The 72,089-nt window shown below is 37.7% G+C and overlaps 1 protein-coding gene and 1 long non-coding RNA gene across 2 annotated transcripts; one reads left to right on the forward strand and one right to left on the reverse strand.

Moving 5' to 3' along the window:
* The first annotated feature begins 23,839 nt into the window (after positions 1 to 23,839).
* On the forward strand, positions 23,840 to 30,117 carry LOC113357387 (probable ATP-dependent DNA helicase CHR12). Its single transcript, XM_026600762.1, has 12 exons — positions 23,840 to 24,261; positions 24,547 to 24,697; positions 24,832 to 24,896; positions 25,000 to 25,191; positions 25,446 to 25,595; positions 26,071 to 26,466; positions 26,584 to 26,843; positions 26,938 to 27,156; positions 27,366 to 27,573; positions 27,657 to 27,810; positions 28,473 to 29,075; positions 29,201 to 30,117. Exons 1-12 carry the CDS (start codon positions 23,974 to 23,976, stop codon positions 29,887 to 29,889), a joined length of 3,375 nt encoding a protein of 1,124 aa, XP_026456547.1. The 5' UTR covers positions 23,840 to 23,973; the 3' UTR covers positions 29,890 to 30,117.
* A 342-nt stretch (positions 30,118 to 30,459) lies between these two features.
* Positions 30,460 to 34,664, reverse strand: LOC113357388. Its single transcript, XR_003363606.1, has 4 exons — positions 34,355 to 34,664; positions 33,503 to 33,567; positions 31,283 to 32,550; positions 30,460 to 30,821 (listed from the first exon to the last, which is right to left on the reverse strand). It is a non-coding gene; the product is annotated as an uncharacterized LOC113357388 (long non-coding RNA).
* Positions 34,665 to 72,089: the final 37,425 nt, after the last annotated feature.

A 72,089-nucleotide genomic window follows, 5' to 3' on the forward strand; every position in this document is an offset into this window, starting at 1 on the left:
GTAATATGTCTAGTGTTACTCCAGAAGATAAATATGTGCAGGATCATATTAACACATGTTGTTTGATGGATTTAGGATACTCTGGTAGAGACTATACTTGGTCTAGCAATAATATGGGTATTGGAGATTGGAAATTTATAATAGATACGGCTCTAGGTAGCCAAGATTAGAATATAAACTTTTCTCATGCTAAGTTGATTCGCATAGTTCAAGATGGTCCTGATCATTGTCCTATATTATTTCTTAGTGACAATTCCATTAAGAATATATGGAGGACTATTCAATTTTTTGTGATGTGAAGCATGTTATTTTTAGAAATCAGTCGAGTATCGCTTGGAAAAATGATATTGTGAGATTTCCTGCTTTCAATTTATCTCATTGGAATAAAATGAAATTTGGAGAAAGAACTAGGAAAAGCAGCGGTGAATCTACAGTGGGGCCAGTGGGGTCACTGGCCCCCTGTAAGTTTTTTGGTAAAGTAAAAATTGGTTGTGAATTTTGTTGGAACTAACTTTGTGACCCTGTAATATTTGCTATAATCCCGTATAAAATGGTTACTAGCAAACTACCTTCGGCCTTATTCTTCCATACACGTTCAATTCCACGAACTAAAAAACAACTTTAAAGTTTGAAATCTAGGACCACAAATATTTTTCGTGGGTTAAAAGTTCAAATATGATTCACATGAATTTCCATTTTGATTCAATCTACCCTTATGGTTTTAGTTTCGTTCTCTATCGATATATGGGATTTTACAATTGCATTTTAGTTTGATCTTTAAGAGCGTATATATGGTGCCCCCATTGAATTTTTGTTCTGGATCCGCCATTGAGAAAAAGATTATCTCATTGGAATAGAATGGAATTTGGAGACATTGATAGAAATATTAAGAAACTTCAATACCAGCTGTTGCAAATTCGAAATGAGCAGCCTTCTAATAATCAATATAATAGACTCATAAATGTTACTACTAAGCTTGGAAACTGGTATGACATTCAAGGGAATTTCTGTAAAAAGAAATCCGGGGATAAACTTATCACTGATATGGATAATAACACAAAGTATTTCCATATTCTTGCTAATAGAACGATGTTTAGGAAAAATATAGATAATTTGTGTAATAATGATGGCGTTATATATACTATTATATTATTGGATATATATTGTTACATGAAACTAGTTGGAAGCCTAACAAGCTAAGCTTCAACGACATACTACTACATTAATTGAACAGGTTGCCGTGCTAATCTACCAGCGAGCCTCATGGGTAACCTAGCCAAGGGAGCCGAAGCGGGAGGGGGGTTGAGAATGTGTCAAAAGGGGTGCAAGCTAACACTACATTCCATGTTAATTCTTGTAATATTACGCCATTGGGGACCTCCTGGAACGCATGAAATTTTGGGGAACGGGAATGACCTACTGAACTAGGGGCCCGTTCTCCTGGAACGCATGATGGTGTTTGTTTTTTTCTTTTTATTTTTTTGATGGTTTGGAAGAGTGGTTTTGGGCTACATTCTTAACTCCTTATAACGAGGTATTTCTGACAATTACGGGGTTCGAACCCCTACCTCCGCAATGGGAGGGAGCCAACCATCAGACTGATGGTGTTTGGTTAAATATAAAAGATGATATTGTTGGTTTACTTGTTAACCACTTCAATTTTGTTAGTAAAACACCCAACATTGTTTTATCTGATGAGAGTTTTGATATTATTCCCATTATTTTACATGATGAAGATAACGACAAGTTGGTAAGAATTCCTAGCGGAAATCCATAAAACTATTAAAGATACGGTCTCTTGGAGCTCTCAAAGGCCTGAGGCTTCCAAGCTGATTTTTAGCAAGCTAATTGGGATATTGCAGGAAATGGTGTGGTTAGTGTTGTTCAATTTCTTTTCGTGGAATTTTTATACCGGTTTCATGCCTAGTGAATTTAACAAAAAAAAAACATGTTTATCCTTAATACCCAAAACTAAAGTTGTCAAACATCCTGATGTTTTTAGACAGGTATGTCTTTATAATACAATTTATAAGATCATCTCTAAGATACTAAGTGATACAATGAAATCTTATTTATTTATTTTTTTTGGTGCGGGCCCCACTGCTCCAACCCCTTAACCCCACTGCTATTGCAGTTGCACGTTAGGTGCGGGTACGCAATATGCGTACAACGTGAATCGATCCCAGGTCTCCCTTATGGAGAAATAGGTGAGTATCCACTGTGCTATTCACAGGGTTCTCTAATGAAACCTTATTTAAAACATATTGTTTCACCCTTTCAATCGGCTTTTGTTCCAGGTAGAGCTATCCATGATAATTGTTTGTACCCAAAATTACTTTAGGCACTAAAAGCTATTGATTGATGATGATTATGAGAAACCATAGTTAAAAGTAATAAATAAATGTGACAAAAAATTAAGCGTGGTTTGGCAAGTGGTGTCTACATCCACGGATGAACTCCGTAGGGAGAGATATTGTATTACTTTGTGATTGTAATAATTTGGTTAGCTAATCTAAATACATGTATTTATATAGTTTATCTAAACCTAATTCTGATGTAAATTTTGTGTGCAAGCAACCTGGGAAACAAAACATATGGAAACTTCTGGAATGTTCTTTCACGGTCTAGACGGGCCTGATTAGTGGGATTTCCGTCAATTTTATAGACGGTACAAACATCACCCCTCTTAACCTCCAACTTGTTGAGGGTTAATAAGTTTCTATTTCCTTCTGCTTTCACCGTTGATGACGTAACTTGCCACCAAACGTGAGTAGAGACATTACAAAGACGCCCCAATTGTGATAACCTGCAATGAAATTTGCTCACGTGCTATGCGAGACTTTTTGCCACATGGTGGACTTGATGCTCGAGAGCTAGTCGAGTCCTGAGAGTAATGTAGTTTGCGTTCTTGCGGCTGGGACAAGGCTTTTTTCTTGCAACGTAACAAGGTTGTAGCGCTTGGTGCTCGGACAGGCTGGTTGTTGCTTGTGTTGAGTACGAGTCTTTAGGCCAATATCGGGCACTGGGCTCGTGGTTCGACGAGACTTTTTACCAACATCGGGCATTGGGCTCGTGGGCGAGAGGAGACTTTGTACTTGCGTCACTGCAAGTCTTTATACTCATGATGAAGTTTTTACAGTTGTAAGAAGGATTCAGTTCTCGGACTTTTTAAAGATTCTGTTTTAGACTGATTAAGGAAAAATACTAAACAAAAATTGCTAAAATAGACCAAAAGGATTGAGATAATGATTTTTCTAAAAACCTAAAAATAAAGAAAGTGCTAAAAATGATTTTATATTCAAATAGGAAGAAAATTTCTAGAAATCCACATTCCATCACTACCATGCATACCAGAATAGTGCAACCAACTTCTATAATGTACTCTAAAAATTTAGTCGAGACGACTTAGGAAAATTATATGCATCCTGGAAAATATGGCGTTGTAACAAACTAATTTTTTTTTCTCAAAATACTAATAATTTTTTTTATATAAAATGCTAAATCTCCGAAAAGAATATAACTCATTAAACGAAGCAATATGACATATGAAGAAGATTATTATCGTGATAAAACAAGAAATTGGACGAAAAGAATCATTACAGAAAATGGTTACACCATACTAATGAACATAGTAGATGTCATCGGTAATCCTAGAAAAATGATTTAGCTACTCATAAATAAAAGTGATAATACAAAAAAAAAAGTTAATGAAATTCATTTTTATTCAACTCAAATGGACTTACAGAGTCTGTGTATCTTACATCCAACTTCCTGTTTGCTCACTTTCAATTATCTATTACTATATATAAAGAAACTCCCCTTAGTACAGTAAGCTGCAAATTGTGTTTGACCATTTTACCCCCATATCCTAACTAAGCAATAAATGCCTATAAATAAAAATGAGGGTATATTAGTAACTTACGTTGTTTGCAAGCAAAATTTTATGTTCAGAAATTAGAAAGAACCCAAATTCACGTGGCTTTAACCTTAGAATGGATCCAGTTTTTCTGCACGTGCGAACTCCTTATTACTAAGAATGGGAGGTATGCGTCATTAGGGACTATCCTGAAAGAATTTGGGGCGATATAAAAAGACAAAAAAGGTCACCCAAGCGTAAATTTAAGCTACTCCTTATCGGGGATTTTTCGAAATGGCAATTTATCCTCCATAATCGGTAGATAAAAGTACAATCGGTAATTTAATGTGGTTTGTTTCATTTGTTTTTCTACGTAGCTAATTCTATAATTGGGTATGTAGGTGTATACAATCGGTAGATAATAGAATAATCGGTAGTGTAGGTGTGGACAATCGGGTGTTTAACCATACTACCTTATTTCCCGATTTTGAAGTTGCCCCAAAATTGAAATTGGAAAAAAATACAAGTTTTCGAATTTGGGAACTAAAATAATCGGTAGACAATGAGTTACCTTTTCACCCGATTATGAAGTTGCCCCAAAAATGAAATTTGGAAAAATCTCTAGCTTTTGGAATTTGGGAACTGCCATAATCGGTAGTCTACGAAGGTCATCAAAACTACCAATGTTAAACCCCACGTAAATCGGTAGTAAAGGAGACCATTTTGTGTCCGATTATAAGGTTTTTTTTTTTGTACAGGACAACTGTGAAATGAAACCAGCATAATCGGTAGAAAATGTTCATAGTTTACTTCCGATTAAGGACCTGTCTGACAAAAAATTGGAAAATTCACCAGAATTGGTAGTTAAGGAAGATAATATTACTACCGGTTCTGCACATATCTGGCGTTCTTTTGAAAATTTACCAGAATCGGTAGATAATTTTGATATTTATCCTCCGATTGTTGGCAAAATTTCAGCAGTTTCAGATGAGCAAGTCATAAACATAACACAAAATACATTCATAATCCATAAACCTTAAGAACATATTATCAAAAATACCAAACAAGTATTTAGACCACCATAATCCAAAAGAAAGTGTTAAAAACTACATAATCCACAACATCCAACAACACAGTAAGACCTAGTTTTCTTTTTAGTATTATCCGCCAAAGTTTTGGAACGCTTACCACGACTTGGACGACCAACATTATCACCAGCATCACGTTCATCACCCTCAACAGTTCCTTCGGCAAGAGAGCTTGAAGAAGTCTGAGATCTTTTGTTCGTCTTTGAAGTTTTCTTCTTTGGATGGTTCTTCATCACTTTCTCCCCAAAATCTGATGCATACTCCACATTATTAACATTTTCAATCATCTATTTGGTGCTTTTTAATCTTCTCAATTGGCACAGGCACTCCAACCGTTATGCAGTCTGTGCACCATTTGGCCACAAACTTGAACCTTTGCACTTGTTTTTTAAATTGACAAAACATGAAATGGAGTTTACCTTAAAAAACGAGTCGTAATATTAAAGAGAACATAATACGCACCAGTCTTTCATAGCATTTCGGTTTTTCTTCGACGATACACCTGTAAACGGAAGCCTCCGGGGTCGTCTTTGCTTTAAGCTCACGGATTACACGATAATGAGAATGGTCCCGGTACCACTCCATATAGCCTGGAGCATGTTCATCACCACGGTTGGCATCTCTCTCAGTGTTCACCATGAAGTCCATCATCTTATCCCAATACTCAGAAACATTAGGTGAACTAGAGTAAACTACCTTGATGGTGTCCTGGTTAGACTCGCTATGCTCCACGTACAACTTGAACTTGCCATGTATGTGTCTCCATGGCACTCCTTGTAAATAACCATGTTATCGCATCACCCTCGAGCCATTGTATATCACATAACCTGTGTGGTGCCACAACGGTCCATAATAGCGACACTACTTGGAGCGACCCACTATATGTCCACTAGCTCGGTCTTCCTTGTATGGATCAAAACATACCTCCGTGGCCTTCGTCGCGTCTAAATTCTCCCTCAGGCTAACCTACTGCTGCTTCTTTGTCCTTGAACGGTTGTCATTGAACTTGTACTTTGTTCCTCTCGGTGTACCTTTCTCCCACTCGGGGTTCTCTGCTGCCAATTTCAGACCAGGGTAGTGGTCATAGATCCATGTCTACATAGATGTCAACCATGTGTTAGAAATTCATTCTTACATTAGAAGAACAAAAAAACACACTTATCAAAGGATTAATAAAGTTGAGAAAATACCTGGAATAGACTCACGTTCCCGACAATTTGGCTAGTCTTAAACCTCGACGCCTTTCCCAACTCTGTCATCAAGAATGCAAGGCATGTCGTGCCCCAAGAGTAGTCTGCGACCTCATGGAGAGGATCCAATATCTGTAGAAGTTTGGCGTATACTCGGTTGCCACTGGTATTGGGGAATATAAAACATCCCAATACACACAATAGATAGGCGGTGGGCGCATGCCCACTTCGGCATCACTTAACGGTCCTTTCTCTTCTTTCTACTTTGTGCCTTTTGAAAAGGCGAGGGTACCCAAATATACCTCAAGCTAAAACTTTTCCTACCTATAAGTCCTTTCTCCGAAAGTGATTGTCTATGGACAAAGTCGAGACAATACAACTAATCGGTTCACACTTCGTGTGATCGTCTATGGATACGAGATCGAGACAATACAACAACGAAGTATGTTTACTTGATACAAAGGTTTGGACTTAACCAAACACAATAGGATTGCTTATCAAGTAAATATGAATTAACGTTTGTGTGATTTACTTTAATTATAATAAAACAATTATAATGTGGAATATAAAAGTAAATGACACAGCAAGATTTTGTTAACCAGGAAACCGCAAATGCAGAAAAACCCAGGGACTTAGTCCAGAATTGAATACTCTCAGGATTAAGCTGCTACACAAAATTACACCTAACTTCATATAGTTGAGACCAAGTAACTAACCATATAGTTCACCTAGTTCCGTCTGTATTCCCACGCCTCCGACTTATGAATAAGTCACGTACTTGAAACAATTCCTTTGGTTCGTATTCCAAACAGTAAAGGAACAACAAATCTGTTTGGTATCAACTCTATTCAACAAAGTGATATGAGTCGGACAAAGGCTCTTCCGTTTATCTTAACATAAACTCCTTCGCCAGGTCCTTAGATCTATCTTGTATTCAATTACCGAAGTAATCGTTTAAGATTAAGCCAATAACACCTTTAATCCGAAGAATCGTGTTGATGCCGATCTACTCAATTAATCAATCCAATCTACCACAAGGATAAACCGATTATTAATTGTATCCTCTTTTATCCAAACAAGTATTGGCACACGAAAGATTATAAAACCCAAGTCAGATCTTCAATATCTTCTTTGTCTTCAAATCATCTTAAATCTTCAATAAAAACCTGCACACAATCACTTGAATCTCTTGTGATCAATCACGCACAAAACGGAGTCTGTTAACAATGGATTATCACAAGATCGTCTTTAGAACTAACAACAGTCTAAAGATCCCTGTCGAAACTCTGAACTAGTTTGAGTGAATCTTATATCATAAGAAAAGATTCTCAAGAATAAACAAACTAGGTGCAATCATATTTCAACCACCGTTAGTCAATCAAATCAATAGAAAACAAAAGATAAACCGCAATTATCTAGTTTCCCACCAATGGTACACGCTAGAGCTTCTCAATCCCAAAGAAGACTTTAAACTGAGCGGTCGTAAGAGATTTCGCCTAATTAGGTTACTCTCCTATCCGAATAGGCGGAGACACCAGTAACAACAACAAAAGAGGAAGTCTGTTGTTACGAAGGATTAGTTTGCTAGAAAGGCAAACTTCGAGTATTTATAGACAAGGAAGTTTGGACACCAAGGAATTTCCAAAACCGAAAATATTCTCAAGATATTCATTAAATCACAACCTGGAAATGCTCTGTCCGAAAATACTGATCGAAATCTCTCGGAAAATCTAATTAGTGAATGCACATTACTAATTCTGGAATTTCCCTACAAAATGAAATTAATAACCTTAATTAAAAGATTCTTAACTTAATAATGTTTCGATCTTGGAATTTTCTTCCCTTAGCCGTTAACGAATATCTTTGAACAATTAAAGAAATAAACATTCACAACACGTGTTCAAAATTTGTCGACATCTTTACTTTGTAAGTTCTCTTTCACACTTACAACCTTGTAACCGATTTTCCACACTTCCAAACAAGTCTAGATTTGATTCATCTGACTTTCAAGAACTATGTGATTGATCAAACCAACATTCAATGACAATCATGGGTTTAACGGTTCTACCAAAACAAGTTTCGGTTCTACCTCCATGTGAGTACTGAAAAGGCGAGGGTACCCAAATATACCCCAAGCTAAAACCTTTCCCACCTATAAGTCCTTTCTCCGAAAGTGATTGTCTATGGACTGAGTCGAGACAATACAACTAATCGGTTCACACTTCGTGTGATCGTCTATGGATAGAGATCGAGACAATACAACAACAAAGTATGTTTACTTGATACAAAGGTTCGGACTTAACCAAACACAATAGGATTGCTTATCAAGTAAATAGGAATTAACGTTTGTGTAATTTACTTTAATTATAATAAAACAATTATAATGTGATAGGTGTTGTAAACGCCTTAATATTTATCTATTGTTTATGATCTTTTTGCGAGTTTTTGTGTGAATTATGTATCTTATGTTTACTTTTGAGTGTTTTAGGTACTTTGGAGTCATTATGAGCAAAAGAAGGAGAAATCATCCAATTGGAGCTAAATGGACTGATAAGGTCAATTCACAGTGGTATTTGGAGCGGGCTAGATTGCGCAAGGAAGAGGCGAAGAATGAACTGTCAGTTTCTCATAACTGACAATTGAGTTGAACAGAGAGTTAGGTTGTCGGTTATTCAGAGCCGACAGGCCATATATGAACTAGGTGGCCCTATATCCAAGATATGGGTGCCTAAAGTCATCTTGGGTTCCCTAGAGCTGGGGTGTTTTAATCCGAAATCATTCCTACAGTAGCCCTATGTTTCAGAGAAACTCTCTCTTAACCATTTCTCATCTGATTCAGAGGAACTGAATTAGCGGCTGCACCATCATTCTCAGAGAGGAAGAGAGGAATTGACAGAAGAATTAGGGCTTGAGATCGAGATTTAGAGATTCAGAAGAAGATTATTGTCTGAGTTCGTAACAGAGAAGTTAGGGTTTTTGATATAATGTTGCCATGGATCGATGAAGAGGAATTAGGGGCTTTATTGGTATTCAATGGAAGAAATTGGAGGTGTTGTTGAGTTACAAAGAAGGATTAGATGATTTTGATGTTTCTGTGGTCATGGAAAGAAGATAAAGATGCAAGTTCTGGTGATGAATCTGAGTTCTAAAGAGAAGCTGTTGTTGTTGGTTGTTTCTCAAATTGGAAATTGGTCGTTTCAGTGGGGTTGTTATGTGGCTAGGTTAGGGCTCGGATTTGATATTTTGATGCTTTGAAGAGATGGGTGTTACTTCCATGGTCACAATGGCGTTGTTGCTGTAAATAATGTGCAATGATGAATCCACCAGATGCAGTGGAGGAATGAAGTGTAGCTGATGCAACTCGGTGCCGAGTTGATTGTGATGTCACTTCAATAGCAGATGAACAAGAAAGAGCTGCAGCTGATGAATTTGTGAAATGAGAATGAATCAGGGTTTGGTTTGGTCTGAGTTAATGTCGCAATAATTGCAGTTAGACTAGAGGAATTAAGATGTATGAGTATGCTTCAGATTGGTGTTGCTGCAATTATGCTTGAAGGTTTTGTTGTTTCAGTGTGAACTTAAATGAGCATTGCAGGCTGGAAATGGCATAGATGAATGTCAGGGATGGTTCTTTAGCTTGATGTTGGGTTTGTAGTGATGTTGTAATGCATAGAGCAAGTCTTATACTGCGTGATGTTGCTGCCAGTGAGAATAGAAGCTGAAATGGAAGATGCAGGCAGTAATAGAATGAGAGTGCTGATGTTGCAGCTGCAATTTGAGACTGTTGGTGTAGCTTGTTGTGATGCAGAATTGTAGTTGTAATGAGTTAACTGGAGCTGTAATTGCAGCTGAAGTTAGGTTTGTCAGAGAGATGGAGCTGAGAAGACAATGGCTTAGTTACGCTGCTCAGGTGATGCTTTCGTTGATGAGAACAGAATGTGGACTGATGTGCTGCTGGTATCAAGGAAGAATGAAGTGATTGAAGTCATATTGCAGAGATAAAATTGGTATGAACAGGTGAAAGCTTAAGTAAGTGGCATCAAATGAATGTATGAATGTTTTACAGAGATGGGTTGGTCTTGGATTGAAGTGTTGATGCTGAGGGAAGGAATGTTGCATAAATTATGGAGCTGAACCTGTGTGTTGCAGTTGTGCATTTGCAGAAGGCTGGAGTAAAAAAGTAGCGTGAGCTGAGCTGGGAGAACTAATTGTGCTCGAGGCATGTTACATTGCAGCTGGAGTGAAGATGTTTCTGGAGGGTTACAGAGTTGTAACTGGTTTAATGCAGCAGCGGGTAATGATACAAGTTAGCAGTGACTTAAGTATGGCTCAAGAATAGGTTTAATGGTTGCGCTGTTGAGAAGGCAGTGGTTCTGATTTGGTGAGCATCAATATGGAGGCATGAATCTGTATCTTGAGTATGAAGTGTGATACTGTCTTTGGAAGTTAACTGAGTTGTGAGAAATTCAAGTTGAGATGAAACTGAGGTATTGCAGCTGTGAATGAGAGTAGAGCAAGGAACGGGTGCAGCTACAGATGCAGCAGGGAATGATGAAGAGCTAGAGGGGACATTGAACCTGGTGTTGTCAAGCAGAATGGGATCGCAGTTGGAGATTGAATGAGCTGAAATGAGAAACTGAGGGTGATGTATGTATGTTAGGCTGTTATCACAGGGGAATACTGAAATGGCCTGGAATTGGCCGGAAATCACCCAGATTAGCTAGAACTCGGCCAAAATCAGAGTCAGGCGAGTTGACTCAGCGATCCAGTAGTTTACTCAGATGGACTTGGGCTTCACTTGTGGGCTGTTTCAAGGATTGATATTTGGTAGATGAGTGCGAAAAAATTTAGAGCTTGGCAGGAGGCATATAACGGAGAGGAGACCTAATTATCAAGTACCTCTCCATTCTGGATATGATCTCTACTTCTACTTTTGTTCTAGGGTTTGTGAACATGATAGATTTATTTCTTCTTTGGATGAACTCCATGAACATGAGCTAGATTATTATTATTGGTTATGGAATAATTGGATTTCACATAATATGCCTTTTGATATGATAAATTAGTTTTGTCTCCATATTATCGATTATGATTCACTATTTATATTGTTACATGATTTGAATGCTTGTTTGATTGAGTCGCGAATCGGTTGAGTTTGTTTTCATCTCTACTGCTAGATTAGGATTTGTTATACGCAAAAGTGATAAATTCCTGATTACAAGTAGCATAAATATGGTTATAACTTGTAGTGATGCATCCTTGTAATCATATGTGAACCATAACCTTTGTTAAATCGGATTAGTGCTTTTACACGTTCGACTGCTTTGATTGGCCTGATTTCATATAACTTAATGCATCTAGGGAATTAAACTTGATTAGTGCTTTTACACGTTAGGTTGTGCTTTTAGATAGAATTCATATTTGCATCTTTTAATGTGTTTGTTGATGATAAGAGGAGATTTGCGGGATATTCTTGCGATCAAGATATCCTAGGGCCTTTGATAATAAGAGATTAAATATCAATTCTAAGTTATTAAGACAAGAACATGTTTGTGACTGAAAATGAAATCCTTAACCAATATCTTTATATCTTGATTTGCGTGTGTGTTTTACTTTATTTGTTTTTAGTATAACTTAGTTTATAAAAATCAGAAAACCCCCTCTTGTTACCTTTAGGAAACCAAAACATATTGACAACCTAAGTCCTCTCTGTGGGAACGATCCTTTGTTGCCCTTGCTTCATTATATATTTTGAGTAGTAAGAAAGTGTAATTATTTTTGACGCCTACGACAGTGATCATAATGCGAAAAATAAAAGTAAATGACACAACAAGATTTTGTTAACGAGGAAACCGCAAATGCATAAAAACCTCGGGACCTAGTCCAGAATTGAATACTCTCAGGATTAAGCCGCTACACAAAATTACACTAACTTCGTATAGTTGAGACCAAGTAACTAACCTTATAGTTCACCTAGTTCCGTTTGTATTCCCACGCCTCCAACTTATGAATAAGTCACGTACTTGGATCAATCCCTTTGGTTCGTATTCCAAACAGTAAAGGAACAAGAAATCTGTTTGGTATCAACTCTATTCAACCAAGTGATATGAGTCGGACAAAGGCTCTTCCGTTTATCTCAACATAAACTCATTCGTCAGGTCTAGATCTATCTTATGTTCAATCCCACAAAGGTAGTCGATTAAGATTAAGCCAACAACACCTTTAATCTGAAGAACCGTTTTGATGCCGATCTACTCAATTAATCAATCGAATCTACCACAAGGATAAACCGATTATTAATTGGATCCCATTTTACCGAAACAAGTATTGTGCAAACCAAAGATTATAAAACCCAAGTCAGATCTTCAATATCTTATTTGTCTTCAAATCTTCTTAAATATTCAATAAAATCCTGCACACAATCACTTGAATCTCTTGTGATCAATCACGCACAGAACGGAGTCTGTTAACAATGGATTATCACAAGATCGTCTTTATAACTAACAACAGTCTAAAGATCCCTGTCGAAACTCTGAACTAGTTTGAGTGAATCTTATATCAGAAGAGAAGATTCACAAGAATAAACAAACTAGGTGCAATCAAATTTCAACCACCGTTAGTCAATCAAATCAATCGAAAACAAAGATAAACCATAATTATCTAGTTTCCCACCAACAGGTCGCGCTAGAGCTTCTCAATCCCAAAGAAGACTTCAAACTGAGCGGACTTAAGAGATTTCGCCTAATTAGGTTACTCTCCTCTTCGAATAGGCGTCTACACCAGTAACAACAACAAAAGAGTAAATATGTTGTTACGAAGGATTAGTTTGCTAGAAAGGAAAACTTCGTGTATTTATAGACAAGGAAGTTTGGACACCAAGGAATTTCCAAAACCGAAAATATTATCAAGATATTCATTAAAGCACAAATTCGGTTTCCATAATTCCTAGAAATGATCTGTCCAAAAATAACGATCGAAATCTCTCGGAAAATCTAATTAGTAAATGCACATTACTAATTCTGTAATTTCCCTACAAAATGAAATTAATAACCTTAATTAAAAGATTCTTAACGTACTTATGTTTCGATCCTGGGATTCTCTTCCCTTAGCCGTTAAGGAATATCTTTGAACAATTATAGAAATAAACATTCACAGCATGTGTTCAAAGTTTGTCAACATCTTTACTTTGTAAGTTCTCATTCACACTTACAACCTTGAAACCGATTTTCCACACTTCCAAACAAGTTTAGAATTGGTTCATGTGACTTTCAAGAACTATGTGATTGATCAAACCAACACTCAATCACAATTATAGGTTTACGGTTCTACCAAAACAAGTTTCGGTTCTACCTCCATGTGAGTACTACGCATAGTCCCACCAGCTTACCAAGATTCGGTTGACTAGGTAATAGGATCGGTTCCCCACATATATATGGTATCTAACTTATATGTGTTGCACATGTCCATAGGATCAGTTCCCTTTCTGCTGTAAACCTTGTTGCACCTCATACAAGGATCGGTTCCCTTTGATGTACTTCACCCCTTACAAGGATCGGTTCCCTTTCCCTTACAAGGATCGGTTCCCTTTCCCTTACTAGGTCAGACATACAAAATCCGATCATATCACAGGTGATTACTTAAGATTGGTTTTACTAATAAAAGTTATACCAATACATAAGTCAGGCCTTTGTGAATAATTCTACCAAGAACACAACAAGTTGCGAGCGGTTATACTCTATCACACATATTGGTTGTTCATAAGATATGCAATGAATAAAAAACCAATAACACATGGCAATTTCCTTTTCGGTTCACAAACAAGTTTATGAACTTACTTCCTTAGAACACATGTAAACATTGTTCCCTAGGATGAAATCCTCACCTCATACCCATATGTAATCACAATAACATTCAAATGATTATGGCGATGTCTTATCTACAAAGTTTAATAGTTAAGCAATAAACCCCGTATTGTATTCCTTAATATTATGTCTATCTAGAGTTAAAATATGCTTCGAAGTTATGTTTTCAATACGCACGACTTGAAAGATACGTTAGGGAATGAAACATTTCAAGTCAAATATCACTAACCTCAAGTGGAAAGATGATTGTTGTCGTTGTAGCTCCTTGCTTCTTCACATCTTCAAGTCTTTGCAATACTTGTAATGTCTTATATCCTAATACTTTCAAGCTAACCTATACGAAGTTCACTCTAGTACATAATCAAGCGATTCTTAACAAGAGTTTTGAGTCACTAAAATATGACAACCAAACTTGACATACTAACGCTTGGTGGGTTCCACCGAGCAATGCTCTAACAAGTATTGCGCATAGTCACGCTAGCTTTCCGAAATTTGGTTGACTAGGTACTAGGATCGGTTCCCCACATATATATGGTATCTAACTTATATGTGTTGCACATGTACATAGGATCGATTCCCCTTTGCCTAAAAACGTGTTGCATTTGTCCATAGGATCGGTTCCCCTTTCTGCTATAAACCTTGCTGCACCTCATACAAGGATCGGTTTCTCATTGATGTGTTGCACCCCTTACAAGGATCGGTTCCCTTTTCCTTTTAATTGGTCAGACATACAAACCCGATCATACCACAGGTGATTACTTAAGATCGGTTTTACTAATAAAAGTTATACCAATACATAAGTCAGGCCTTTGTGAATAGTTCTACCAAGAACACAACAAGTTGTGAGCGGTTATATTCTATCACACATATTGGTTGTTCATAAGATATGCAATGAATACAAAACCAATAACACCTGGAAATTTCCTTTTCGGTCCACAAATAAGTTTATGAACTTACTTCCTTAGAACACATGTAACCATTATTCCTTAGGATGAAATCCTCACCTCATACCCATACATAATCACAATACCATTCAAATGATTATGGCGATGTCTTATCTATAAAGTTTAATGGTTAAAAAATAAACCTCGTATTGTATTCCTCAATACTATGTCTATCTAGAGTTCAAATATGCTTTGCAGTTATGTTTTCAATATGCACGACTTGAAAGATACGTTAGGGAATGAAACAGTTCAAGTCAAATATCACTAACCTCAAGTGGAAGGATGATTGTTGTTATTGTAGCTCCTTGCTTCTTCACATCTTTAAGACTTCGCAATACTTGTAATGTCTCATATCCCAATACTTTCAAGCTAACCTATACGAAGTTGACTCTAGTACATAATCAAGCGACTCTTAACATGAGTTTTGATTCACTAAAATATGACAACCAAACTTGACATACCAACGCTTGGTGGGTTCAACCGAGCAATGCTCTAATACGTTTGAACATCTTCAATAACTGAGCCATGCTGAACTGCCTAGTCTTGTAGCTAAAGCACCTGTTGAGCTCAATGTCCATTTTCGCTTTATCCCAACCAAGACACTTCTGACAGAGTTCATCAAGTTGTACCCAATTTAACTGCTTTGTGTAGGTACGCCTGACTGCTTCACCATGGTCATCGAGATGAAGAATTTGCCTCATATTATCCGGAGTAATCGTCATCTCCCAAAACGGCATATGAAAGGCGTCCCTCTCGGGATACATTATCTCCATAAAAGCCGATATTGCTACCCGATCATGTTCCAACATTGAATTGTCGGCAGCAGCAGATAACCCCGAGTTGGATATGAGTGTCTTGAACCTTTCACATTCGCCGTCTAAAGGCCATTTCTTCATCAAAGTGGGTGCGGCTGTGGATTTGAGTATACGAATAGCATCGGAATGATACTATTAAACACCAAACACATTACAAAATTAATAGAGTATTATTACGAATAAAACGACAACACGTTAGTAAACAAGATTATTACCTCGGTTTCGTAGATTTCTCTGGCCCATGAGTCTTTGTAGCCAAATAACAATTCTCCTCCATCTCTAGGAAGCCCCCGGATTTCTTCTTCAAAATCGGTCTTCTTCAACTCAATGGGAACAAGGTGTGATGCTTTCTTCGCGATTGGCTTCCTTGTAACTCCTCCTGATCCTTTTATACTATTTGGTTGTCCTTCTTCTTGATTAATTTCTGGAACACCTTGACCAACTTCATCTTGAGTGATTTCTGGAGCGCTTGGTTGTAATTCTTCTTGAGTTCCTTGTTGAGCGTTTGGTTCTACTACTCCTCGAGTAACATCATTGCTAGAATTTCCTTTTTTACTCATTGCTCTTTCTCTCCACGCACTAGCGGTTAGTTTCTTTCTCCTTCTTTGACGAGGCCCTGTAACAGTTGTATCTAGGTCTTTCTTACCTCGTCTGTCCCTAAGCAATAAAGTTTGTTCGTAATAATTTCACTACAAACCACGAAATTGGAAGTCATAAATAAAATACAAACTTCTGATTATCAAAATCGGAAGCACGAGTTAATGATTTGCTTCCGATTACCAACCATCGGGAGTAAGGTTATAGTTTAATCTTCCTATTATGCATCAATTTGGGTCTAGAAGTTGATAATGTCATGAGACATATATAATCAGAACAAAATAATTTAACATATCTACCGATTTCCCATAATCGAAAGCAAATAAATAACCTTACTCCCAATTACAAGGTAGCCCCGAAATTTGATTTTGCAAAAATCACAAATTTTTTAAATTTCATAACTTGAATAATCGGTAGGTATTTGAATTCGTGTAACTAACGATTATAGAAATCGGAAGTCAAATACTATATATATTATCTTCCGATTCTACGGAATCTGTGTGTCCCTACATGTTCTAATCCTATGTTACAATCGTAAGGACAAATAAAACCTAACTACTGATTACACTTCTTGAAAATAAAGTTTCACAATATTCTTCTCAACAAAAATGACTGTTCTTACTTTCAAAATAAACGGGTACCTAGCTCAGTTGGTCATCCCCGTTTCCCAAACTTTCATGCGTTTCAAGAGGCCCAATGGCGTAATATTGCAGGAATTAACATGCGTAATATTGCAGGAATTAACATGCGTAATATTGAAGGAATTAACATGGAAGGTAGAGTTAGTTTGCCCCACTCGTGACACAATCTCAGTCCCCCTATCGGCTTCGGCTCCCTTGGATAGATTACCCATGAGGCTCGCTGGTAGGCAAGCACAACAACCTATTCAATTAATATAGTAGTATGTTGTTGGAGCTTAGCTTGTTAGGCTTCCAACTAGTTAATGTAATACTCTTTATCCAATAACAAAAAAAATAATCTAAACTATTAATAAAGTAAAAAGAGCTCTGCTTAATTACTGGTAATAATGATTAATTATTTAATAAAATAAAAATTAATAATGATATTTGCATTTGGCTAAAAGGAGAATAAATTAATAATAAATTCGGTTTATTTTGATTTTCAAACCAATATGAACTATTTTTGTTATGTCTAAAATTATCCAATAAGTATCTAAAAAGTGTTCAATGTCGATTTTTATAGAATACGTGATATGGCGTAACCATCTTGTGTCCAAGATTATTACAACTTTACGCGTGGCAATGCAACCTAGCCCGATGGCCATGACTTCTGAGTTGGCTATCGCTGACATTGGTAACATTTATATAAAAAAAAAAAAAATCCTCTCTCCCCCTTTCTCCCTGAACCAAAGAAAGAAAAAAAAAACTACTTTCTTCAACACTCAGATCCTTGATCCGTCTGGTTTTGGTTTGATTTTTCAGACCTACCAAATGGATCGAGTTTGTTTCCCTGTATATATTTATCTTTCAATAAAAGAAATTGTTTCTAAACAATTTTTATGGATTTCTGATCGGTCTGATGGTTTCTCAATACTATCAGGACTTGTTTTCTTATCCTTTTATTAAGTGTTTTTGGTGGATTTGGATTATCATTGTTATCAAGCATGTTATGGATGAAAACGATCTACTTCACCAGATATGGAGATCGTTTGTGAAGAAATTAATTTGGGCATATTACTTCCCTTTTATGGAACCATCTGATATATTTGATGATCAAGAAACTATTATGGTTCTAGACCAAATAAGTGAAAGAATACCAAACCTTGATCCGTTGAGTTGGAGATCATCCACCAGATTATAAACACAAGAAGAAAAACGATAAAAATAATTGAAAAATTATTTGTTTTGATTGATTGTAATCGACGGGAAGAACTGAGCTAAGTATTTATAGCTGAGTTAACTTCTTGTTCAAGTGTTCTATAAATAAGGTAACTGCCTGACTTCTTAAATAAACCAGTTGAAATTAAAGAAACGAACTAACTAAGGAAATTAACTAACTAGCTAGGAAATATTAAATAAGGAAAATAGAGAATGTGATGTTGGTGCTGAAACATCCCATCCCGCCTGAAAAACAACTTGTCATCAAGTTTCAAAGTCTGGAAATCGAATGATGAAATCATCTGCATCTTCCCAAGTAGCTTTTTCAGGTGAATGGTCATTCCATTGAACAAGCCACCTGGTGCCTGCAATGTTGCCCTTTTTGAACATTTTACGTTCTAAAATCTGCTCAGGTTCCATTTATCATAGTCTACACTAATTGGCAATTAAGCATTAACAACAGTTGAAGAACCCAGTTTCAGTTTAAGTTGAGAAACGTGAAATACTGGATGTATTCGACTTGTAACTGGTAATTCTAAGCAATATGCCACCGTCCCAATATTCTCAAGAATAGGAAATGGGCCAAAGAATTTCGGAGACAGTTTAGAAAAAGATTTATCTCGAACTGTTGTTTGAAGATATGGTTGGAGACGAAGGAAAACCCAATCATTCACAGTAAAGGTATATTCAGTTTTATTATTGTCCGCAAAAATCTTCATTATGGCTTGAGCATCATGCAAGTTAGATTTAAGAATGCGTAGAGTGTGATCTCGAGCTCGTAATAATTCATCCACAAGATGCACAAGTGTTGTTCCTGGTAAATAAGTTGAAATTGTTGGTGGAGCTCGATAATATAATGCTTGGTAAGGAGTCATATTTATAGCTGAACGATAACCGGTGTTATACCACCACTCATCCCATGGTAACCATTTTGACCAATCAGTTTGCCTAATTCCAGCAAAGCAACGTAAGTAACACTCCACGGTTCTGTTAGTTACCTCAGTTTGTCCATCCGTTTGAGGATGATATGCTGAACTTCGACATAGTTGAGTATCTTGCAGAGTGAAAAATGCCTCCCAGAAATTACTCATAAAAATAGGATCTCTGTCACTAGTTATTGTCTTAGGAATTCCATGAAGACGTACAATTTCACGGATAAAGACACCAGCAATGGTGGCAGCAGAATAAGGATGTGATGATGCTATAAAATGATCATTTTTAGACAAACGATCCACAACAACCAGTATTGAATTCTTCTTATTAGATAATGGAAATCCATCAATGAAATCCATTGAAATATCAATACACATATCAGTAGGGATAGGTAATGGCTGTAGAAGTCCAGGAGGAGCTAAAACTTCATATTTATTGCGTTGACTGACATCACAATGTTGTATAAATGACTTGATCGAACTCTTCATACCTTTCCAATAAAAATTCTGTTGAAGACGTTTATAAGTCCTTAAGTAACCAGAGTGACCACCTAATGGTGTGGAATGAAATTCAATTAGAAGTTTATTGCACCATTCAGAAGTAGGTACCACTACTATACGACCTTTAAAATATAGAACTCCATCAATATATGAGTAATATCGTTTATAGCTTGAATCTTGGCATAGTTTTTGAATAAGAGCACTTAAGACCGCATTTTCATGGCATTCTTGAATGATTGCACTGATTCCACAGAAAATAGAAGTAATGATTGCCAACAAATGAGGATTAACTACCCTTGATAAAGCATCTGCAGCTCTATTTGCAGCTCCGCATCTATAGATGATTTCATAGTCATATCCTAGCAGTTTGGACAACCATTTTTGTTGTTCAACAGAAGACAATCTTTGTTCAAGGAAGTATTTGAGACTTCTGTGATCTGTGTAAATTTTAAAGTGTCTTCCAAGCAAATAAGGCTTCCATTTATTCACTGCATAAACAATAACAAGCATCTTCTTATCATATACATATAATTTGAAATTCTTACCTGATAATGGCTTGCTGAAATATGCAACAGGTTTGTTAAATTGCATCAAAACTGCTCCTAATCCATTACTAGAAGCATCACATTCTAAACAAAATTCCTTTGTAAAGTCTGGTAATGCCAAAACAGGAGTGCTTGTTAAAGCCTTTTTTAACTGATTTAATGCCTTTGTAGTTTGATCAGTCAATTTGAAAGCATCCTGTTTTAATAATTGAGTCGATGGAGCACATATTTTACCATAATCTCGCACAAATTTGCGATAGTAGCCTGCCAAACCCAAGAATCCTTTAAGATCTTTAATTGTAAAGGAATAGGCCAATTCTTAATGCTTAAAATCTTATATTCATCGACATCAACACCTGCAGCTGAAACTGTGTGACCAAGATAACCAATTGATGACTTTGCAAAGTCACACTTAGATTCCTTTAAATATAACTTGTGTTGGCGTAGTAACTCAAACACAATCTCCAGATGTTTAATATGTTCAGACAATGATTTACTGTAAATTAATTTTCGAAGGTAAGGACGAAATACATCATTCATCAAACTCTGGAATGTTGCAGGTGAATTTGATAATCCGAAAGGCATTACCAAAAACTCATAGTGGCCGTCATGTGTTCGAAAAGCTTTTTTGTGAATATCTGCATCATACAATATGATTTGATGAAAACCAAATCGCATATCCACCTTTGAAAAAATTGTAGCTTCATTTAACTCATCGATCAATTCATCCACAACTGGAATTGGAAATATATCTTTCACAGTAACCTTGTTGAGAGCTCTATAATCAACACACATTCGCCAATTATTATCTTTTTTACGAACCAATAACACAGGTGAAGAATAACGACTAGAGATCTGACGAATGAACCCAACTTGCTTGAGTTGTGACACAATTTTCTCAATTTCAGCCTTTTGAAAGTGTGGGTATCTATAAGATCGAACATTTACTGGTGCAGTGTTAGGAATCAAAGGTATGCGATAATCATGTGTTCTACTAGGTGGTAAGGATGTTGGAGACTCAAAGATATCTGAATAACGCAAAAGTAAGCGAGAAACTTTAGTGGGTACCTGATCAGATGATGTTGACAAAGTAGGAGCAAGCTTAAATAGAAAACCATTGGGTGCACAATCCAATAATCTTTGTAGTGGAAAACTATGCAGAAGCATGACTGAGGCTGAAGAATTGCCAGTTAATAAATAGTCGTTATTGTTTAAGTGAAATCTCATATGAATTTTCTTGAAATCCCATGTGATTTATCCCAAGGTTTATAGCCATTGTACACCAAGAACTGCATCGCATCCACTAATAGCCAAAAGAAAGAAGTCTGTAGTTAACTGATAGTCTTGTAGTTTAAGAGAAATATCAGTACAAGAGCCTTGAGTTTCCAGAAAACCATGCTTCATACCAATTACTTGCAAAGCAGTGCTAATAGGTTGATTAGAAAAACCGTGCTTCATAGCAATTGAAGGATGGAGAAAATTGTGAGTAAAACCAGAATCAATGAGAAGTGTAAGAGGTTCTCCCTGGATATATCCTGTGATTCTCATAGTTTTAGGAAAAGAAGATCCCAATAAAGAATGTAGTGAAATTTCAGATTCCTGATGAATATTATCTTCACTGGTTTCAGTAATATGTATATCTTCTTCCTTATCGCAATCAGTTTTGAACTCATCACTGTTTGGAGACATATCCAATACTAATAATCGTGGTTTAGCACAAAGATGACTTGGAGCATATAACTGATCATAATTAAAGCATAACCCTTTTTCTCTTTTCTCTCTTTGTTCTTCCAGTGACAATCTTTTTGCTCCTGGAGGAATCGTACTTTTTCTAAATTGCACATTATTAAATGCTTGTCTGAAAGAATTAAGTCGAGCTGTCTTGTAGAAAGAAGAAGTTTGAAGTAGCACGTCCTCTTGTTTAAGAGCTTTCTGGAAAGCTATAGATAAGGTTTGAGGTTCCAATACTTCAACCATAGATTTTATCTCAGGCTTCAATGATTTAATAAAGAGATCAATAATGTAATCCTCAGGTAAATCCGTAACAAAATTCAAAATTTGTTCAAACTCAGTAATATGTTCACGAACTGTTCCCTTTTGAGATATTGTAGATAATGCCATACGAGGATTTGAAAACCTCCTGTCACCAAAACGATCACAAATAGGAGAAGAAAAGTGCAGCCAAGAAGGATCTGTTAACTTACCCTGAATCCATATATACCAAGCGTTCTCTTCACCAGTAAAGTGAGCAGTAGCTAAGGGTATTTTGAGAGCTTCTGCTATGTTATGCAGACGAAAATATTGATCTGTCTAAAAAATCCATCCTGCTGGATCTGTACCATCAAAACTTGGAAATTTCAAATTAATAGAAGCTGTTCGAATACTAGAATTGTTGTCAGGAAGAGAACCACTATTGAGACCAGTAGTTCCAATGTTTCCATTAGTGTTGATAGTGAAACCAGGGGGAGTATTGTGAGGAAAACGTGCCATGAGAAGTTGTGTCATACTTCTAGCAATAGTATTCCCCAGTGGCGGAACTGGAAATTTGGTGTAAGGGTGGCTATGTGGATGACCATTTGTAGACACCTGGCTCAAGTGTATTAGTTTAAACCTAATTTAACACCTCAAGGGAAATAGGTAATGAAAAAAATGGTTATTTGGGATATTGGGGATGGCTCAAGCCAGGTCAAGCCTAGCTGTAGTTCCGCCCCTGGTATCACCAAGGGAAGCTATGTCTTGCTTATTGGCATGCATCATAGTAGCCATTGCTTTCTGATTATCGTCCATAAGTGCAGCCATATTCTTGGTGTTTGAATTTTGTAATCTAGTAAACAAAGTTTCGAAAGATCCTTCCAAATCATCATGACTTTCTGCCACAACATGCATGAAATCGTTAACGGATTTGGTGAGAGCTTCCTAACTTGTCTTTAGACTTTGAACCTCCTCATAAATCGTCATTAGAAAAAAGAAAAAAAAATTGGGTGAAAATCGAACCTGCTCTGAGATACCAGATATTAGGGTTCTAGACCAAATAAGTTAAAGAATACCAAACCTTAATCCGTTGAGTTGGAGACCAGCCACCAGATTATAAACACAAGAAGAAAAACAATAAAAATAATTAAAAAGTTGTTTGTTTTGATTGATTGTAATCAACAGGAAGAACTGAGCTAAGTGTTTATAGCTGAGTTAACTTCTTGTTCAAGTGTTTCGTAAATAAGGCAACTGCCTGACTTCTTAAACAAACCAGTTGAATTTAAAGAAACGAACTAACTAAGGAAGTTAACTAACTAGCTAGGCAATATTAAATAAGGAAAATAGAGAATGTGGTGTTGGTGCTTCAACAAAAACAAAATGATTTGGAACCATTATTGGGATATACAATCCTTCAACGGACTGTAATTGATCAATATAATCCTTCAAACCTTAATTTGAATGAGGTAGTTATAAATAAAATTTGGGGCGCTTCAAAACCCCTGTTTCCAAAAAAAACAAAAAAAAATCTGCCAAGTATTATTTTGTCATCGAGCAATTCTTGGTCACGTAGAGGTCAAACTTTATAAAGAAAAGGGTAATTTGAGTAATCAACCATTGCAAGTCCCGTGCCGTCCCATTCCCATCCTATAAGGTTTGGTTTGGGGTTTATTTTCGGTTCCGTTAAGGAAAACAAGGAAAGAGAGAGAGAGAGGAGAGAAAACAAACCCTAGAAATCTAAGAAGACGAGAGAAATACCGTTGGGCTTTACTTATATTTCCCGCGGGGAATCCTTTCATATAATAAGAGAGCCAGCCGTATAAGTCTACTAACCATGGTTCTTCCTCCTCCATCTCATCAACAGGATGAGGATACTCGATGTATACAGCAGACCAAGACATTGATCTGTGCTCTTAATCTTGTCTCAAGAAATCTCCCTCTTCCTCAGGATATATTTGATACTGTCAATTCTATCTACTCTCCAAATGATGATGCAGATGCAGATGTTGTTCACAGAGATACCATTGCTGATACTAGGGTTTCTGGTGATAATCTGGTACAACTGAATGTCGGTGATGGTCTTCAGATGAAGAAAGATGTTGGCAAGCGATCTTCTGAGGAGGTAAAGGTCGCAGATTTGTCTTCATTTTGTGTTTAGATACAATCTTTGTGGTGTGGGGTGTGATTGTTTCCTTGAAATTTCACTTCTTTTTCTGTCTTTGGTGCATTTGAAGAAATTGGTAATTGGGTTTTAGGGATTAGGGTTGTTGTTGACTTCGGTCAACCTCCCCTTGCTGATTCTAGTCCATGGGCTATGTGATAAAGGGGTTGATGTGAACTTTGCTGATTTTATAATTTTGTTTTAGCTTTTACATTTTTTGATTTCTCTGTGAACCCCTTATCGCAGAATGGGATCTTGAATGGAGGAGATTTGATGGCAGAATTTGAGGATGCACTTGTTAAGCAAAGGCCAAATTGCATGTCTGGCTTGGGATTAAGAAAGTCTGCAGATGCCCGTATGAAAAGCAACATTCAGCATCGTTTGTCTGAGCTTGAAGGTATCACTTGTAGTTTTGCTCACATAGGTTGCAGGGATCATCATCAATTTTTTGATACCTGATTTTTGTGGAGCTTATTAAGACGTTGACATTTGGGTTACCATCATACTGACCGGCATGTAATATTGAACCAGAGTTACCTTCAAGTAGAGGGGAGGATCTGCAGATGAAGTGCCTACTTGAGCTCTATGGGCTGAAGGTAACTTATGCCTGAAAGTGCTGTTGTACATAATGAAGGAACATTTTTTGCTTACTTGATAACATGAGTTTTTTCCTTCCCGGGAAGGATATCTTTTCTCCAGCTAGGGGATTTACAAAGTAAAGTTCGGTCTGATGTAAGCTCAGAGTATTGGGTGCGTGAGAGATGTGCTTATCCTGACAAACAATTGTTTGACTGGGGGTTAATGCGGTTGCCTGGTCCTGCTATGTATGGTATTGGAGATGCATTTGCCACGGAAGCAGATGATGGACAACGCAAGAAGCGAGATGCCGAGGTTAGCACAATATTTGAATTACTTGTTTCATTCTAACCCATCCAGTTTATTTGTTAAAGAGAAAAAACAATCCTTTCCCTAGTAGCTTATACGTTGCGGCCATCATAAAATCCAGAAATTAGATCTGAAACACACATATTTTGGATCTTAATGCGATCAGAGATGCCAAATAAACTCACATGTTATGTTACCATTTCCTATTTGATTTTATCATGAATCACCACACTGCTGACGTTGTGTATCTGAAAATGCAGAGGGTGTCGAGGATAGAGGAGGAAGAAAAGAGTCGAATAGAAATCAGGAAAAGGAAATTTTTTGCAGAAGTTCTTAATGCATCACGTGAATTTCAACTGCAAGTGCAAGCTGTTCTAAAACGCCGGAAACAAAGAAACGATTCTGTCCAGGCATGTCTTTTTTTCTTGCTTCATATCATGTTTCGTATTTCCAATTGATGAATTTGATCCGGGTCAAATTGGTTTAAGCCTTTTATGTGTCTTCTATATGGTTACCTCTAATTTGGCAGTATTTGATTAATCCTGCAGCAGAAACACTTGACTCTGTACTTCTAGTGTATTGCAGGGAACTACGATCTAACTAATGCATAGCTTTTTTCTTTGCAAAAATGCTCACTTTTTCTGCAAATATATAATGTCTATGAACTAAACCCTTGAGCAAAATAATTTTCAAAGTTTTGAGGCATTTCTGAACAATATTAGAGCAGAATTAATAGAACTTTCTTTTTAGTTTACTATAGGTTGAAGACAATTATTATGACTTTGCTTTTAGATGCCAAGATCTGCTTCACATCTTATATTGAAGAACATATTGGGAGTGTGTTGAGTATAATCAATGTTAATGGAACCTCTGATGTCCTAACAGCAATGGCATGGAAAGCAAAGGCAACGTGCTACAAGGCAAGAAAAATCAAGATTTCAGGCACTGAAAAATGATGATCAAGAACTTTACATGAAAATGGTAGAGGAGAGCAAGAATGAACGGTTAACAATGCTTCTTGGGAAAACTAATGATCTTCTTGTGAAGTTAGGAGCTGCTGTTCAAAAACAGAAAGATGCAGAGCAAGATGGTATCGAGGCTTTGAAAGGTGCTAATAATAAGATGATGTCTGCCTCTAAGAGTGACAGCCCAGCGGATTTGGTTCCAGAGGAAGACGAAGATGAAGATTTGCTGGATGATTCTGATCCCAATGAGAAGTCAAATGATCTACTTGCAGGCCAGCGTCAATATAATTCTGTTATTCATAAAATTCAGGAGTCGGTAGGGACCTCAATCTTCTTTAGTCTTCTAAGCTGCCATTTCGTGCATTGTCGTGTTATTTTCTTTTGTTATGCCACCTGCAGATGATTTAAACAATTTTGTTGAAAAAACCTGTAGATAACGGAGCAACCAACCACGCTTGAAGGTGGAGAACTAAGACCTTACCAGGTGGAAGGGCTTCAATGGATGGTTTCTTTGTTCAATAACAATTTAAATGGCATTTTGGCGGATGAGATGGGCCTAGGGAAGACAATTCAAACCATAGCATTAATTGCATATCTTGCGGAGAAGAAGAATGTTACAGGCCCGCATTTGATTATAGCTCCAAAAGCTGTACTTCCAAATTGGGTTAACGAATTCAAAACTTGGGCTCCTAAGTAATGTCATCTTTGCTAATAGTTGTCCATTTTGTTTGCTTTTTGACATTCCTTCGCTTTTCATTCACTTTTATAAAAAATTTTTCTTAATTAGAATTGTGGCCATTTTATATGATGGGAAAATGGATCAAAGGAAGGCAATGAGGGAGAAATATTCAGGAGAGGAGAAGTTCGGCGTGATGATTACTCATTATGATTTGATAATGCGAGACAAAGCATATCTGAAGAAAATTCACTGGTATTACATGATTGTTGATGAGGGGCATCGGTTAAAGAATCATGAGTGTGCACTTGCACGTACGCTTGTAAAAGGGTACGGTATTTACATGGTTTGAGTAGTTTCCAATTTATTCTCTTTTCTTTCCTGGCGTAATTGACAACTTGACGCATGTTTAGACAACGCCTCTTAGATGGCCATTAATTGCTGCATATGTTTTCCATTCTGTCACTTCTTGTACTTCCTTATGCTAAACAATACAGAAAAAAGGGTGTGTATTTCTAATTGGTTCTAATTGTATGCAGATATCACATTAGACGTAGACTTCTGTTAACTGGTACTCCAATACAGAATCATCTGCAAGAGTTATGGGCCCTGCTAAATTTTCTCCTCCCTACCATTTTCAATTCAGTGCAGAACTTTGAGGAATGGTTTAATGCACCTTTTGCAGACAGATGTGATGTATCTTTAACAGATGAAGAACAGCTACTGATTATCCGCCGTTTGCATCAGGTGGGTGTTAAAACTCTAATTTGAACCATGCTTTAAGATCCTGCTCCTTAACTCGCGTGTTTAATGTTTCTTTGGCTTGTCAGGTTATAAGACCCTTCATACTGAGAAGGAAGAAAGCCGAGGTGGAGAAGTTCCTCCCTAAGAAAACTCAGGTCATATTGAAATGCGATCTGTCAGCTTGGCAGAAAGTTTATTACCAGCAAGTCACCGAGTTGGGGAGAGTTGGCCAGGATAATGGTAAGTATTCAATTAAGAAAAAAAAAATTGTTTTCATGATGTAGACCAGGTTAGACATAAATAATATGCGCCAATTTGCTCATGTACTCTCATCTTTTGTACTTTCTTGACATGTTACAAAAGTGGTTGTATGAGGCCCAGTTGTAAACTCGAAGGATATGAAGATGGTGGCTTGTATAATGTACTCATGTGCTTCATCTTCATATTCTTAGACAGCATCTGAATAACCTTGTCCTATCTCATAAATATCTTTTATTTGCCTGTTTAGTTGCATAAGATACTATTTGCTTCATTAAATATATATATTCTCCAATGTCATTTTCTTCCCCTTGCTCTTATAATCCCGAATTAATGATATTATTACATGATCATGGCTTTGGGTTCTGAATTTTGCGCTTGCAAGTGAACCAAGTTTGACATAATCATCTGATCTTTGCCAAGCCTGCTGCCATTAGTTGATATTTGTTGACATGAGAATCTATGAGTGTGTTCATCATCCTTATTGGCCTTTTCATTAGTACATACTTTCTTTTCTATCCTCAGTTTTTGTGCATTTCCTCTAAAATTTCTTCTTTTGGTAAATACTTGATATTCTGCACTATTTATACAATACATAATAAAGAAGATATTGTGATATTTTCTATTATATGTCTTTATAACAGAATCTGGCACGTCAAAAAGTCTACAGAATTTGTCAATGCAACTCAGGAAGTGTTGTAACCATCCATACTTGTTCGTGGGGGATTACAATATTTGGCAACAGGAGGAGATTGTCAGGGCTTCAGGAAAATTTGAACTGCTTGATCGCTTACTTCCAAAACTTGAAAAAGCAGGACACCGAGTTTTACTTTTTTCCCAGATGACCCGTCTTATCGACATTCTCGAAATTTACCTGCAACTTCACCATTATAAGTATCTCAGGCTGGACGGATCGACCAAGACAGAAGATAGAGGGACTTTACTGAAGCAGTTCAATGCACCAGACTCCCCTATTTTCATGTTTCTTCTGAGTACCCGTGCGGGAGGTCTAGGTCTTAATTTACAAACTGCAGATACTGTCATAATATTTGATAGTGATTGGAATCCTCAGATGGATCAACAGGCAGAAGATCGAGCACATCGTATTGGCCAAAAGAAGGAAGTTAGAGTTTTTGTTTTGGTTAGTGTTGGATCAGTTGAGGAGGTTATCTTGGAACGAGCGAAACAGAAAATGGGTATTGATGCTAAGGTTATCCAGGCTGGATTGTTCAACACTACTTCCACAGGTTTATCATCATCCTTGATCCTTTCTTTATGTGTAGCTTTGTGCTTCCCTTTTTATTTCTAGTCGTTACTTGTTTTGGTTTCATAAGTTGACATCAATCTCATGTCCATCTTCTCTATTGAGCAGCTGAGGACAGAAAAGAGATGTTGAAGGAGATTATGCGTAGAGGTACAAACTCATTGGGAACGGATGTACCTAGTGAGAGAGAAATCAATCGCCTTGCAGCACGGTCAGATGACGAATACAGGATGTTCGAGTTGATGGATGAAGAGAGAAGACAGAGAGAGAGTTACAGATCAAGGTTAATGGAGGACCATGAAGTCCCTGAGTGGGTATACGCTGCTGCAAGGGCAGAAAAGGCAAAAAAGCCTGAACCAGATAGTGGCTTCTTTACCGGCAAAAGACAAAGAAGAGAAGTTGTTTATGCTGACACGTTGAGTGATGTACAATGGATGAAAGCTGTAGAAAATGGAGAAGACTTGACAAGACTTACAGCAAGAAGCAAAAAGAGAGAAACTCTTGCTCCCGAGGCAAGTGAATACACCAGTGAAAATGCTAAGGAATATCAAATACTACCAGAATCAAGAAACGATGATGAATCAATGGTCAGTGAGGAAGCATCGGAGGTTTACATAGAACAAACCCCTAAACGACTGAAATCTGTTCCATTGAGGTTCAGTAGTCCTGTATCTGAAAGTGGTAGTGCCTTGAGAGGTGATGGGTTCACATGGAAGACCCACAAGAGAAAGAGATCAACTGCAATAATATCTGATGTGCGAGGGCAGCAGACGCCTAATGGTCGAGGAAGTAGATGAATTTGATTGAACCATTGAAAATGTAACCGACAACAGATGAATTGTATATTCGGGTGTACATTTCTGATGTTCATCTTCAAATCTGTAATGTAAGTTTAGATACAAAAACAATTTGTTTGCTCTGGGCGATCGATGCTTAATTCACAATCGCTACACAAACATCTCAAATGTATTCGTCATTTGGATCAGCTGGATTTGTTTTACATATAAGATGTTATCTTTTTTTTTTAGATGAAAAAATACGTATAATCTACTACTGCTACTAGATTATACGTGTGGAATCCTCGTCTGAGTTTGAGTCGTGTGGAATCCGTGAAGCACCTTGTATATGTGGTTGATCAGATGATATGGTTTCCGAAAGGGTCAGACGGGGATCTAAAATGCAGGCACCACCGAAAAAAAGGAGTCTGACCCTAATCATTAACAAATTTCATTTCCATAACATCAATAATTACCTTAAGCTAATCGAGAAGCATGTAAGACCTTCCCATTCTCATTAGTAATTAAGAACAGAGTAATTGGTTGCACATGGCCTTTCCATAATACTTCCGCAATTCAAAACACGTTGCAACAAGAAAACTTGAAATCGCATCTCCTAAAATAAAATAAGAGGATTCTGAATCACATGACATTCAACCGTTGTAATGCCTACTGACCGATAGAAAACAGACAACTACATAATATAAAATTATATGAAAAAACAAAAGAAAGGAAGAATAAAAGACTTGAACAGGGCATATATGCAAATTTTCTGAAGTCACATTTTAAGTTGTAACCTGCTCAAAAGTAAAACATTAGAATTTTTTGGGGGTTCAGAATCCAAATGAAGTCTACAGAATCATCCAAACAGAGGCTATAAAATCATCTCTACAGAATCATATCTTCGTTGGAAACATCTCCCTCCCAACCAACCTTGCATCCTCTTAACGGTACTGCAAAGTGCAAATCAAAGACAAACAAGTATAAAAAAAAAACATAATCCATGAATATTTGTTTGATTGCAACTACCGACAACAGGCGCACAGTATGTGAACTTGGTTTTCATTAATTCTTCCCTAAAATATGTGTCAGACTACGGTCACTATTTCTTACGAAGGGAAGATTAATGAGAATATTAGAACATTTGAAACCAGTACATAAGGGTAGCAAATTAATATTCTTTTTGATCGAACCAATTTCCTTGGTGTTACTGCGGAAGCACTGTCTGTAACACATGAGACCATACTTCCTGATGATAGCTGAAGGGGTAACATAACCCAACAACTAAAAGAAGCTAAGACACAGAATTAATTTACTATCAAATGTTCCTAAAAGAATAAACGAAACAAATAGGCTCAATTTAGAAAAAGTCACACTGTAAGAACAACATCGAAATAGCCCCAAGTTAGCATACCTTATCAATCACTGTGCTTGTGATTTCCACTTGACCGCCAATCATCAACCTTGTCTTTTGGAAATCGTATATTCTCCTCGTGTTGATCTCTATCACGTAGATAACGAAATGTGGACGAATGAGGAACATCTTAAATATTATCAGGCTCACCATTAATTTGCCTGGTACAGTAATCAACTAAGTACAGTGCTTCACGAAATTTGTGATGTATGTCATCATCAAAGGAAGTGTCCTGAAAGTTCCATTTATCTCGCAGTATCTTTACTATCTGATTAGCCACGTCCATCACCTCTGATATATCAACTGACCCTTCTCCTTTGTTTATTAGAGATATCACTCTAAAACGATCTTTGACTGTTAAATTTTCGCCCTTACTTGCAATTCGAATTATCTCTACTGCAAACAAAGAATCGGTGAATATCTTAAGACCATGGTAAGAATCATCATTTTTTTCTTGGTCTGCTAATTGTAGGCCACGAAGTACTGAACATAATTCATGGAAGAGCACAGAATCAGATATTTTCAATGTTTTAATTATATACTTTGCTTGCAGAACTTCTTCCACATCTTCATCCTGCCACCAAACTCTCACTAGAACCCCATGAACAACCAGCCTTTTCTCGAAGCGTTCAAGCGTTCAATGTACCTCAATGATGCGTCAGTCTCAATCCTCAAAACATTAGGATATATTCATGCATCATTTCTTACTAACTTTGCATCGGCCAATAGAATCTTCCGCTCACATACCACACGCCACAAACTAAGATCCAAGAACCCATCCACATAGTAATAGTCCTCTACAGGAATCTCCTCCTCAACAGCTCCTTCAATCAGTGGAGGTTGTTGTCTTTTAATCAAGCCCCCTTCATGGGCATAGACTTTGGGTTCTCTTCTCCCATTATGCAGTACAACAGGTACATGGTCCAAATTTATCGTCAGCAATCTTCTCCAATCTCCAAAAGCTGTTGTCAACTCTTTACCTGGCCCAATTTGATTACTTGTCCCTCTAGTTGGCGGATTCACTCGAGTTTGTATCCTTATCACTGACTTTGGTTTCAGTTGGTCGATGGATCGAGAAATAATTCTTTGGAAAAGATGCCTAAAACACACAATTAAACAGATCACAACTTTCAGAAGAAAAAGGAAACTCATTTGATTATCGCATACCTCATCATGACATTTAACATGTCCTTGGAAAGTTAATTAGCTTGAACTGATTCTTTGGCTGGAAAAGTCAGACATGACACTGTTCATCTGCCAGCTCCAGACTAAAAGAGAGGTGTTAGTGCAATCGCACAATATTCCATTGTTATCTTGCACTTAAGTCAAGATGATTATTTGAATCAATTTTCCCTTGCAATCCAAAAATTTGTAATACTACAACTTCGATACGCACCATCCATTGCAGAACTTGATAATGTATAATTTCATATCAAAACAAAAACTTATCTGAAACAAATGGCGGTTCAAACAACAACTATATGTAAAACCATTTGAAAAATATGAAATTAGTAAAATATAGAATTTCGAACGTTTGAACCACTTAAGTATATGTTTTACTGTCTCAGCGTTGAGTCATTAAACAATACACTTAGCCACCCCATCTCTATACAAAGGACTTCACCTATCTTCAACAGTGAAACAACAATTTCAACTAAAAAAGATGTTACTCAAGTATCATGGGAACATGCACACAGATATCATGTGTTACAGGGGTTGTATAATGCTATGTACAGCAACGAGTCCAGTAGGCAGACATAGAATCAGAACGGTTACAGTGGTTACTTAAGAGAATACAGACAGCAACGATAATACCATTCCTCCAATTCTTGACCAAAAACATGCCACACCAATTGGATATGATTCACTAATTGGGTCATATGCCACCACAACTAATGGCATATGATTCATTGCAAAGTGCGACAAATAGTGGCATTGCAGGTTTTAAAACGGAGCGGCAGTGCTAGTAACAATAACTAAGTTATGCTAAATTGCATTCAACTACTAAAACGGTCTAATTGGAACAGCAAACTATAGATCCACAATATGATGCAAACTAGCTTATACTACAAGATAATGATGCAGGCAACCTAACTGAAAGACAAAAACTAACCCTCATATTTCATCACATTCGAACTTCCAAGCAAAAACAAAACACGAAATGCACAAGAAAGTAAACAGATTCAGGAGAGTTCCACAACAACAACAACGAGTGTATACCTGTTCAGAAAGGTAAACACGTAGTCTGAGTCTTGTAAGTAGCTTGCTCTAGCTGAGGACTCGACCTACAAAACAACAAGAAGACATAAATAAAATCAAACCCTTGTACTATCAAGTTGGAGATTCATGTGCAAACAACTATGTACTCAAGGTGGAGATACTCGCTTCATGCTTAGCACAAATACGTGGAGACCACTCTGTACTATCAAATTCCAGATACAAACAAGATAAGTGCACACCTATATAGGTTCAGATATGATACAATAGATCTTTGGAACACTCCAGATCTCGAAATGTCCAAGAGATACCTCGAGGTGGACAAGTCTAGGCGCCAAACTCAATTAATTAATTAATAACAAAATGTCCAAGAGATACCTCGAAATTAATTATAATTAATTATACCTCGAAATGTCCAAGAGATACCTCGAGGTGCAATCATAATTAATTAATAACAAAGAAAGATGAAAACGTATGGTGGTAGCTTGGACTTGCTTTATCTTGAACTCATGGGCTAGCTAGTACGCACCATAGAAACAAAGTTCTAACCGTTTTTGACACAAGTTATGTAGTTAAACACAAGCCCTTTTCACTGAGGATGGACTGACTCATTAAGATGATAAGTAGCGAAACCGTTCTTCAGTTCCAGTCTCCTAGATACAAAATTGAAACCCACAAACCACAACACCAAAACAAACAAATTTGAAACGCTCTTAAATAAAACCTGAATTAAATTAACAAGCTAAAGTAATCAAATTGAAATAATGAGAAAGCAAGGACATAAAGTGAACAACATCTAGAAATGATCAAACAACGTTTCAATCAACCAAAATCAAATGAAATTAGGGTTTATACCTTCTTCTGAAAATTAAGGTTAGTAGCTGATAGATCGAACTTTCTGATTTAGGGGTTTTGATTAGGATACATATCTTAAAAACAAATGGGTTTTGAATGGAGGTTTTAAAGTTGATTTCTAGGGTTTCTGATTTAGGGGTTTTGATTAGGTTTTTCAGCTACTTAGAATCTCAATTAAACAGTATGAGTTAGAGAGCATCAATCTGAAATCTCAGGGTGTCGAGAGTTTCGATCATCTTATGAGAGAGCTGAGTTCGAGGGTTTTTTTTTTTTTTTTTTTTGAAGCAGCAATGGTTTCTGGAGTTCGAGAGAGCGGCCGGGGGTGAGTTTTTCTACATTCCCTTACAGAAGGATAAGGTTTCAGTCAAGGTAAGTTGACGGACGGAATCAAATGGGTTGTGTAGAATCGGTTTGAAATGACGTTCTACTCCCTTAAATGGTTAACTTAACCAGACCATGGTGAAGTAATTAAATAGGGATCTGACTCGTGTTGGAACTTGGAACTAATCGGTCCGAATTTCCGTACAATCTAATCTTAGGCCCCTTCCTATGGGTGTGGCAAATCAAAGAGTTTGACATTTATGCATCCACTATGAAGCTGGAAAAGTAGCAAACTGGCCTGGTTAAGTGGGCAAAAATTCCACCTAGCGGTCGAGTCTCGACGGTGATGTGGTTTAAACCGGGAGAGCTAGTATGCACCGTTGACGATCGAGTATCCATCGTTGAATAATAAGTTTCGTTATTTTATTACTAAAAGCGGACCCTTGTACCTGCTCAGTTATTATATGAATTATTTTATTGGAGGATTTGATGAGGTGGGGGGCAAAATGTGGTCCAAATCCTAGTTAGTAAGTTCGCGAATGATTCGCGAATCATTCGCGAATTTTTCCGTATCACGAATTTTACCGTCTTATTCGCGTACGTTTGCAACTCCGAACCCAAGTCGCGTATTATGTGGCATTCCCGGATTATTCGCGAATCGTTCACGAATTTTACGTATCCCGAATGATGCGTCCGCTTAATTCGCCATAAATTCTTTAGCTTTTACTTTTCAAAGACTCCATTTTTTGGGCTTTACTGCCTCCCGAGCATACACGACCGAATATTAGACGTGTTGTAATTTTTATGAAACAAAAACGACTGAACAAATTTGAAGGTGAAGGTGAGAGAGATCTCAAACTCACTAACCAAGCATCTAAACCACCATACGACGTCCTCTTGGATAACCAATGTTATATATATTATTAATATCATCATATTGAGTTTATTTTTTCCTTAAATAACTCACACATGCATAAAAATTGGTCTATGACCTTATAAATACAAATTATTTGTCATATATAGGTACCGAATTTTCAGAGCCGAACTCACATTTACAAATCGAATTATACACGTACGTATGCCGTTCCGAATTAATGACGAATCACGTCCCGTTGACCGAATTTTGAACCAAATTTGGATTTTACAAAACCGTATAATACTCGTACGTTTGCCGTTCCGTACGTTTGCCGAATCCCGAATTGCTAACTAGGGTCCAAATTGCTACACGTAATCAGACAGTTAAAACAAATCCCACCAAAACCTAAAAAATATTTAATTTAATATTATATTAATAAAGTGTTGTGGGAAGTACAACTGAACGGTGAACACTCCACCGAGCGATCTACATTGAGTCGCTTATAACATTTTTGCGTGGTACCCATCATTTGCCAGTCCATCTGGCATGGCAAATTCACATTTTTGGAAGCTCCCATAAAAACCGGCCTTATATCACATGAGTTTGAAAAGAAATTGATTTTTTTTTTTTGCTAAAAAACACATCAATTTATTAAGCAAGCAGAGAGTTATAGATCTCTTTTAGGTTCTTCTTCCTAATAAGAGAGTTCAAAAAAGAAAGAAAAGAGACCCAAAGACCCTTAAGACCAAGTTTCCTACACCGAAGTGGAAGCCGGTCTGCTAGCTGATTGTTCACACGCTTTACATACATAATCTTAAACGACACTGAACTAGAAATTAAACTCCGACAATGCCCAACAAGGTGACTGTTTCTCCAAGCAATATTTGTGTTGGCATCATTACTGAACTGCACAAGATGAAAACAGTCACTGACAAAGACGACTCTGGTAAGATGCATCTCCTCTTCCCAACTGATGGCCAAAATTAGAGCAGGAACTTCAGCACCTACTGCATCTGACATCAAACCATAGTCCGAACGACATCTTCTTACATTTCCTGCAGTGTCGCACCATATAACACCCAAACCCATATTATAATTTTTAAAAGAGCCTGCAATAAACATAAAATAATCTACATCAGTACTAGGGATCTTGTTAACCACGGTAGGAGGAGCAAAAGAAGGAGACTTAGGAGAAATGTATGTATTAATCATTCTCTTTATGTCCAGAATAATCTTATTCAGATCTAAAGAGGCGTTCTTGAAAATCACATCACATCTGATTTTCCAAACACACCAAAAGACTATACCACTAATGCTAGGCCAAGTAACAGAAAAAGGGGATGCACCTAATGCAGAATAATGCCAAAACAGAAAGTAATCATCAATCCAATCTAGATCCAAGTTGATCAAGTGTTGTAAAGAGATACCAAACCATATGCGTTTAACTACTTCACAATCTATAAAAAGATGCATAACAGTTTTGAAAAGACGAGGGTATACCCAAATACACCACAATCTTTTTATTTGATCACTACCTATTCAATATCTACCGTGTATAAACCTCTTGGAGCAACAATCACTCAAGAAATATTTCAACACAGTGTCCACTTGAAATAGGGTTAGTCCGAACTGGCCTAACACGCAAATAATTATATCAGACAAGTGGAGAAATCCAATACACTTTGTTCGATATGAATCGAGACAATACTACGACAAAGTGTTCACTTGATAATCGAAACCTTATAAGATAAATATCAAGTGCGTAGTTAACGTACAAGTGTAATTATTTTAATTATAATATAAAAACAATTATAATGCTGAAACAAAGTAAAGCACACACCAGAATTTTGTTAACGAGGAAAACTATAATCTTGTAAAAAAAACCCGGGACCTAGTCCAGATTTGAATACTCAATGAATTAAGACGCTACAAAAAGTAAACCTGCAACTTCGTGTAAACACTACTAAGTAAACTAAAATCCTAGTTACTCAGCTTCAACAGTATTCTTGATTTGATAATATCTGGCAGAACCAAAGTTCTCAATAGATATTTGATACCCAATATCCTAGCAGAACAGACGTTCTCTTTAGGAGTAGATCTAGTATATCTTCTTAATGATTCACAACAACTTCTTCTTCAAATCTTCAGAATCTTCAATCTTCGATTTAATACTCAAAGTAACAATCTGCAAAAACAAACTTGAATCATTATTGATTTGTCGCACAGAACGGAGTCTGTTAACAATGGAAAATCAGTGAATCTATCTTACGGATCTAGAAAAACTTAGATCCGTAGAAACTTTAAATCCTTGATCTAGTTTGAGTGAGCCTTATATCAGAAGAGAAGGTTCTCAAGAATAAACAAACTAGGTGCAATCAAAGATTCAACAACCGTTAGTCAATCAAATCAATCGAAAACAAAAGATAAACTGCAATTATCTAGTTTCCCACCAACGGTACACGCTAGATATTCTCAATCCCAAAGAAGACTTTAAATTGAGCGACCGTAAGAGATTTCGCGTAATTAGGTTACTCTCCTCTCCGAATAGGCGGCTTACCAGTAACAGTACAGCAGAGGAAGTTTACTGTCATAAAGGATTAGTTTGCCCGAAATGCAAACTTCAAGTATTTATAGAAAGGAAGTTTGGACGTCAAGGAATTTCCAAAACCGAAAATATTCTCAATGATATTTTATATATTCCAAATTCGGTTTCCATAATTCCTGAGAATGCTCTGTCCAAAATATTGACCGAAAATCTCCTTGGAAAACCTTTAACTAGTAAATGCACATTACTAACTCTTATTTTCCATATATAATTAAAAACCTTAATGAAAAGATTCTTAACTTATTTAATTTCGATCCTGGGATTTTCTTCCTTTTAGTTGTTAAGGAATATCTTTGAACAATAAAAGATACGCATTAATGCACATGTTCAAAGTGTGTCGACATCCTTACACATTAACCAAATATATTTTCAGTATCTCTAATATTTCTAGAATATTAGAAAATTCGAAAAGATATTTTTGGATAATTTTTTGTGTTAAAAACACAAAACGTGCTCGGATTTGATTGAGACTTTTTGTGGCCGACTGCACATGTTCAAAGGATCGGTTCCCCCTTGTTGCACATGTCCATAGGATCGGTTCCACACATATTTATGGTGTATAACTTGTATGTGTTGCACATGTCCATAGGATCGGTTCCCCTATGCCTAAAGACGTGTTGTACATGTTCATAGGATCAGTTCCCCTTTGATGCACCTCATACAAAGATCGATTCCCCTTTGTGATGTGTTGCACCTCTTACTAGGATCGGTTCCCCTTTACCTAGAGTCGGTCATACACAAATCACAAACTCGATCATACCATCTCAGGTGATTAATTAAGATCAGTTTCACTAATAAAAGTCACACCAATACATAAGTCAGGCCTTTGTGAATAGTTTTACCAAGAACGCAAACAAGTCTTGAGAGGTTATCCTAAATCATACATATTGGATGTTCACAAGATATGCAATGAAAAACAATTCCAATAACGCATGGCGATTTCCTTTTCGATTCATAAACAAGTTTATGAACTTACTTCCTTAAAACGCATGTAAAACATTGTTTCCTAGGATGAAATCCTCACCTTATACTCATACATAATCCAACTGATTATGTCGATGTATTATCTACAAATTTTAATGGTTAAGCAATAAACTTTGTTTTGTATTCCTTAATACTATGTCCATCTAGAGTGTAATCATGCTTCGCAGTTTTGTTTTTCAATATACACGATTTGAAAGACATAAGATAGATATGGAACAAGTCAAGTCATAATTACTAACCTCAAGCTGAAGGATAATGTCTTTGTTGTCTTCAATCCATCTTCAGATCTTTGTGAGTAACTGGAGCACAATACTTATATCATTTCTAGTCTAACCTATCGAAGTTGACTGTAGTTTACATAATAGCGACTCGAGTTTTGGAACTAAATATGACAACCAATCTTGACATACCAACGCTTGGTGGGTTCAACCGAGCAGTGCTCTAACAATCCCCCCCTTTGTCAATTTAGTGACAAAACTCTATTACATATGGAGAAACAAATTACAAAAATAACTCATTCTACATACGTTACATTCACATTTCAACAGCACAGTAACCTGGAGATATTCAAACCATAAATGTCGTTGTTGGTATTATAATAACAAAGCTATACTACTCCCCCTAAAGGTAACATAGAAAGATTTTCAATCCACGCGTCTTTGTTATACCACGTAATATGATATGTTACTCCCCCTTGGTCTGTGCTTTCACTCTTTCGTTTAGATAAACGTTCAAGCACCAATGTTCTTTTGCTTAGCGATACCAATTCATATAAAATCAATGCCAGTATCACTTGTTTACTCCATATATTTCTCCACCTTTTTGTCACAAAAATGACAAAGAGACGAAAAAATAAAGGAAAACACGAAAAGAATCTTACAAATCTCTGAATAGACTTGCAACCTGTAGATTTGAGCACGAGGGTTCCACACACCATGTTCTGATAACCAATATCAAAACCGAAACTACAAGTAGTTTTATTTTGATATGTTACCAGGGAAACAATTGTCCGAAAAAAAATTTCCACTTTAGTTTAGAAAACTAAAAAACAAATAAGCATCTTAGTTCCTTTGCTAAACCGATTGTACAAAAATAATCGCTTATTCGGTAAGACCAAAATAAAGATAACTCTATTTTTCTCATCAGGTTCTAATTCTCCAAAAACTTTGACCTTTTAATTTTAAACAAGACAAGTACTAGGTTAGTTAACTAGCATTTCTTGTTAAGGCATTTGATTAGGCTTGAATAGCCGAAACCTCACTTCGATAAGTATAACTAATATTAGAATTAACCTAGTTTCTCTTATCCGGAATCGAATTGGACTAAACAACTCATCACGTACACCTTTTATTTCGTTAAGCCATAAATAATTCATACAAACCAACATAAATCAACTTGCATGATTATTTACCTCAACCGGAAGCAATTGAAACAACATGGACATTAATAGCACCGCAGTTGCACCGAAATTTTGTAAGCCTAAACAATTGATACCATACAAAAGCAAGATAACAATATGTTTTCTTAACCGGAACCAATTGAATAACACACAACATAAATTGTACCGAAATTTTGTAAGCCTAAACAATTGATACCACACAATAAAGCAAGATAACAATAGTTTTTCTTAACCGGAACCAATTGAATCACACACATCATGGAATAAACATCAATTGTACCGAAATTTTTTTAAGCAAAATCTATGCAATAAAATCATGATTTTTCTTAAACAGGAAAATGATTAACTAACAAATTGTTACCTCAAATTTTCGCATCCACTTCTCCTCATTTTTTTTCTCATCCTTTCGTAAAGACAAGATAACAACAAAAATAACCTTTACCAGAGAAAGGTTGAAATGGTTTTAACTATTACGTTCCCATAGTAATAAGCTAATACCAAAGACTCATATGTATACTATATACACAACTTATGAGAAATAAATTGATAATAGTATAATCGTGACTCACATATGGGATTAATTGTCATCATCCTTTTATGATTATTTGATTAAGCAACCCAACAAGTTAGATATCAAATCCGCTAAATCAAAAGTCACAAACTCATAAAAAGGTAACCAATTATGAGACCTATCTCATATAACGATGACAACACGGAGATACATTCATTTGTTCAAGAACGTTTAACACAATATTTTGATTGTCATGAGTATTGAAACTTATCATTCGAGTGTCATCATTGTGACTATCTTTTGATACCATCCTGGTTGTCTTTAGAGAAGACTTTGGACTCCATTTAGAATTGGGTTTTGCAGGAGCAGCTTTGTTCTTCCGATTATTTATTCCTGAAATTCAAGATGGATCTCTTGAGGAAACATTAGGGTAGCCGAAATATTGAAAACGATGAGAGTTAGCCTTTCTCCAATTTGGAACATCAGATCTGGTCTTTACAAAGTTATCTCTCCTTTTGTAGTTTGAGCGATTTTGAGAAAACTTTGTAGAAGACTGATAAGCAAAATTTGAACTATCGTTACGATAATTCTTTTGTTTATTTTTAGGACAATAATGTCCCGATTTAACATTATTGAGTTCAGCCAATTTTGCGGAAACACGTGCATCTATGGATTTTCATTCCTTTTACGGAATTTGTATCTGCTTCCCAAGTGTCCTTTTGTAGATGGTGGATTTTCGACAAAGACTAAAATCGTAAACCCATAATTATACGAACGTCTGATCCAGAAATCAGACGAGAGTATTGAGGCTCATGTCTCTCATCAAATCTCTGACTGAGAATACTGTCTCTCAGAGTATATGCAGATATGTAGTCTCTCAACTGAGGCAATGACATATATCACGAATACTAAGCAATTCAGTAATTACTTCTATATAGAAACACGAGATTGGACGGCTCCTAAACAACTTGCCTGCTAGTATAGAGCAATAACGTCTTCAGGGTACAACAACAGTTTTCCTGACTAGATAAAGGATATGACGCTTCAACAAGCTCATATCTCTCAGAATAATTAATGTTCCTAGATGATCGTACTAGTATAGAGCCATCAATTAATTATTCCCAAATTAGTAGATTCATCCACTGAATCTCTGGAAAATATTCAAATATTTTCGCAATATTTCTTTACTTCAATTCATGGTTCTTCTCAACAGAATTCCATGGGTTAGTGATAAATATTCAACATACGGGCGTCTGAGTTACCTTTGAGTATGCCCCGACTCAAATGGTGCAAGTGTATTCAATGCACTAACGAGCACCTGAATGCACAAACGATTATTTCAAAATACGACGAGACGATAAACCTACGCAAAATAGGAAATAAAATAATAAATAATAAAATATTGACCAAGGCGCTGGGGGACTGGGCCCACTGGCTGGCCGGTTGCGTCGAGGCCAGTCCCACGCCCAGTTTTATATTTTATCATATTTTTGTTATTTTCCTTGATCTTATGAAAATCCTTTCATTTGAACAAATATCCTTCGTTTTAAGGAAACTCCTCAGTTTCATAGTTTTTCCTTCGCACCAAGGAAATAATATAAAATTGGAAAAAATGTCGTGGGACCGTGTTCATTGTCCAACCGGCCATGCCTTGATCCTGGCCGGTCCCACACCTCATGGTTCCTCATTATTTTATTAATATTTCCCTAATCTCATGAAAACTCCTTAATATCATGGTATTTCCTTCAAACCATGAATAATATAATATAAAGGAAACTCGTGGGACCGGCCCTAGCCGGTCCCACACGCCCCTTTATTTTATTATTATTATTATTTTAAGTTTCCTTGATCCCATGAAATTCCTTGATTTAATGGTATTTCTCTCAAATTATGAAAATTCCTTCAAATCATGGAAATAATACATAAAATTAGGGAAAACGCACGGGACTGGGCCCTAACCGGCCGACCATGCCCAAGCCGATCCCACACGCCCTTATTTTATTATTCTTAATATTGTTTATTTCCTCGATCCCATGGAAATTTCTCCACTTCAAGGAAACTCCTTAATTTCAACAAACTCAAACAATATAAAATTAGGAAAAGCACCATGGGACCGTGGTCATTGGATGGCCGGCCACGCCTTGGCCTCAGAAGGTCCCACGCTTCATGGTTCCTTATTTTATAATTATTTTCCTTCATCTCATGAAGTTTCCTCAGTTTCAGCAAAACCCTGATTTCGTCATATTTTATCAAATGGTTGCTCAAACGCACATTGGAAAATATCAAAATTCTCAGGATTGAGACGCGAACACTTAGATGACATGAGTATATTACCTTGACCGACCAGGGTTAGCTCTTTGGCCTGTAAGAGGCCGGTCCCTCATATTTTCATCATTTGACCTAATTTGTTCATATTAGGTTCAAACTCTTCCGAACAATTTTGGAATTCCATAAAATGATCGTCATTCGATCCCGTGACCATCCAGGGCCGGTTTCATGACCTCTTGGCCAGCCCATCATCTCTTCAGAATTAATTAAGTTTTATCACCTAAGGCTCAGACGAGCATTTTTCTAATAAATGATTAAACCAGCATTTGATCATTATTTCATCAACAAATCACCAACTCTCCAAGAGACCTTGGTATTTTCTCACTCGAGCATATGGGCGCTGCATGGCCGATCCATGATCCCATGTAGTCGGTCCCTCCTTCATTCCATGGTTAATTTTCAAATAAACCATCAATTGGTCGTCAATTGATCGAATTAGGGTTTCTGAGTCAAAGAATCATAATTCCAGATTCAAACGCCAATGACTTTACGATGATCTCATGATCAGTATTCTTATTAATTTTGCTCGGTTCAATTACCAGTAATTTAAATTAATATTCTATTTTGGTCATGCTACCAATAATTCATCAGATGAGCAACATTCGCTCAGATGAGCAATACTTGCTCAAACCAAGGAATATTGGTTCAACTATCAATATTCAACAATTCATCGAATGAGAAATAGTTGCTCACGATAATTATGAACGTTTATTCATACATTATACCTCTGTCTCAATAAACATGTTCAATTCATGAATTTCATAACATTTTGCAAAATCATGTTCAACTCAGCAATACATAGATTCATCGTCTCATGAAGTCATGAAGTCAACAAGACTAATTAACCACGAGACGTCAGTCGTGTCACATAGGGGATATTAACTAGGATTTTGGTCTGGCGGTATACGGCACATGTGTTCATACACACGATGAGAATGTGAACAAGTCGTGCAATCAATTGAGGAGTTAACAAAGTAGTGGATGGAAAATCGACCAAGTCTCTGCACGATGAGCAACTAGTTTTAAACACGATTTCCATTTCCCCACTCTTTGATTCCATCAACTGTCACACTTCATGGGATCATGGTGTTTAAAATTACAACAATATAAATAAGTCTCTAAATCATGGTTGAATACACAAGAATCTCACGTTAAACAGACAACACGAGATTAACAACTCAACATTTGAGCGATTACTCTCAACAGAGCAAATTCAATCATTCAGAACTTATCTTATTCAGAATACACAACACACCTACAATCTTTGATTACCATTGATTCCACACATTTCTCAGCTTCCCTTCTACAGATCGACCCATCCTCTCTTGTGACCGAATTTACTCTGGAACGACCATTTTCTTGGTTTAGGGCGGAGTACTACAGATTGATCTCTCGAATTCAAAGCACTCCCTTCTTGCAGTGCATCTGTGTGAGGTTGAAAATTTCACTCGGTTCAAGGAGTCTCCTCCGTACGGTCGTCTCCTCAATTCCGTAAAAACCAGCAAATCGTTTTTCCCCATCTACAGATTGGCGACCACAGTGGGAGATTAATCTCTCGGTTGCAATCTCACAGTTTCATAAGATGGTCGGTCTTAGGACTAATTCAACTAATCCAGACCAGATCCAGAATCTTTGAAATGGCAATATTCCTCACGTTACACCTGACGGCTGATCGTTGTCGTATGCATCAAAAATAAATTACACTTTCTTACTACTCAAAATATATTATATAACAAGGATAAGAAATGATCGTTCCCACAGAGAGGACTAGGTTGTCAATATATTTTTGGTTTCCTAAAAACACCAAGGGGGGATATCTGATTTATGTAGCTAAAATAAATATAAGAACAAATAAAGAAAAGTAAATAAATAAATCAAAGATGTAAAGATATTTCCTACGGATTTTGTTTTCATTCACTAACATGTTCTTGCCTTAATAACTAGAATTGATATTTAATCTCTATTTATCAAAGGCCCTAGGATACCTTGATCGCAAGAATATCCCGCTAATTTCCTCTTATCATCAACAAACACATTAAAAGATGCGAATATGAATTCTATATAAGGGAACAACCTAACGTATAAAAGTACTAATCAAGTTTAATTCCCTAGATGCACTAAGTTCTATGAAATCAGGCCAATGAAAGCAATCGAATGAGTAAAAGCACTAACTCCGATTTAACAAAGGTTATGACTCACATGTGACTACTAGGATGCATCACTACAAGCAATAATCACAATTATGCTACTTGTATTCAAGGATTACCACTTTTTCGTATAATAAACCCTAAACTAGCAATAGATTTGTATGTGAGTTTTACCAATTTGCAACTTGACAAAACAAACATCCAATCATACATGGCGATATTTCTAGTGAATCATAATCGATAAAAATGAGACAAAACTAATATATTAAATCAAAGATCATGCTTTATAAAATCCAACTAATCCATAACCAATAGTAATAATTTAGCTCATGTTAATGGGGTTCATAACAAGAAGAAAAATAAGAGTTTCCATGTCTAAAACCCTAGAAGAAAAGTAAAAGTAAAAGAGATTTTCTTTTCTTATGGGTGTTCTCTTCCCTTTTATAACCTACAAATACTCCCCCTTTCTGAGTCTCGGCCAAAGTACCTTGAAGCACGTTCCAACAAACACATCCCACTCGGTCCAAGCCCATTAGTGCCATTAACTTACAAAGCCCACAAGGAAACCAGGTCCATAGACTCTGGCTTGTCAGTCTCAGAGAACTGAAAACTTACTTGGTTTCATACTGTTAGCCTGACTCATATCAGCCTAATTCACTCCCCCATTTAGCCATGACATAATTCACCTCCTCCTTTATCTGTTTTAGGTCTGGTTCCTCCACACTTCAGCGACAACGGCAAGTATTTGCGGTCACCATCTGTAGCTTCATTAGCAGCTCCAATAGCTCAACACAGCACCACTGACCAACCTGTACCCGTTGCAGTAACACAGTGCTTCGACCACTCTGCAACTCCAACAATGCTTTCGGTTCCATAATCTCAAACCATCCAGTACATTCCCTGTAGACTAAGGTGTTGTGTTGCTTTACTGCACCACTTCCATTTATCCTGCTTCCGCCATCACAAGGCTTCAATTGGTTGAAACCCTAACATTCATCTAAGCTCATTCTGTAGCTTCAATCATTCCCAGTTTCAGTTCCCTGCATCTGACCTTTAAACATCGACAACAACATCTCCAACTTACTGCAATACCACTTCTCAGTTCTTCCCAACTGCAACAACATCAATTTGCAGTTCAAATCCATTTCGAACACCACTACAATACCCATTTCATCTCCTGAACTTCAGCACCAACTCTTGCTGCAAACATCAGACCTGCTCATAGTCTCCATTCAAACTGTACTTGCAATGTTCAACAAGGAGACATAGAGATTCTGCACACTAGTCATAAGAAGTTAGACACATAAATGAACACAATCTCATACTTAAAAGTTGAGAGAGAAATAACCATCCCTTCTCGAAAGAAATTCGGGTTCGGAGTGATCAAAAGTGTCGACTCTGCCTCACAAGAAAGGGTTTTATGAAGTTGCTCTCAATAATAAACAACTTTTTATGGGTCACACATGTCTCCAGGTAGGTAATGAAGAGAGAATCCTGCGACACCTTGAACGGTAGGAAGGCAAAAACCCTCCGAAATGTTTTGAAAACCCACATCTTTTATAATTTTTGAAAACCCATTTTTCTGACGATCTCTAAGAAAGGAAATCAACCACTTAACGAAGGTGGGAATATGCTTACTTACCTCGTTATCCGTTCGACGTGCAGTTAACACCACTCTCACAGCATCCACAGAAACGTCTTCGGTCTTTAATCCTTGTCTTCATCTTCGTCTTCGGTCTTCAACTCTTGATGATGAAATCTTGAACTTCGTATAATCTTGACAATGCGATTCTTTCCTCTAATTCCTTGTTGCTTGAAACTTCATTATGGATATTTCTTCTTCCATTGGCTTTATTGAATGTATATAAAACCAAAAACGAACTAAACAAACCAAATATGATGCAATGAATATCTTTTTTTTTGAGACACAAATAATATAACAAACACAAGATGAAAACAAAATAAAATAATAACTAATATGAACCTAATAAATTTCTCTTGTCTTTTTTTTTTTTAACAAGGACCTAACATAATGATGACCATGTCCCAAGTTTTTTTTTTTTTGAGACAAGAGAAAATAAAATACAAACTAACAAATAAGAATAAAGATAAAGATAAAATAAAAATGCAAATACAAAGTCCATGGTGTAAGTAATTTACCGCTCGATTCTTCACAACGTGTATGTCTTGATATCATAAACTTCTTGAATTCTCATCTTGATAATCTTCACTCTTGTACAATAGTCTTCAACTCATAAAAATTCTGCTCCTTGTCTTGTTGCTTTACTTGAATCTGAAATTTTCTCACGTCTATATTGTTGCTTGTAAACCTTGAACGTCTTCAACTTTCCTTCGAATTTGTGATGCTCCTCTTGTTGATGATGATGGTGTTTCTATGGACCTGTTGGTGTAGAGAGAGATAAAGTGGATGGTGCTAACTGCGAACAAGATTACAAGTGGTATGTAAGTTAGCAATTCGATGACACCCTCATGATTGATAAAATAGCACTCAAGAGATCAAAATAGTGCTTCTATTGGTGGGAGGTTGGGTAGCTCAGCATTCTACCCAGAGTTTACGTACGGTGACACACACTCTAAAAACACAAATTTAGACATGTACAAAGAAGTGAAGGTCGGTGCCTCTCATGATGTAACATGGGTAGTCTCCACTATAGGGGATCACAATTCTAATACCGAATTCAGTCTGCACCTCATTTTCCACTGGGATGGTTAAATCCAACTTTAACTCTCATACAAGTAAGAAACCTGATCATATTCTCTATCATCTCTAAGTTCAGTCACTCTTATGAGAATCTCGATGTAATCTTAGCGACATGGATACTATGTGACTCTAAACTAACCACAAGTTGGAGGCTTTTATTCATTATTTTACACAAAAGTTGAAAAATTTGAAAATTTTACAATGCACAATGCTTAACCACTCCCCCACACTTAAACTTTACATTGTCCTCAATGTAAATTGAGTCATCCAAAGTAAGTCAAGGTTGGAAATTCTAACATGATAATGTGACAAGAAATCAGAAAAAATAAAAGCAAGACAAGAAAAACTAAAAACAAGACAAGAAATAAATACAATTGAGACAAGAAATACTCATCCAATGGATTGCCTCCCATTTAGAGCTTGGTTTAAAGTCGTCAGCCCGACTATCTCTTTACTTTCTATGCCTCCTCCATAGGGAGTGCATCCACAAAATTAGCTCCTTCCACCACTTCTGAAGTGAAATTCTCATAATATGGTTTCAGCCGGTGCCCATTAACTTTAAGTTCCTTGCCTGTAGCTATGCTACGAATTTCTACTGCACCATGAGAAAACACATTAGTAACAATAAAAGGTCCAATCCATCGTGACCTTAATTTACCCGGAAATAAATGCAAGTGAGAATTAAACAAAAACACTTTTTGTCCAACACAAAATTGTTTTCTAGAAATCATATTATCGTGAAATGCTTTGGTTTTTTCCTTGTAAATGCGTGAGATTTCAAATGCATCATTGCGAAGCTCCTCTAGCTCTTGTAGTTGTAACTTCCTTTGCTTTCCAGCCCCATCCATCTCCATATTGCATTGCTTAATCGCCCAAAACGCCTTATGCTCAATCTCAACGGGTAAATGACAAGGTTTACCATATACAAGCCTGAAGGGAGACATCCCGATAGGTGTCTTGTATACGGTTCTATAAGCCCACAAAGCATCATTAAGTCGCATGCTCCAATCTTTCCTTGTTGGATTCACCGTCTTCTCTAGAATGGATTTCACCTCCCGGTTAGAAACCTCGGCTTGTCCATTCGTTTGGGGATGATAAGGTGTTGCAATCTTGTGTGACACATTGTACTTCTTCAACAAGCTTTGTAAGATCCTGTTTTTGAAGTGAGAACCCCCATCGCTAATTATGGCCCTTGGAATTCCAAACCTTGCAAAGATATTTGCTTGCACAAAATCTGAAACCACTTTAGAATCATTAGTTGGGGTGGCCTTAGCTTCCACCCATTTAGATACATAATCAACAACAAGCAAGATATAAAAATTTCCATGAGAGTTGACAAAAGGACCCATAAAATCAATACCCCATACATCGAAAACTTCAATAAATTGAATAAAAGTTTGTGGCATTTGATTTCGGGCACCTAGATTGCCTGTTCTTTGGCACCTATCACAAGTTGTACAAAATGTATATGCATCCTTAAACAAGGTTGGCCAATAGAAACCGCTTTCAAGTACTTTGTAAGCGGTTCTCTTACTCCCAAAATATCCTCCGCAAGCATAGGAGTGACAAAAAGACAAGATAGTATTAAATTCAGATTCGAGAACGCACCTTCGTAATACTTGCTCACTACCTTGTTTCCATAAGTATGGATCATCCCATATGTATTGGTTCCCTAACCTCCTAAGTTTGTCCCTCTCAGCACGAGACAAGTTCTTTGGGATTTGTTTAGACACCAAGTAATTGACAATATCGGCATACCATGGTTCTCCAAAGGCAATTGAGAATAGTTGCTTATCCGGAAAACTTTCACGCAATGGGATAGCTTCCTTGTCCATATCAATAAGGCTCAGTTGATCCGCAACGATGGTCTCAATTCCTTTCTTGTCTTTGATCTCAATGTCAAACTCTTGCAAGAGTAGAATCCATCGTATGAGCCTTGGTTTCGCTTCTTTCTTCATTAGCAAGTACCTAAGTGTTGCATGATCAGAAAAGACAACAACTTTTGTACCAATTAGATAAGAGCGAAACTTTTCCAAAGCAAATACAATGGCTAACAACTCTTTTTCAGTGGTTGTGTAGTTTTGTTGGGCCTCATCTAACGTTCTAGAATCATAATAAATAGCATGAGGTATCTTCCCCACACGTTTACCAAGCACCGCACCAACCGCATAGTCACTTGCATCACACATGAGCTCAAAAGGCATGCTCCAATCCGGTGGTTTAATGATAAGGGATGAAATCAAAAGTTCTTTCAAACGATTGAATGCCACCATACACTTATCATCAAAGTTAAAAACCACATCTTTTTGCAATAAGTTGCAAAGTGGTGATGCTATCTTGGAAAAACCCTTGATAAATCTACGATAAAAACCTGCATGACCAAGAAAAGAGCGTATCTCCCTCACAGTAGTGGGAGGGGTTAAAGCACGAATAAGTTCTATTTTAGATTTATCGACTTCCAAGCCTTTAGAAGATATTATATGGCCTAAAACTATGCCATGAGTTACCATGAAATGGAACTTCTCCCAATTTAGCACAAGATTTGTTTCAACACATCGTTCAAGGATTAATGACAAATTGTCCAAGCAAAGGTCAAATGAATCACCAAATACACTAAAGTCATCCATAAACACTTCGATGATGCTTTCAACATATTCGGAAAAGATACTTACCATACACCTTTGGAAAGTAGCTGGAGAATTTCACAAGCCAAAAGGCATCCTTATATAAGCAAAAGTACCGAAAAGACAAGTGAAAGGGGTTTTCTCTTGATCCTCCGGTGCTATCACAATCTGATTATAACCTGAATATCCATCAAGGAAGCAATAATAAGAGTGTCCAGCTAAACGTTCAAGCATTTGATCAATAAAAGGTAATGGAAAATGATCCTTCCTAGTGGTGGCATTCAATTTTCTATAATCAATACAAACCCTCCAACCGGTTTGCACACGAGTTAGGACAAGTTCGTTCTTATCATTCTCCACCACCGTCACACCTGATTTCTTTGGTACTACTTGTACCGGGCTCACCCACTTTCTATCGGATATGGGGTAGATAACACCCACTTCCAAAAGCTTGAGTATCTCTTTTTTCACAACTTCCATCATGGGGGGTTCAATCGACGTTGTGCTTCCCTTATAGGCTTTGCATCATCCTCCAAACAAATCTTATGCATACAAACGACAGGGCTTATACCCTTGATATCAGCAATTGTCCATCCTATGGCCGTCTTGTACTTCCTTAGCACCCTTAGAAGTTTTTGCTCCTGTAATTCACTAAGCTCGTTAGAAACGATCACAGGTAACTCTTCCTTGTCACCCAAGTACAAGTACTTCAAGTGACTTGGAAGAGGTTTCAATTCCAATTTTGGAGATTTAACAATTGAAGGTACAAGCTTTTCATCAATGCATGGTAAAGAAATAAAATAGATATTATGAGTTTCCGGGCATCCTTGTAGTGAATTTAGATCACCAAGGTCTTCCTTGACTTCATTACCACACTCTACACCATTATCTATGGATGTAGTTAGAACGGTTTCCAAAGCATCTTCACCATTCAATTCAAACACTTGTTGTGCCAATGTGTCCATAACATCAATGGAGAAACAAGAATGAACATCGCTAGGATATCTCATCGTCTCGAAAATGTTGAAACGTATTGTTTCTCCATCAAACTCCATAGTTAGTGTTCCCTTATCCACATCAATAATGGTTTTCGCCGTTTTCATGAAGGGACGCCCAAGTAGCAATGGAAGAGACGAGTCTGGTGAACCTTCATTCTCTCTAACACACAAAAGTCAGCTAGAAATACAAGTTGATTAACCTGCACAAGAACATCCTCAACAATACCCATTGGGTAGACATTAGAGCGATCAGCTAATTGCAACACAACATTGGCCTTTTTCAAAGGACATAGATCAAGTGAATTATACATAGATGCGGGCATAACGTTAACGGATGCACCTAAGTCCAACATTGCTTTATTAAAAGTAGTGTTACCAATTGTGACGGGAATGTCAAAGTTACCGGGATCCTTGCATTTAAATGAAAATTTGTGTTGTAAGATTGCCGAAGCATTCTCCCCCACACTTAGCACTTCATTGTCTTTGAGCCTTCGCTTATTGGTACACAAGTCCTTCAACACCTTTGCATACTTTGGCATTTGCTTTATAGCATCTATGAGCGGTATGTTCACATGGATCTTCCTAAGAACGTCAAAAATCTCCTTTTCTAGTTCCTCCATCTTGGATTTTGCAAACCTGCGAGGGAAAGGTAAAGGAGGAACATAAGTAGAAACCAGAGTTTTAGAGTTAGGAATAGGTACCTCGGGTGTTTGGGGAATTTCGTTCCTCTTTTCCTCCAAAACCGGCTCCATGGGGACTTCTTCTTTACCCAAATCAGTAACTTCGGGTTGCACAAGTTGTGTACCACTTCTCAATGTAATAACATTCACACCCTCTTTTGGGTTAATAGGTTGAGAAGGGAGTTTCCCACTATTTTATGCCTTCAATTTGTTTATATCAATCGCCATGGAGCCCATTTGTGTCTGCAACTCCTTGATATCACTCTTGGTCTCCCGCTGACTTTCTTTAAACATGGTACTAATGCCTTGCATCATTGTTTGAAGCTTCGCATCGATATCGGAACCTTGATTTTGCATTGATTGTTGTGCTTGCTGAAATTGTTGTTGTTGCGGCTGTAACTGTTGTTGTTGTGGTTGAAATCCACTTGAACGGTTGAAAGTAGGTAGTTGGACTGCACCTTGCTTGTTGGCATAGCTAAAACTGGGGTGATCTCTGCATCCCGGATTGTGAGTGTTGGAGTAGGGATCATACTGTCTTTGTTGATTTGGAAAGACCGCATTAGCTTGCTCCAACTCTTCATCATATGAAGGTAAAATAACCGCAACCATCTTTTGCATCATTTGCTCCATGTTATCCATCCTTTGATCATGGTGTGATGATGAATCATTAACTTCATGCACTCGCCTAACCATTGAGTCACCTCTTGTGTAGAATTGTTGCGAGTTCGCAGCCATGCTTTCAATCAACTCGGTAACTTGGGCCACTGTCTTGTTCACTAGTGTAACACCACCCGCAGCATCAAGAAGATATCTATCACTTGATTGGAGACCTTCGTAAAAGTATTGTATTATCATCACGTCACTAAATTGGTGGTGAGGGAAGCTTGCCACCAATCTCTTGTATCGTTCCCAACATTCGTACAATGACTCCCCATCTCTTTGTTGTATACCACAAATCTCCTTACGAATTTGAGTAGCTTTAAAAGCAGGAAAATATCTCTCTAGAAAGAGTTTTTTCAATCCGTTCCATGTAGTGACACTTCCGGAATGCAAGTAGTACAACCACTCCTTAGCATTGTCCGCCAAAGAGAATGCAAAAGCTTTTAACATTGCACCATCGGCATTAGTATTTTCTGGAAGCATGGCCATGATAACTTTGTGGAAGTCCATGAGATGCTTGTTTGGATCTTCATTCGTCATTCCATGAAACTTCGGCAACTCTCTAATCAACCCCGGTTTGATCTCGAAGGTTGAGTTTGTTTGAATACACCATCTTTGTGCATCAAGCCTATGAGAAGCTAGGTCCTTGAGTGTACGATCAACCATTGCTTCTTCTTCAATTAGTGGTTCTCCTTCAAATGGAACATCTTCTTCTTCTTCTTCACGAAGAGCTTCGTGTTCTACTTCCAAGTCTTGTTCTTCCGTTGTGTCTTGTCTTGGTTGGAGTATTGTGCCTCTTCGAGTAGCTATCCCGCGCCTTGCTTAGTTCCAATCTTTAGAAGCCAGGAATTAGGTACCTGAAAACAATTCTCGCAAACAAGTAAGAAACAAGACAAGAAACGAAAAGCAAAGATAAAAGCAGAAATGATGATAAGAAACTAAAAAACTTAATAACAAGCCGTATGCTTCTCCGGCAGCGGCGCCAAAATTTGATCGCTGTCGTATGCGTCAAAAATAAATTACACTTTCTTACTACTCAAAATATATTATATAGCAAGGGTAAGAAAGGATCGTTCCCACAGAGAGGAATAGGTTGTCAATATATTTTCGGTTTCCTAAAAACACCAAGGGGGGATTTATGATTTATGTAGCTAAAATAAATATAAGAACAAATAAAGAAAAGTAAATAAATAAATCAAAGATGTAAAGATATTTCCTACGGATTTTGTTTTCATTCACTAACATGTTCTTGTCTTAATAACTAGAATTGATTAATAAATCTCTATTTATCAAAGGCCCTAGGATACCTTAATCGCAAGAATATCCCGCTAATTTCCTCTTATCATCAACAAACACATTAAGAGATGCGAATATGAATTCTATCTAAGGGAACAACCTAACGTGTAAAAGCACTAATCAAGTTTAATTCCCTAAATGCACTAAGTTCTATGAAATCAGGCCAATCAAAGCAATCGAATGTGTAAAAGCACTAACTCCGATTTAACAAAGGTTATGACTCACATGTGACTACTAGGATGCATCACTACAAGCAATAATCACAATTATGCTACTTGTATTCAAGGATTACCACTTTTTCGTATAATAAACCTTAAACTAGCAATAGATTTGTATGTGAGTTCTACCAATTTGCAACTTGACAAAACAAACATCCAATCATACATGGCGATATTTCTAGTGAATCATAATCGATAAAAATGAGACAAAACTAATATATTAAATCAAAGATCATGCTTTGTAAAATCCAACTAATCCATAACCAATAGTAATAATCTAGCTCATGTTAATGGGGTTCATAACAAGAAGAAAAATAAGAGTTTCCATGTCTAAAACCCTAGAGCAAAAGTAGAAGTAAAAGAGATTTTATTTTTTTATAGGTGTTCTCTGCCCTTTTATAAGAACGATTTTTTGGGGACCATGGTTTTTTTGGGGACCATGGTTTTATTAGGCCACCTTCCCTATAGTGATAAGGGGTATCCTAAAACGTTGAAATGACTAACATACCCTTAACCTAATTTAATTTAAACCAACCTAATAACCACCTATATATATATAACCACCACCTCCTCCCACCACCACCGCCGATTACCACCACCACCACCTCCGATTATCACCACACCAACCACCGATTACCACCACCACCGCCGACTATCACCACCACCACCTCCGATTATCACCACCACCAACCGCCGATTACCACCACCACCTCCTCCCACCACCACCACCACCGCCTATTTAGAAATGTAACAACATCAATGCAATCACAATTAAGTTCTATTACATGATAATTTTATCGAGTATAAAAGACGCCAGCCGCAGCCTGATTCTGCCATTTGACCACTCCAGAGGTATTTTCTAACAAACCCTTCACTTTAATTTGATTTTGATTGCTTCAATCGAATAAAAATCATCAAAATAGGGTTTTAGTAGGAGTTACAGAGCCGTGTTCGGTTAGGCCGATTTTCCAAAAAAACCTAGTTTACTAACCGAACTTCTTGAAAATGAAGAACACGAAGAACAATTCGGTTCTATTGGATTTAAAACTAAGTCACCAAACTCTCTATTTGGTTGTTTCGCAAAAAAATTTAAAACTACAAAGTAACCGAACTCCATCCTTAGAACCGAAAAAAGAAAAAAAAAACAAATCCAGTCTAACCGAACTGTGTTGTTGTGGCCACTATCTTGAGTTCCAAAATAACCGAAAATAATGAGAAGTCCACAAGTTCGGTCCGTTCGCAAAAATGTTAAGTTTTCTTTGAATCCGAACTCTACCTTTGAAACTTCGTAACCGAACTCTACCTAATTAGCCAAGAAAAAAATTTCGTAGTAACCGAACGTTTGCCTAATTGCATATATGCATATATATAAGCCCAGTTCGGTTGATTCGCAAAATATGTTGAAGTTTGCGAACCAACCGAACTTCTAACACTAGGTTACTTTTAACCTGCAGTTCGGTTGGGAACTTGGTTGCGTTGAAGTTTGTGAACTAACCGAACACACAAGATGTACCCAAATAAATTGTTAAGTTAGTTTGGTTACCTACCATTTTATCCTAGGTAACCGAATATTATACTGTACGACCAAAACCTCCATTAACGAGCGAGTTCGGTAACCTGCGTGTTTGGAAGACGTAACCGAACTACACTTTCAGGTGTGTTCGGTTACATGTTCTTGACATATGGTAACCGAACTGGCCTAAATCCACATAAAAAATTTCATTTTTTTTTTGAAAGTTTGAAGCAATTTCCACCAACATTATCTAAGTTTGAAACACACCTGGGTACCCAAATACCCTTCCTCAGGTTGTGGTTGATAAAATCCATCGTTTTTCATGTTTTCCTTCTTCATCTTCTCTAACTTTACCCTCTCAATAATTCTACTTCTTTTAAAAAAAAAACCATCTGATTTTTTAATCTCACTAATTATCTTTAATTTAATCATCTCACTAATCATTACATTAACTATTATTAACACTAACTAATCATCACCCAAAATTAATTAGGAGGGTAATTTAGGTATTGATATAAATATTCAGATAAGGGTGACCTAGATTTACTTCTAATGTCTTTACCCAAAATAAAACCATGGTCCCCGAAAAAACCATGGTCCCAAAAAAATCGTTCTTTTATAACCTGCAAATACTCCCCCTTTCTGAGTCTCGGCCAAAGTCCCTTGAAGCACGTTCTAGCGAACACATCCCACTCGGTCCAAGCCCATTAGTGCCATTAACTTACAAAGCCCATAAGGAAACCAGGTCCATAGACTCTGGCTTGTCAGTCTCAGAGAACTGAAAACTTACTTGGTTTCATACTGTTAGCCTGACTCATATCAGCCTAATTCACTCCCCCATGCAGCCATGACATAATTCAGCTCCTCCTTTATCTGTTTCAGGTCTGGTTCCTCCACACTTCAGCGACAACGGCAAGTCTTTGCGGTCACCATCTGTAGCTTCATTAGCAGCTCCAATAGCTCAACACAGCACCACTGACCAACCTATACCCATTGCAGCAACACAGTGCCTCGACCACTCTGCAACTCCAACAATGCTTTCAGTTCCATAAGCTCAAACCATCCAGTACATTCCCTGTAGACTAAGGTGTTGTGTTGCTTTACTGCACCACTTCCATTTATCCTGCTTCCGCCATCACAAGGCTTCAACTGGTTTAAACCCTAACATTCATCTAAGCTCATTCTGTAGCTTCAATCATTCCCAGTTTCAGTTCCCTGCATCTGACCTTTAAACATCGACAACAACATCTCCAACTTACTGCAATACCACTTCTCAGTTCTTCCCAACTGCAACAACATCAATTTGCAGTTCAAATCCATTTCGAACACCACTACAATACCCATTTCAGCTCCTGAACTTCAGCACCAACTCTTGCTGCAAACATCAGACCTGCTCATAGTCTCCATTCAAACTGTACTTGCAATGTTCAACAAGGAGTAACAGCATCAGTTCTCATTTCCTGCAATCTTGAGCCGCCCCTGTCATCACCAACACCAGCTGCAGCTTCATTGTCTTAACACCACTAATACAATCTCATACACAACCATCATTCCAACATTGTACCTGCAATCCAGTCCCAGCTTTGCCATCCATCCAACTGCATCATCTTAGTCCAAAACTACAATTACAGCATCACCAAGTTTAGACCTCAATTCTCCGTCCACAGACCGCAGCTGCAACTCCTGCAAATCAATCATCACCTGCAGTTCAATCTAACCCTTGAATATCCTCTGACCTCCTCCATTTAGCTCCATAGAATGTGACCCTTATTCATCTCCTCAGAATTACATTAATCAACTTCAGCTCAAAATGCTCATCACGATACCCCTTGGCAATCAACCTTTACTGCATTCCAAGCACAGCTACCAACACCCATCAACTCAAGTCTGCAAAGCCATACCAAGTCCCAGCGACACTGGTTTCTTCCCTGCAATTCCAGTTCACCACCAGAGACTCGAGCCGTTCCCCACATCATGCACTTTCAAACCAAAACACCACTGCCTGCAACTCCATAGCAGCAAACCAGTGTTGTAACTTCCCCATCCTGCACAATGCCGTAATCTGCTCAGCTCCAACACCTTATCCACCAACAAAACCACCATACTGAATCTGAGTTCAACCCATTAGAACTACCACCTTGTTCTTGCTGACATACCATCATCCCAGCCGTTTTCTTCTCTGCAGTTCCATTGCTTGCAGCTGCACATTCATTATCACCTTCACCAACCAAGCCATCAGTTCCAACTCTCAGCTCCTATTCTTGACCTAAATTACCAGCAACAAAGGTAATTTCTCCAGTAACTTCACTGCCTCATCTGAACAACACAACCACCAGTTCCTTGCACCACCAGATTCATATCATGACCTGTAAACCTAGGCATACATCTAAGTTCCATCTCCTATCTGAGAACCCATATTCATCTCGTCACCAGCAGCAACACCCATTTCAGTTCTTCTCCTCTCTTCTGTCTTTCACTCTAATCCCATTAATATCAGCATCACAACAAAACCCTAACCTCAATCGTGTTCAAACTCAATCGAACCCAAATTTCTCACAAATTAACTGCTCCAGTTTGAAATCAAAGATACCCATCACTAATCTCATCAACATTTCCCTGATTTCTTCATCAAAAACTCTTTGCTTCTCGATCTGTAGCAGCAGTGACAATCCCATGATAATCATCGTTTTGTGCTTCAATAGACAGAAGAATAATAGAATCTAACACCCTAAATGCCCTCTGAATTCAAGACTTCACCATTCTTTCTCCTACAACCGCCGTTCTTCTCTCTCTCTCGATTTCAGCAGCAAGAGTCGCTGCTTTTTCTTCTGTCTGAGTTTCAGGTGAATGAAAGAAACATATTTTGATATCTCCCATCGAACTCAGATCGAACTCAGGGTTGTAACGAAACAGGGCTGAATAATGACACCCCAACACTCGGATAAGGGATACCCCTCTGAACTATTGATTTTCCTCGTAACTTTCTCATGTGACGTCGTAATGACCTTGTTCTTTCGCCATTGACTTCATATTTCCGTGCTCTTCATCATGATGGGAAGGAATCCAAGATTTTGGCGAGTTCCACTTCTTTTTGCTCCAAATGACTCCATTGCACCTAATAACTCAAAAGTACACATAAGATACATAATTTACATGAAAACTCGCAAAGAAAGCATAAACAATAGATATAAAATTAGGTGTTTTAGACACCTATCAACGACGCGAAAGACAGAGGAATCCCGACTCTGGCAGAGGTGGCTCGAATCCCGGAGGTCCTCACCAGGAACATGGATCTGATGAAGGATACGATACACCACATACTCGATTTCCTCATCAAACTGACATCTGAGTCGGGAGGCATCTCCGCTTCAGAATTCCCAATGCTGGAGACTGATTCATCACCCGACCCTCAAACCAACAGTTTCACTACTTACTAGAAGTCATTGGATCAGGAAGTCGCACACATGATTGAAAACCTATGTGAGCTCTTACACTTTTCAAGAGATCATCGCACGAACACGTTCGCTGCACTCAACCAGATATAGTCAGACATACCTTTGACTCCGTCGTGCCTGGCAGCTGAGGAAACACCCGTGATGTCTGACCATTCAATCAACAATATCACTTTCGGAGAAGAAGACCACATGGCAGACGAAGGACATAATCAAGCTATGTACGTGACCGGTTTCATCAGAGACTTCGAATTCAAGAGAGCCCTCGTTGATATGGGTGCTTCTAAAAACATTATCACTATGAAGACTCTCAAAGCAGTCAGGTTCCCGCAGAGTAAGATTGTCCGACACCCTATCCTGATGACAGGCTGTGAAGGAAGTCAGATCCATACATATGGGTATGCATACATAGACTTGAAGGTAGGGCCTATTCAGTCAAAATTTAAGTTCCACGTAATCGAACAAGTGCCCGACTATCACATGATACTTGGACGCCCATGGCTCCATGATAACAAGGTGGTTCCTTCAACGTACCATCAATGCATGAAGGCTCTACTCAACAACAAGATTGTTCGCATCCCAGCTTCGTCATATCCTTATGCTCTTGTCTATGACGCTGAGTTCCTTGAATCTCAAAAGAGCATCCCGGAGCCTCCAAGCAAGGTTTGTAGCATTCCACTCCCAATTTGGAATACTATTGAAAAGGCCGCTGAAAATCCATCATCCCCAGATGCTAAGATGATTAGATCATCTACTACACCGATAAAACGCCGTAATTATCAGGTCTCAACTCCAGGATCAAACTTCATAGCCAGTCGTGATGTGGAGGGGAAGATCGTTTATAGCCGACGTGAAGATTAACAATTAATAGGGGAGAACTATGAAAAGTCTCCCCACCCTGAAGAATCATGTCAGAGCGAACAGTCACTCGAAGAAGAGGTTCAATATGCCCCACGACAATTACAAGACGACGCTGACTCCACCATTGATGATATCGAAACAATCAACATTGGGACTGAGGATGATCCAAGGCCAATCCTGATTAGTTCAGCATTGTCATCAGAGGAACTGACGGAACTGATAAAGCTGTTGAAAGAATATCAAGATGTTTTCGCCTGGACGTATGAGGAAATGCCCGGTCTGGACGACAAACTGGTGACCCATCACCTGCACATTGTTCCTGGCTCCAAAGCTGTCAAAGAACCGCCTAGGAAATTTAGGCACGAAGTCGAGGAGCAAATCAAAATCGAGATCCAGAAACTACTAGAAGCAGGATTCATCAAGCCCATTCAACATCCAACGTGGATAACAAATGTTTTTCCTGTCAAGAAGAAAAATGGTCAAATCAGATGTTGTGTCGATTTCAGGAACCTGAATAAATGTTGTCTGAAGCATGATTTTCCTCTACCCAACATTGATATGCTCGTCGACACAACCAGTGGCCACGGTATTTTCTCATTCATGGATGGTTATAGTGGATACAACCAGATCAAGATGTATGAGCATGACGTTAACAAGACTGCATTCCGTAATCCTATTGGGAATTTCCACTACACTGTGATGCCCTTTAGATTAAAGAATGCAGGTGCCACTTATCAACGATCCATGACCGCCATATTCCACGACATGATGCACAAACAAGTAGAAGACTATGTCGATGATGTGGTGGTAAAGTCGAAGAATCGAGCATCTCACCTCGAAGTTTTAAGACAAGTGTTCGAAAGATGCAGAGAGTACAAATTAAAGATGAATCCTTTGAAGTGCGCTTTTGGTGTTTCCTATGGAAAGTTTCTAGGATTCCTGGTCACAACTGAAGGAATCAAAGTCGATCCGGACTAGACGAAAGCTATCACCACCATGCCTCCTCCACGCACTGTGAAGGAACTACAAAGCTTTATGGGCAAGGTAAATTATATTCGACGTTTCATTCCTGGATTGGCTCAACTCATTGCTTCATTCAGCCCTCTACTGAAGAAAGGAGCAAGTTTCACCTAGATAGTCATTCAACAAGAAGCCTTCCATAAAATACAGCAGATACTATTATCACCCGCTGTCATGAAGTCTCCAGTACAGGGACGACCCCTGCTACTTTACACAGCTTCTAGTGATGTTGCTATTGGAGCGCTCCTCGCTCAGGAAGATGACGAAGGTAACGAACGACCGATCTACTACTTCAGCCGCACAACGATAGATGCTCAACTCTGATACCCAAAGGCTGAGAGATCATGTCTAGCATTAGTGCATGCAATCCAGAAGTTCAGGCACTATCTATTATCTAACAGGGTCATACTCGTCTCCAAAGCTGATCCGATAAAGTTCCTACTATCAAAGCCAGCCTTGATAAGGAGACCAGCGAAGTGGCTACGCCAGATGTCAGATTTGACATAACATGCACACCACCTAAAGAAATCAAAGGCCAAGCAGTTGCAGACTTGCTCGCTGCTTATCCAGGAAAGGATACGACAACGTTACACGAAGATGTACCCGGTGAGTTTCCAGATATCTTAGCCATCAAAGAAAAAACATAGCTTCTATACTTTGATGGATCCTCCACCCCTAGCAATGACACCGAAGGAGCGGGCATAGTACTGGTGTCTCCGTCTGGTGAAGTTTTCTCACATTCGTTCAAGTTGGATTTCCACTGCACCAACAATTCAGCAGAATATGAAGCTTTCTTATTAGGATTGTCCCTGGCCAAGCAAGCAGGAGCAACACACCTTGAAATAAGAGGGGATTCAAATTTATTGGTCAATCAAATGAATGGAACATGAAAAGGAGAGGGTACCCAAATATACCTCAAACTAAAACTTTTCCTACCTCTAAGTCCTTTCCTCCGAAAGTGATTGTCTATGGATACGAGATCGAGACAATACAACTAATCAGTTCACACTCTGTGTGATTGTATATCGATATGAGATCAAGACAATACGACAACAAAGTGTGTTACTTGATAAAAAGTTTCGGACTTAACCAAACACAATAAGATTAACTTATCAACTAATAGGTTATTAACATTTGTGTAATTTACTTTAATTATAATAAACAATTATAATGCGGAAAATAAAAGTAAATGCCACAGAAAGATTTTGTTAACGAGGAAACCGCAAATGCATAAAAACCCCGGGACCTAGTCCAGAGTTGAATACTCTCAGGATTAAGCCGCTATACAAAATGACACTTACTTCGTATAGTTGAGACCAAGTACCTAACTCTATAGTATACCCAGTTCCGTCTGTATTCCCACGCCTCAAACACGTACTTGGAACAATCCCTTTGGTTCGTATTCCAAAAAGTAAAGGAACAAGAAATCTGTCTGGTAACAACTCTCTTCAACCAAGTGACATGAGTCGAACAAAGGATCTTCCGTTTATCTCAACATAAAATCCTTTGTCAGATCTAGATCTATCTTATGTTTTAATCACCCGAAGGCAATCAATTAAGATTAAGCCAACAACACCTTTAATCCACAAAGGAAATGTGTTGATGCCGATCTAGTACAATCAATCAATCCAATCTACCACAAGGATAAACCGATTATCAATTGGATCATCTTTTCCCAAACAAGTATTTGTGCACACCAAAGATTATAAATCCAAGTCAGATCTTCAATATCTTCTTCGTCTTCAAATCTTCTTTAATCTTCAATAAAAACCTGCACACAATAACTTGAATCTCTTGTGATCAATCACGCACAGAACGGAGTCTGTTAACAATGGATTATCACAAGATCGTCTTTAGATCTACAAACAGTTTAAATATCCTTGTCGAAACTCTATACTAGTTTGAGTGAATCTTATATCAGAAGAGAAGATTCTCAAGCATAAACAAACTAGGTGCAAACAGATTTCAACCTCAGTTAGTCAATCAAATCAAATCGAAAACAAAGATAAAGCGCAATTATCTAGTTTCCCACCAACGGGTCGCGCTAGAGCTTCTCAATCCCAAAGAAGACTTTAAAACGAGCGGTCGTAAGAGATTTCACCTAATTAGATTACTCTCCTCTCTGATAGGCGGCTACACCAGTGACAATAACAAAAGAGGAAGTCAAATTGTTACGAAGGATTAGTTTGCCAGTGAAGGCAAACTTCGGTATTTATAGACAAGGAAGTTTGGACACCAAGGAATTTCCAAAACCGAAAATATTCTCAAGATATTCTTAAATGCACAGATTCAGTTTTCATAATTCCTGTAAATGCTCTGTCCAAAAATATAATCGAAATCTCTTGGAAAATATAATTAGTAAATGCACATTACCAATTCCATAAATTTCCATCCAAGATAAATTAATCACCTTAATTAAAAGATTCTTAACTTATATGTTTCGACCCTGGGATTCACTTCCATTTATCCTTTAAGGAATATCTTTGAACAATTATAGCAACTAGGCATTCAAAACGTGTTCAAAGTTTGTCGACATCTTAACTTTGTAAGTTCTCTTTCACACTTACAATCTTGAAACCGATTTGCCACACTTCCAAACAAGTTTAGAATTGGTTCATCTGACTTTCAAGAACTATGTGATTGATCAAACCAAACATTCAATCACACTCATGGGTTTGCGGTTCTACCAAAACAAGTTTCGGTTCTACCTCCATGTGAGTACTAAGCATAGTCACACTAGCTTACCAAAGATATGGTTGACTAGGTACTAGGATCGGTTCCCCACATATATATGGTATCTAACTCATATGTGTTGCACCCCTTCACAGGATCGGTTCCCCTCTTCACTGTAAATTTGTTGCACCCCATACAAGGATCGGTTCCCCTATTTGAACTGCACCCCTTACTAGGATCGGTTCCCTTCACCCCTTACAAGGATCGGTTCCCCTTACACATTTGGCAGTTACATAACCGATACATACCAAGGTGATTACTTAAGATTGGTTTTACTAATAAAAGTTCTACCAATACAAAAGTCAGGACTTTGTGAACAGTTCTACCAAGAACACAACAAGTTGTGAGCGGTTCTACTTTATCACACATATTGGTTATTCATAAGATATGCAATGAATAACAAAACCAATAACTCCTGGCCATTTCCTTTTCGTTTCACAAAACAAGTCTATGAACTTACTTCCTTAAGCATTGTTCCCTAGGATGAAATCCTCACCTTATACCCATACATAATCACAATAGCATTCAAATGATTATGGCGATGTCTTATCTACAAAGTTTAATGGTTAAGCAATAAACCTCGTATTGTATTCCTTAATACTATGTCTATCTAGAGTTCAAACATGCTTCGCAGTTATGTTTTCAATATGCACGACTTGAAAGATACGAAAGGGAATGAAACAGTTCAAGTCAAATATCACTAACCTCAAGTGGAAGTATGATCATTGTGTTGTAGCTCCGTACTTCTTCACATCTTCAAGACTTCGCAATACTTGTAATGTCACATATCCTAAACCTTTCAAGCTAACGTATACGAAGTATAACTCTAATACAAATCAAGCGACTCTTAATATGAGTTTTGATTCACTAAAATATGACAACCACACTTGACGTACCAACGAATGGTGGGTTCAACCGATCAATGCTCTAACAATCTCCGCATTTGTCAATTTTAGTGACAAAACTCTTACATCAATATGAATAAACAAATCACATCCGCTTGACTCCTGATTCAACATCACAGAAAACCTGCTTACATTCAATCCTTGAAAATGTCGTTGTTGACATCATAATAACAAAGCAAAATACTCCCCCTAGGAAGATAGGTAGATATTCAATCCGCACGTCTTTGTTATACCAAACAATATGACATGTTACTCCCCCTTAGTCTGCGCTTTCACTCTTTCGTTAGATAATAACATTCAAGCACAAATGTTCTTTTCCCTAGTGATACCAATCAATATAAATATCAATGCCAGTATCACATGTTTACTCCATATATTTCTCCCCCTTTTTTTCACAAAAATGACAAAGAAACGAAAAAAATAAAGGACAACACGAAAAGAATCTTACAAATCTCAAAATAGACTTCCAAACCTATAGAGTTAGGCACGAGGGTTCCACACATCACGTTCTGATAACCACTATCAAAACCGAAACTACAAGTAATTTTATTTTGATATGTTACCAAGGAAACAATTGCCCGAAACAATTTTTCTCATTTAGTTTAGCAAACCAAAAACAACTAATCAAATTAGCTCCTTTGCTAAACCGATTGTTCAAAAACAACCGCTTAATTCGATAAGATCAAAATAAAGTATAAAACTCCACTTTTCTCATCAGGTTCTAATTATCCACAACTTAGACCATTCAATTTCAAACAAACCAAATACTAGATTGTTAACTAGCATTTCTTTGTTTAGGCATTCGATTAGACTTGAATAACCGAAACCTCACTTTGATAAGACAAACTAAGATCAAAATTAACTTAGTTTCTTATCCGGAATCGAATTGGACTAAACAACCCGTCCCGTAAGCAAATTATTTCGTTTGTCATAAATAATTCATACAAACCAATATAAATCAACTTGCAAAATTATTCACCTCAACCGGAAGCAATTGAATCAAGATAGACGTTATAAGCACCGCAATTGCACCGTAATTTTGTAAGCCTAAACCAGTGATAATTTACCAAAGCAAAAATACCAAAGGTTTTTCTTAACCGGAACCAATTGAATCACCAATATATCAATTATACCACACTTTTGTAAGTCTAAACCATCGATACCCAACAAAAGTAAGACAACAATGGTTTTCCTTAACTGGAACCAATTGAATCAACACACACATCAATTGTACCACAATTTTGTAAGCCTAAACGATTGATAACACACAGTAAAGTAAGATAACAATAGTTTTTCTTAACAGGAATCAATTGAAACACACATCCACACATATAATGGAATAACAAATCAATTGCACCTAAATTTCGTTAAGCAAAAGCAACACATATATATAATATAAACTCAGGCTTTTCTTAAACAGGAAAATAATTAACTAACAACATTGTTACCTCAATTTCGCATCCACTCCTCCAATATGATTGCATCTTCGTCCAAGAAGGATCGATAACGAAATATCACCTCTCGTTGTCACTCTTATGTGCAAGCAAAAAGAATAACAACACACCTCAAACTTTACCAGAGAAAGGTTGAAAACCGGTTTTGAACTATTGCAAGCAAAAGTCGAAAACCGTCGAAACACATATGCTTTTATGCTAAACCAAAACCGATTCAACATATTGTGACTTTTTCACATACTGTTTCTAAGAGTACCCCTCATAATTCTTTGATGAAGCCTACCTACTTGGGTTGGAACTTAATCTCGCTAAATCAAAAAGTCACCCAAACCATGAGGGTTCCATATGAGATCAAATATCAAGGTAATAAAACCGAAATCAAACATCTCATAATCATACATAGCAATAAAGCACAAGCTATGTAAACCGAAAACTATCACAAGAAAAATTACTCAAAAGTAAATAATTTTATTCATAATAGTTTTATTCATAATAGACCAGTACAATCAATGAAAGAAATCACAAATTGATGTCTATTAACCTAGATTAAGCATTTTTGCTTATTCATCCTTGTTATTTTGAGTTTCCATGATTTCATCAAGATTATCTTCAAATGTTTCAAGATTTTTTAAGTGGAAACTGATCATTTGAAGATCACGAAAGTCTCTGTAGGATGCCCAACAGATACAGTGAAAGATAATTTCCTTTCGAGCAACAGAGGATAATTCCCTCAGGAGTTCCTTTCGTCCAATCAGTTTTCAAGAACTCCTTCACATAAGCTAGTAGCCCTTACTTCGAAAAGAGATGGCATGATTTGATATGAGCACAATTCAGAGCAGATTTCAAATCTTCTTTTGTTGGAAGAGTCCAATACACTTTCCACTTCTTGGATATAATATTCTCCCACAAATTCACTGTAAGGCCTTTTATTCTCCGTGAAGAGAATTATATGAATTTTTCTTCTCAGTAGATCATGAAATCTACAAGAATATATCAACTCAGATATAGCATTCTTTAAAATCATTTATTATTAGAGAACCATGAAGGTTTCGAACATAGACAGAGTCTTTATAAGATCTTGCCATTTATTTAAAAAGGAAACTCTTATATGCAAGGATTTCCGAAAATCTTTCACAAAAGGAAATAATAACAATTTCCCATTTTTAACAAAATCCTATAACACAAGATGTTCGGGTAAGAAGGATTTTGTACATATATACAGTGCACTATTTTTGACTGTTTTTCCTCTTCCATTTCTTGAGATATGATTTGTTGTCATACTCAAGAAAGGGTTCTGAGATTGACTCATTCAAAGAGTGAGAGACAAATTTTGTCTGTTTAAACTCACTTCCTTTATGTCTTCTTTTAGACGATTTTGGCATATGCCTGATAAACCGAAAATCAGGATAAAAGTCCTTTACTCTGTTTGATAAGAGATAAGGGTCAAGGTTCATTTTTCCCAATTCTCTTGAGATAAACCGAAGAGCATTTTTCATCTTACGAATCTTGCAATATTTCTGAATATGTTTTTTACTACGAATTTGTGGTGCAATGGTAGCATGACTGACTCCATGTCAGATGATGCGTGTTCGACTCACGCCAAGTTCACTCATTTATTTGTTTTTGTGTCAAAATTTTGGTTGTTTACTCTATTTTCATGGATTAAATTTCATTGTTGATCCAATTTAGGGGATCAACTACTGTTGTTGATTCCCTAAATTGGATAAACTTCTATTGTTGATCCTTTTTTTTTGGATCAACTATTGTTGTTGATCCCCTAAATTGGATAAACTTCTACTGTTGATCCTATTTTTATTTGGATCAACTACTGTAGTTGATACAAAAATATTTGAACCAGTTGTGATGGTGGCGGTGGTGGTGGTGGCGGCGGCGGCGGACTAGTGGTGGTGGCGGACTGGTGGTGGTGTAATGGTGGTGGTGACGGAGTGGTGGTAGAATGTTAGTGGTGGTGGCGGTTAGTAGGTGGTGGTCGTTGGACGGTGGTGTTGGAATGGTAGTTGAATGTTGGTGGTGGAACGGTGGTGGTGCTAGTGGAAGAAATTTGTTCCATTACGAAATAAAGAAAAATATTATATAGGTGAGGGTATTAAGGAAATCTAATTTTAAATGGATAAGGTTATTAAAAAGTAGAGATATATTTATTATTGCATAAGGATATATTTTTTGGGTGTCAAAACTAGAGATATATAATTAATATACCCTGGTTGGTAATCTCAGGTTATCCACTTCCTTGAGGGTAATAGATAGTAGAGAAGACCTGTTTAATTCCATACTCTTCAAGTAACGCTTGTACCTGTTTATTGGCGAAGGGAGTACCGTTATCAGTGATAATATGCTTAGGTACACCAAAACGACAAATGATATGTTCTTTGATGAAAGCTGCAATCGTTTCTCCTGTAGTTCCTCGCATAGGAATGGCCTCCACCTATTTGGTGAAGTATTCTGTCGCGGTTATGATATACTCGTGATGCTTCGACGATGGCGGATTGATTTTTCCAACAATGTCCAGTCCCCAGCTGTAAAATGGCCATGGAATGCTTATCGAGTACAAAGGGATGGAAGGCGCGTGAACAAGGTTCCCATGAATTTGGCATTTGTGACAGCTTTGAACAAAGGCGGTTGCGTCATCCTCCATGGTCGGCCAATAGTATTTTTCGTGTATCTGGAGAAATAGTTTCCTCTTTCCTTGATGTTCTCCTTCATGCGGTTTCTTCGGCATGACTGGGATTTCTTCTCCAGCCAGGCATCGCAATAGATCACCTCCAAAGCTCTTGCGATACAAGATCCCTTCGTGAAATACGAACCTCTTGGCTTTTTGCTTTATCTTGACAACATCCTTTTGATTAGAAGAAGTTTCCCCGTCGCGGAGATAGTTGATGTACGGCTCTCTCCAGTCCCCAGTGTGGTTCACACTAAAGACCTATAACTGGTGTGGTGGCGCTTGACAATTTTAGAAGGACTTCTGAAGTAGTCTGGACTGAGTCTCCATCTCCGTCCAGTAATACCCCAGGCGTTGAAGTCATCGGTAAAGTGTTACCACCAGTGATTGTCCACAAATTTCATTATGAACACGGTCAAGTTGTTGATGTGATTCATCATCCCCAAGATATCTTGATAGAGAACCGTCCGAGTTTCGATGGTATAGCATACCATGAAGCATGAAGAAGTTTTGGAGGGTTTTGAGACTGACATCCCCTTGGGAGAGTGAGCTTCTAAGCTCCTGAATGATTGGAGTTCGCCAATCGCAAGTCCCGGCGTCTTTGTATTGTGACATCCATGTCGATTCTATGGTCCTCCTCTTTACTGTCGGGGTTTCTTCCAAACCTTTGAACTTCAATTTGGAAGCCAGCGTTGCTAGACAATCAGCGTGCTTGTTATTGCTGCGACAGATATGGGTTATGGTTGCATCAGCAAAGTAGTTTAGTAACCTTTGTGCTTCTGATTGGTATGGAGATAGTATTACTTCCTTCAATGCGTTTACTCCGTTCATCTGATTCACCAGCAACTTGGAGTCATCTCTTATCTCCATGCGCGTGACTCCTGCTTGCTTGGCTATTGACAGCCCTATGAGGAAGGCTTCATATTCGGCTGAGTTGTTGGTGCATTGGAAGTCCAGCTTGAATGAGTGTGAGAATACTTCCCCAGTTGGTGATACTAAAACCACGCCCGCTCCTCCGGTGTTACTTCTAGGGGTAGCGGAGCCGTCAAAGTACAAGACCCACACTTCTTCCTCAACAACAGAGATGTCTGGAAACTCTCCAGGAAGATCTTCGTGTAGCTCTATAGTACCTTCTCCAGGGAATGCTGCTAATAAGTCTGCGACTGCTTTCTCCTTGATAGCTCTAGGTGATGGATGTGTTATGTCCAATTATGACATTTAGAGAAGACACTTGGCCGGCCTTCCCATCAGGACCGGTTTTGATAGTAAAAACTTTGCAGGATCAGATTTAGATATGAGTACCACCTTGTTGGACAGTAGATAATGTCTGAACTTCTGAATGGAATGGATTAGAGCTAAACATGCCTTCTCCGCCTTGGGATACCTGAGCTCAACATCCCTCAATATTCGACTGAAGTAATATATCGGGCGTTCTATTCCCTCATCATCTTCCTGGGCGAGTAAAGCCCCTATGGCGGTATCGCTGAAGGAGGTGTAGAGACATAGCGACTTCCATTGCACAGGAGACCTCATGATGGATGGAGATGATAGTATCCGCTGAATCTTTTGAAACGCTTCCTGTTGAGTTGCGGTCCAAACAAAACTTGCTCCCTTTTTCAGCAAGGGGGTGAGTGCAGCAACAATCTGGGCTAAACTAGGTATAAAGCGACGAATGTAGTTCACCTTGCCCATGAAGCTCTGAAGTTCTTTCACAGTTCGTGGTGGTGGCATCGTAAGGATGTATTGAGTCTTGGAAGGGTCTACTTTGATCCCTTCAGCAGTCACTTGGAATCCCAGAAATTTGCCTGAAGAAACACCGAAGGCGCATTTCAATGGATTCATCTTCAACTTGTATTCACGACACCTTTCAAATACTTTCCGTAAGACTCCTGTGTGATCTGATCGAGCTATTGACTTGACCACAATATCATCCACGTAGTCTTCTACTTGCTTATGCATCATGTCATGGAAGATTGCCGTCATAACGCGTTGATAAGTTGCGCTGGCATTCTTTAAACCGAAGGGCATAACAGTATAGTAAAAATTGCCAAGAGGGGTTCGGAAAGCTGTCTTACTTGCATCATGTTCATACATCCTTATCTGGTTGTAGCCGCTGTAACCATCCATGAAGGAGAACATGTCGTGTCCACTGGTGGCGTCTACTAACATGTCGATGTTAGGCAGAGGAAAGTCGTCCTTGGGACAGCATTTGTTCAGGTCTCTGAAATCTACACAACACGGGATCTGCCCGTTTTTCTTCTTTACTGGAACCACGTTAGCTAACCAGGTCGGATGATGAATAGGTTTGATGAAACCAGCCGCTAGCAACTTATGGATTTCGTTTTTGATTTGCTCTTCCACATCGTGTCTGAATTGCCTCGGAGACTGCTTGACATGCTTGGACCCAGGTATGACATGTAGATGATGGGTGACCAAGCTTTCATCCAGACCAGGCATTTCCTCATATGTCCAGGAAAACACATCTTGATACTCCTTGAGAAGTTGGACAAGACTCGCATGTTCATCTGTGGATAAAGTCCAAATGATAGAGACAGGCCTGGGAGATTCCTAATTCCCGGTGTTAACAGTCTCGAGCTCGTCAGTTGTGGAGTTAATACCATCTTGTAACTGTCGCGGAGCGTCCAATACCTCCTCTTGTGGTTCGTCGCTCTTGCAGCATTCAAATGGGCGGAGAGACTGGGTGCCAGTATCTCCTGCTAATTGCTAACAGCAGCGTCGGTATATCATTTTTCCCTTCTGATCACGGC

The sequence above is a fragment of the Papaver somniferum genome, chromosome 3, assembly GCF_003573695.1.
Source record: "Papaver somniferum cultivar HN1 chromosome 3, ASM357369v1, whole genome shotgun sequence".
In the NCBI taxonomy this organism is placed as follows: Eukaryota; Viridiplantae; Streptophyta; class Magnoliopsida; order Ranunculales; family Papaveraceae; genus Papaver; species Papaver somniferum.

Excerpts from the sequence above, each read along its gene's own strand:
- LOC113357387 (XM_026600762.1), top strand. The coding sequence starts at position 23,974 with ATGGTTCTTCCTCCTCCATCTCATCAACAGGATGAGGATACTCGATGT. Across the intron at positions 25,596-26,070 it reads AAAGAAACGATTCTGTCCAG|CAATGGCATGGAAAGCAAAG; the intron begins GCATGTCTTTTT and ends ATGTCCTAACAG. Across the intron at positions 26,467-26,583 it reads TTCATAAAATTCAGGAGTCG|ATAACGGAGCAACCAACCAC; the intron begins GTAGGGACCTCA and ends AAAAACCTGTAG.